The 72089-nt window shown below is 39.7% G+C and overlaps 1 protein-coding gene and 1 long non-coding RNA gene across 2 annotated transcripts; one reads left to right on the forward strand and one right to left on the reverse strand.

Moving 5' to 3' along the window:
• Positions 1 to 19068: 19068 nt before the first annotated feature.
• Positions 19069 to 52151, reverse strand: LOC126484034 (uncharacterized). Its single transcript, XR_007587801.1, has 4 exons — positions 52017 to 52151; positions 44427 to 44576; positions 41702 to 41838; positions 19069 to 19445 (listed from the first exon to the last, which is right to left on the reverse strand). It is a non-coding gene; the product is annotated as an uncharacterized LOC126484034 (long non-coding RNA).
• LOC126484033 (piggyBac transposable element-derived protein 4-like) lies at positions 31468 to 33641 on the forward strand. The gene is made up of 2 exons (XM_050107366.1): positions 31468 to 31875; positions 31960 to 33641. The coding sequence occupies exons 1-2, from the start codon at positions 31647 to 31649 to the stop codon at positions 33612 to 33614; spliced, it is 1884 nt and encodes a 627-aa protein (XP_049963323.1). The 5' UTR covers positions 31468 to 31646; the 3' UTR covers positions 33615 to 33641.
• Positions 52152 to 72089: the final 19938 nt, after the last annotated feature.

Below are 72089 nucleotides of genomic sequence, written 5' to 3' on the forward strand. Positions count from 1 at the left end.
TCAAATGCACTGTGATTTAAGAAATTCATTGGACATTCGCACACAGAGTTCATCTTGTGTAAAAGGAAATATACTTTACTTGAAAGAAATGCTTTTCAAACAACCATTCGGAATTATTTTACCGCGACCTGTTAGAAAGAGATTCATTTCAGCACTAGCGCCAGATGACAGGCTTCGCCGCGGTTGGGCAGCTGTGACGACCCAGGAAGCCGATACATTCGTAGAGCATGGGAATTTTGTGAATCATACTAAAATGTATAATTCGGCTTAAAGTGCACATTCGTATGTCCAGATTCAGATGTAAATTTTCTTGGAGTACCAGTACCGTATTATCTCATGTTTGGTTCTTTATTATGGCATAATGCAATACGTGCTAGATGATGAAAACGTGAACTTGAAATGCAGCGAACAGTTGAACCTAGCCAATAGTGTGGAATTAAACACTTCGTTTCAAATAAATTGACTGCCTCAGCAGAAAAGATTAATGACAGTCAAATTTCTTTAACAAACCGACAAAAATAACTTCACTGTTTTGAAAGGCGATTAACACTTGACTGTCAGAAAGATGGAAAAAAATAAAATCTGAAACTAATAACATATTTTAGCCTTCCGTAATTATGTGAATGTATTTTAATTCACTTGATAGCTCCTGGCCACATAAATCCGTTTTGTTTTCATTTGACGTGAGAGCAATAAACGAACAGGAAACAGCAAAATCACTTAATGCAAACGCGAATCATGTGGAGACTACAACCTCCCCACTACAACTCAGACTGCTCTTTGCATCAGGTCCGGATCTACAACATTTCCGAACTGGGGCAATGTTAGATAGTGGCACTCCCCAGCCCTCAAGCATTTGAGGTAGGACACCAAAAATTAAAAAAAAAATCAACTTTTCAAAAATATCTTCATTTTGTAGCGTACATCTTTCTGAAGAGTCTGATACATAAAACATATACGTTTGAGGGAACGTAAGACATGTTATTTGGTCTGTGTGCCAAAGTCCAGTGCCACGCCTCTTCACACAGCACTCTTCCATTGCACGTCTCTGTATTTCGCTCTGTGGAATAGAAACGTGTAATATTTTGTAATCGGTACCATCAAAATATATTCAGGCCAGTGGAAATTAAAATGTCCTATGGTGCCTCTCCTGCTCCCAGTCGAACGGTTTGACACCTTGCCCCTCTTTAAAAAAATCTCACAATTAATACTGGATGGGATTATTTGTAACCGACAGAACAAGAACTCTTCAGAAAATTTGCAGTCTTTACTGCCTATTAGGTAATAACTTGCTGTTTTGTGTGACAAAAAATTAAATATAAGATACATAAAATGAGTAAAGACAAGAGACAAGCAAGACAGTACACATTTCTTCAATCCTTAAGTCCTAGCTTTTTTTCTCTCTCTCTCTGATCTCGCAACAGCTTTATATGGCATACTTTCCTTTCTGGAAAAGAATCTATTACCTCATCAAAGTTTGACGACGTTTTGCTACATGATAAAATGAAATGTCGTTGTCTAATACTAAAAAAGCTGTTAATACAAATAGTACCCAAGACTGGTGTGGTTTCTCGATCTGTTTATGTGTATTTTGTCACTGTCTGCTAGATAAAACAAAATAGGCCTGCCTAATATTGCAGCAATTGTTACACACACCTAATAAACGAGACAGTTTTGGCACAAATGGTCATTTTTATAACACGGCAGAATATAATTCATGAAGTACCAATATCTAATGCCTATTAGTCCAACTACAAGCAAAAAGTTTTATGTTAGTAATTAGTTTCACATTTCATTCATACACTCTAGCTTCTGAAGCATTAGATCGAAAAGTAGTAGTACGAAATTTTTATATAAATTTGGAACTGTCGTATTCTTCCGTAATTTGTGAGAGTCCCCATTTCTTCTCCTTCCTCGTTCCAACAAACTATCTTGTCATCACTAATTCTGTAACTACTCCTGCCATTGTCAAAATTTATTCTCTGGTTACCTTCACTAACCCTGCCACAATCACCGGTTTAGTTATCCTGCATTTATTCTCCGGTTAGGCATTATTACGTTTCCGTACAATGCGTTTTCCGCGCTACTTCCAAAATATAATTTTAGCGGCTGCTAGTCGGGGACTGTATAATTGGCCCTTAGTAGTGTAGCAGTCTGGCCAAAAATTTTCTGTCAAAATTTCGTTTTCTTGGATACACAGAGAAGAAAATATGTAATCTTTGTTGCCTGTTATTCCTGTTAGTTGTTATTTCCACTCTGATAGTCTGAAACTATAGAATTCGCTACTAATTATAACAATGCTGATCATTTGCAAACCCAGTCAACCACATAAACAGCGATTGTCATTCACTCTTTTGGCTTTATTCGCTCAGCTCGTATAGACCTATCCCCTTTTGTCTGCAGGAAAGTTTATTTCTAGATACGGCGGCGATTCCCCTGACAGAGACATCACCTACACTATGCACGCATTCAAAAATCAACTTACGGTTCATTCAGAAATCAACTTAGAATTTGACCAAAAATGTTCAAAAACCAACAGGGATGTGTCCAAAATCATATGAGTGATTGACATACCAATGTGCGCTGGATGCTAAGGAGCTATGTGAAACAAAGTCTTTTTCCTCTATAATATGAATATGGTGAGCATCAGCCATCAGGAGTTGGAGGGTGCAGGACCAATGACTCACTCCCAGACTAGGAAGAGGTAACATCGAGACACTGTTCCATTATGGAGGGATCAATGTCACCAAAGAAGATAAGGAACTGAGTATTAGTGTGGTGCAGTGGATATGGCATTGGATTCCTATGCAAAGGGTCATGAGTTCCAGACTCCATCACGTGTGTAAATTTTAATTTCTGTATTTAGTTCTAGTACCCTGTATGTATGTATGTGTGTGTGTGTGTGTGTGTGTGTGTGTGTGTGTGTGTGTGTGTGTGTCTCAAGAAACAATGTCCTGCAATGTTCTGTATGTGCATGTACATATACCGTATGATCTTCCACCCGAAGGCAGTTCACTCCGTGCTCTTGTGCAACATTAACTCTTATTAAATCTTCATCAAGTTAAAATTAATGTTCGTTACTCACCTAGCTACATCTAAGAACACCTGATTCTCGCTAGCTACGTGCCATTATTTGTGATCAGTTCGTTCCCAGTAAAGCATCAATCTACTGAGAAAAAGAAATAAAATATCTGGACTCTGAATTAAATGTGAAGAAATGTACAACTTATTTAAAATGTCTCAGCCTGGAACAACAGTTAAATATAGATTTAATTTATCACACTTCAATAACAGATTTAAATTAAGCTTGGGAGCCCACAAATTGGGAGTCTGCAGCAAGTGTGAAGAGCTGCACACCAAACTGAAATCACCTCACCTGTCAGTCAAACAGGCAGCACAGGGTGAACTGGACATTCACAAACGAAGAGGCCACAAGTTCTACAAGGAGCTACGGAAGTGCAGGCAATTAACTGTCAGGCATGACTGGTGTGGACTCCTGTTCAACCTTATGCAGCACCTGTCCTAGCCATACATCCTAGTGCAGGATGTGTTTCTTATCTGGGCGTAACATTGCTAAGCAATATGAAATGGTACAAGCATGATAGGATTGAGGTAGAGAAAGTGAATGGTCGATTTTGGTTCATTGCGAGAATTTTAGGAAAGTGTGGTGCATCTGTAAAGGAGACCGTGTATTGGATGCTAGCGTGTCCTATTCTTGAGTAATGCTCCAGCATCTAGGATCTGCAGCACGCAAGATTAAAGAAAGACTTCGAAGAAATTCAGAGGCTGTGTGCTAGATTTGTTATCGGTAGCTTTGAACAACATGCAAGTATTAAGGAGATGCTTTGGAAACTCAAATAGGAATCCCTGGAGTGAAGGCAACATTCTTTTTGAGGAACACTATTGAGAACATTTAAAGAACTGGAACTTGAAACTGACTGCAGAACAGGTTTGCTTCCACCAACATAAGGAACACAAAAATAAGAGAAATTAAGGACTTGTATGGAGGCATATAGTGTGTGAGTGTGTGAGTGTGTGTGTGTGTGTGTGTGTGTGTGTGTGTGTGTGTGTGTGTTCCCTCACAGAATTTGCAAGTGGAACAAGGAAGGAAATGACTAGTAGTTGTACAGGGTATCCTCTGCCACCCACTGCATGGTGACTTGCAGAATTTGTAGATGTAGTGTCCTCTTGTGTCTGCTGTAAACTGACGTCAGAACTGCAATGGTAAAACAGTGGGCACCTTTTTCTTTGTCCACTGCCTGGAGCTAGGCAGCTGAGGTGAGAAATCTTCTTTGTCTGTCAAAGGAGGGCACTTCCACGGAGCCTCCTATGTCCCCATTGGTTTGTCTGGTGTTGCATCCTTAGCAATGAGCCATGTAAGAAACATGGGAGACCTTTGGCCATGACTGGTGAGGCTGCTTCTCGCTCATTGGCAAGCGACAACTGGCAGTGCTGCCACTGGCAGTGCTGCCTCTGGCAGTGCTGTGGCTTCTTGAGTAGCCACGACTGGCATAGCGGCGTCTGGCAGTGCTGTGGCTTCTTGAGTAGCCACGACTGGCATAGCGGCGTCTGGCAGTGCTGTGGCTTCTTGAGTAGCCACGACTGGCATAGCGGCGTCTGGCAGTGCTGTGGCTTCTTGAGTAGCCACGACTGGCATAGCGGCGTCTGGCAGTGCTGTGGCTTCTTGAGTAGCCACGACTGGCATAGCGGCGTCTGGCAGTGCTGTGGCATGTTGAGTAGCCACCACTGGCATAGCGGCGTCTGGCAGTCTGTGGCTTCTTGAGTAGCTACGACTGGCAGAGCAGCAGCCAGCTAATTCTTCCTGGTGTTGGGAAGGGAAAGGCTTTCTTGTACATCTCATGGCGATAGAGCCAGTCAATGGTGGCAAAGCAGTGGGAAGCACCTCACTACTCACTTCCACAGCCGAGGCTGCGTCTGTGTATTGTCATCTCCGAGTCCCTATCGTGTTCTTATAGTGGTCCAAAAACGTGCTGGTCTGTGGTAAGTGGGCGGCTGAATGCAGGGATGGGAAAAGCCAACTGGTTAAAAACAAAGCTGGTATTTTAATTCTGAATAACCAGTATGTGTTGGTATTTGCTTGGTGTTAGTTATAACAGGTTGTTTTCTTCTTTCTTACTAATAACTGGGTAAAAAAACTGGCATATTACTTTCTCCTGGCATTTGTGCTAAAATTTCTGGTTTTTGAATAAAACTCTTTTAATAATGGATATTGCTTATTGGTGAAATCACCTTTGCTTTGAAATATTGCATTATTATAGAAACTGGGAAAAGTAGTCAGCACTGTTTTAATAACAATGCTTACAATTAGAAACCAAAAACATGTCGTAAGAATCTACCGCATTGCAGAAACAATCTACCTGTTGACACAGGGCATGGTCTATTAGATGCTGTGCTTGTCCGTGCAATGTGCAAGACTTGTCCCCACATGGTCAGCATCTACATATGTATACTCCACAGGCCACCATATGGTGCACAGCGGAGGGTACCTTGTAGCATTACTAGTCGCTTCCTTTTCTGTTACACTGGCAAACAGAGTGATGGAGAAACAACTTTCCATATGCCTCTGTACAAGCCCTAATTTCTCTTATCTTTGTGATCCTTACACAAAATGTACATTGGTGGCAGTAAAGTCGTTATGTAGTTGGTTTCAAACACTGGTTCTCTGAATTTTCTGAACAGCATTCCATCATAAAAATGTCTTTTCCCTCCAGGTATTCCCATTTGACTTCACCAAGCAAATCCGTAATACGTGCTAATCGAACTTAATGGTAGCAAATACAGCAGCACACCTTTGGAATGCTTCATTTTCTTTCTTTAATCCAGTCTTGTATGGATGTCAAACTCTCAAGCAGTTACCAGGAATAGCTCACAAGTGTCCAATACCATCTCTCCTTTACAGATGAACCACACAAAAACCTAAACATTTCATCTCAAAAGAAGAGAGGACAGGAAGATCAGAAAGAATGAAAAAAATACCAGACACCAAGAAAAAGAGCAACACAGAAAAAAATGATTAATCCAACATACTGCAAAGACGGTGAAATGAAAGAAGAGTAATCTACAACAATGAAAAAAATCACTTTTCATCCACAGATTATAGACTGAAAAGTGTAGTTGATACAACAAATGTCCTCAGCTTGGTTTCCTTAATTTGTGAGTGAAAAAACTGCGACTCATATTTGTAATGAAACAAACAGGTGTTTAATCCAAGTTCTGAACTTCTGACAGATAGAACGAAGAAAGAGTGGACACACATGAAGCCAAATTAATTCTTTATCTTTTAGCTATGTCTCAAATTACGAAAATAATAAAAAAGTTGTCCTTATCGGATTACTGGTCAAAACATCCACTTCTGGAAACTCCAATTTTTGCACTACTACTTTCACGAGATAGATATTTTGTTGTGTCCTGACATAGGTGGGAGAGGGAGAAAAGGGGTTACTGGTCAGTCTGCACTCCCGAGCAGTACAGAGCAGAAGACAGAAGGACAATTCACAGTGAAGGCATTTGATTGTATCTGAGCCTACACTGGTACAGGCATTTACTAGAAATGCAGGTGGTGAGACTTGGTAGGGAACTCGTTGTGGAGACTCTTGGACAATCAGGGGTTTTGAAATAGTTGTGTATTTCAGACAGGATTAACTAATACACTGGAGGCTAGTTCTAGGGTTAGAAAAAGCATGAATAACACTGTTACAACAGAAACCAGTGCAGAAGTTACAGGAGTGGATGCTAACCACAATAGCAAACACTAGCAGCATCTTAAGGCAACAAATTAGTTGCAAAACAAAACATGCTGAATATGACACTGTTCACTGAGGCACTCCAAGTGAAAGAGCAGACTTATGTGGAGCTGGACTAAGGCTGGAGTCGAGGGACGCAGATTTGGCGCCCAGATCGTCTGACTGAGAACTCCGCCCAAATGCGGAATGTAGGGGTTTTAAAGAGTCGCGTGGGGGCACTGTTTTTGCGACTTAAAGCCATCCAGCCAATCCCGCAGGTCTCTTGCAGGCGCCTGCCAATCACAGTTTAGCTAGGTCCCCTCCACTGCTCCTAAGGTGGCGATGCTAATGCAGTTGCACTAAGTCCATATTTGGTATCAACATTGTTCAGTTGAACCCTCGGGAGAGCCTGTAACTCCTAGAGGGCGCGTCCCCAGGTGGCGGATCGGGGAACGCCTCCCAGATATGGGTGGTAGGAGGGAAATCAAATACCTCCCGCGGACCAACAGGCCGGGCAGAGCAAGTTCGTTAGCTGAAGTGAAAGCAACTGCTCTAGGGGTAGGCATCCCCGAAATCAAGACCCTGGTCCTCCAGGTTGGGGGTTGTGCTTAGGGCCAGCGACCCTATCACAGGATCCTGTAGGAGAAAATGGATTGCTACGAATCAGAATGACAAGAATGCTGGGCCACCAAACTTGATGACGAACTTGCAAAATTTAAAGGTTATGAATATGGGAACATGGAATGTATTAAGTCTCTATAGATCAGGATCACTGATAAATGTCATACAGGAACTTGAAAGGTATAAAATGGATTTAGTTGCAGTACAAGAAACCAGATGGACGGGTAATGGAAGTATAAACAAAAATAAGTATACAATAATGTATGGGGGAAATGATACACAAATACATGCACTAGGGACAGGATTTATAATAAACAACAAATTGTTACCTTTTATTAGGAAATTTGAGGCAGTGAATGAAAGGATATCTCACATTACGATTCAATGCAAATATAAGACTTTAAATGTTATAAATTGCCATGCTCCAACAGAGGATAAAGAGGACAATATTAAAGAAGAATTTTACAACAAATTGGAACAGGTATATGATACATTCTCGAAAAATTCAATTAAAATAATTCTAGGAGATTTCAATGCCAAGTTAGGACATGAAAATCATTATAAACCTACAATTGGACCTCATAGTCTACATCAGCAGAGTAATGAAAACGGAACAAAACTTATTAGCTTTGCCACTTCCAAAAACATGTTGATCAAAAGTACATATTTTGCACATAAAGATATACATAAACAAACATGGGCTTCAAGAGATGGCATCACAAAAAATCAAATTGATCATGTATTAATCGAAAAACAACATCATAAATGCATACATGATATCAGAAGTCAAAGGGGAGCAGACTGTGATTCGGATCACTTTCTTGTAAAAGCCAAGTTCAAGATCTCACTCTCAAGACATAAATGGTCTAAATTAAATGGTGTTCCTAGGTTTAATACAATGAAACTGAAAAACCCAAACATTCTCAACCAGTACATTAGAGAATTAGAAACACACAAACCTGAAGTGGAAAGTAAAATTAACAATGATGATACTAATCAAGCCTGGAACGCTCTGAAAGAAAATATCACACGAGCAACTACCTCAGTTTTGGGACATTTTACTACAACTAAGAACCCCTGGTTTGATGCCGAGTGCTCGAACGCTATCGAAGATAGAAAATTAGCAAGGGAAAAATTCCTACAAAAACCAATAACACAAAACAAACTTATTTTTGAAGAGAAACAGAAACTTGCCAGGAAACTCATTAGGAAAAAGAAAAGGGATTTTATGAATTACAAATTAAAAAGAGCTGAGAATGACCGTACCACAGACTCCAGAGGATTTTTCAAGAGCATAAATATGTTTAAAAGTGGGAATATAAAAAATTATGGACAGTTCATAACAGACCCAGATGGCTCCTTGCTAACAGAAAGAAGTGACATTGCTAACAGATGGAAGGAATATTTTAATGAGTTACTAAATGCTCCAACTATAAGCGTCTCTCAGGAAGATGACAATGAATATCTTACTGCTGACCCATCGGACGAAGAGCCCAGCTTAGCAGAAATTAAAGAAAGCATCAAGAAGCTGAAGAGACATAAAGCTCCTGGAAGTGATGGTATAGACACAGATATATGGAAGCTCAGTAAATTTCCTTTTGTAAACTGCTTACACAAAATCATCACCAACATCTGGAAGCAGGAACAGGTCCCACATGATTGGAAAGAAGTAGTTGTGTGCCCTATATACAAGAAGGGGGACCCAACAAATTGTTCAAACTACAGAGGAATTGCGTTACTAAACACAACATATAAAATTCTGACAAATATACTGTTAGCAAGGATAAGCCCTTACGTTGAAGACTCCCTAGATGATGCCCAATGTGGATTTAGACCTAACAGATCGACTATTGACAATATATATGTCCTAAGGATGTTGGGTGAAAAGAAATATGAATTCAATCAAAATGTACATATGCTTTTCATTGATTTTAAAAAAGCTTTTGACAGTATCAACAGGGAATATTTATGGAAGTGCATGAGGCAGATTGGCATCCCTAACAAATTGATAAATTTAATAAAATCTTGCACTTTAAACTCAAAATACAAAATAAAAGTAGCTAGCAAACTTTCTGAAGACTTTGAGGTTAAAACTGGAGTCAAACAAGGGGATTCACTCTCACCAGTTCTTTTTAACATAGTAATCAATAGAATAATCCAAAAAGTAAAGCTACTACAAATTGGAGCACAACTGGAAAGCAAAATTAACATTGTAGCATACGCTGATGACATTATTATCTGACAGTGAGAATGATTTGAAGCTTCTTACAGCACAATTAATTAAAGCCACAAATGGCACAGGCCTCCAGCTGAATACAGACAAAACAATGTACTTTATCTTATCCCGCTATCCATCAAATAATAATGTACTGCAAATTAATAACACAGCTTTCACAAAGACAAATGAATTTAATTACCTTGGTACAATAGTAACCTCTGACAACTCCATAAAAATTGAAATAGAATCACGAATTCAGAAGGCTAACAAATGCTACTATAGTCTCTTGACAGTTTTCAAAAGCAAGTTAATTTCTAGGAACACCAAACTACAAGTATACAAATCATTGATTATACCAGTACTCACCTATGGATCTGAAACCTGGACTCTCACAAAAAAAAGAGGAAAACAGATTAAGAGTATTTGAACGAAAAATTTTGAGAAAAATATTTGGACCCATAAGAGATAGGATCAGTGATGAATGGAGATTGCTAAATAACAATGAAATTTACAAATTATATAAAGACTCCGATATAGTGGCCAAAATTAAAGCCAAAAGACTGAAATGGATAGGGCATGTCATCAGAGCACCACCAAACAGGACCATCAAGAAAGTGACTGAAGAGATTCCCACCGGAAGACGACCTCTTGGACGCCCACGCATGAGATACTTGGACAATATTCAAGACGATCTCAGAAAACTAGGACATGACAGACAGTGGCAAATTACTTGTAAAGACAGAGCAAAGTGGTTCAACATTGTCCATTCTGCAGCAAAAAGCCTTCATGGATTGTAATGCTTAATAATAATAATAATAATAATTGTTCAGTTGAAAGCTAAACGTAACTGCCCTGCCAAATAAGGCTTGCAACATTATTGTTGTACGTCATTTAGCCCCGCCCCTCGGGATCCCCGGAGTAGGGACTGCTAGGTCAACAGCCTTTTGGCATTTCCGCTCTCTTTCTAACCCTTGTGAGCCTACTGACGTCGTCGTTCTCAGGGCTGGTATCAAGCTGGCTTTATCGCTAATATATGCCTGTTGGTTACAAAGTTCTACGGTGGCAACCTACCACAGTGTCTAGACGACATATGAAGTTACATGTTAATTCCTCGAAGAGTAACTAGTGCCCTGGGACCGCGTCTGGGGGCGTCTAAATTTTCACAAGGCTCTCCCCTTATGGTTTACTTCATGTAACAATATCTCTCCTAGTTTCATCTGCCCTCAGCATCGTCTCTTTTTCCGTGCTTTGGAGTGCCTGTCCTTTCTCACAGCTTCAAGATAACACTACAGTAGCAAGGAGTAATCACTATATTACAATTTGTCTGTCATATAATTTTTACACTTCAATGTTAATACTGTGAATACAACAGACTACTTGTTCAAACTATGTCCTATTTTGGGCAACTTTCATAATGTTTTCAAAAAGCATTTACAACCATTTGGAATGCTTTGTGTGGATGAATCTCTGTTCAAAGGGAGACTACGAACAAAACAGTATATCCCAGCAAAGCAAAATAGTTTTGGAACAACAATGTTTTGATTTGTGATGCTCAAACAAATTATTGGATACCTACTGTGGAACTGACAGCTGTCACAAAAAACAATCTTGGGGTCTCTGGAGACATCATTGCAACTCTAACTGAGCCATTTTTGCAGAACGGACATACATTGTTTGGTGGTAATTAGTACATGTGCCCAGATTGTTCTGCTGGCTGTATGTCAACTAATGCATGTGGTACTGTACGGCCCAGCATAAAAGACATGCCCAAAATAAAAGAGAAATTGCAAACTCAGGTCTGTTTCAGGGCTAATGTTGCCAATGAAATGATGTGACAGAAGGGATGCCTACATGCTGTCAACTTTTCATTCAGCAGACATGCGAGAGACATCTAAAAGGGACTACAAAACAGGTGTGAAACGTATGAAACATTATGTTCTAACTGATTATAACAAGTCATTGGGAAGCATGAATCGGAGCGATATGATCATGAAAACTTTGGAAAGTGTCAGGAAGAACACCAAATAGTACTGAAAAATTTTCTTCCAGCTAACATGCATGAAGTTGTTCAACACATTTTGTCTGTACAAACTGTCACCTGGTAAGCTGCAGTACGCGATTTTTCAGCTGGGCTTGATTCAGGAAACATTGGAAAAATACAAACTCAACAAAAGTAGGCCAAGTGGGGATGGCAGCCGAACTGATGTGCTGCAAAGGCTGACTGCTGGACTTCAGCTTCCGGGTCAACTGCCGAAGTATGCAGCATGCGTTGTTAATAAAAAGAAATACAACAAATGAAAGCAAACAAGAATTTTCTGGAAAGTCTGCAAGCAGACACTATGTGAATTTCCGTGTTTTGCTATGTAACGTGAAGTGAAAAACATATTCCCTGGTGCTTACACATAAGTTAACATCGTGTGTCTAAATATTATGCCTGTATATTTGTACGAAACCAAAATATAAGCAGTAGACATTGCATTTGTTTCCGTGTTCTCAAATAATATGTAATTATGCAAATAATGTGTGTAAAATTATTGCAGAAACTGAGTTTGTTTCTATTGTGTCAATTCATTAATAGTGTAAATAATATACCTTTTTGTTTTTTAAATGAAAAAAAAAAGAAAATAAAGTTCATTTCTGCATGTGGCAAGATTTCTTATGCATCATTTCGTACAATGTGAAAATTGTGTAACCTGATGCTGATAACCAGGACCTGGATTACATATTTTCATTTTAACCTCTTCAGTCCCGACTTACACATATGTGCACATCAGGTCTTTGTAGTGTCATCCTGCCAAATGACGTTTTCCTGAATTGAGACCTGATGTGCATGACTGTGCACATCATGCGGTTTCTGTTTCTGCCGCTAGGTCGTGCGCAAGTCAGTTTTGGCAGGTTTTCTTGCATCCTGAAACTTCCGATCTGCAGGATGGCGTCATCTGCGACACGCGAGAAAGTTAAATTCAGTTTCAATAACCCTTTTTGAATTGTATTACTGTTTTTATGGTGCCTTACTCCAAACAAGACATCAAGAAAGTGATATGTGTATGCAATGAAAACGATAGTTTTGTAGTTTTACAAACATCAACTGTTGAATTTGAAGTACACATTTGTGTACATCAGGTCTTAGCTCACAGAATGTAGTGGTACTAACGCTAAGACTGATCTCATCGTGAAATCGTAATTTAAAACATAATCTAAATTAAAGTCTAAAGTTTAGCTACTAATACTCTAGGAGAGCACCTAAGTTATTGTGGTTGTTGTGGTGTAATGGGTAGCGTGTTGGATTCTGAACACATAGGTCCTGGGTTCTAATTCTGGTGAAAACTCAAAAATTTTTAATTTTGTTATTAGGTTCAGTTTCGTTTCTTTATTCCATTACATCAACAGTTACTTTCACTTTATTTCATTTTAGCTTCTCAGCTCTAACAGACGATGAAATTATAAAACTGCTCGAGACGAGTGACTCGAGTTCCCTGTCAGACGAAGACGATCCTGTTGATGAACCTCCAACTCCACCTGAACGAATTGGTGTGCTTGAAGTTGAAGGATGCAATGTGGATGTTACTCCTGAGGCACCTGCATCAGCTTCATCTTCTCACTGTCGTCCACTAAGATGGAGGCAATCTAAGTAACCAATACACTGGTGTAGTTCTGTGTGTCATCTGACACGATTTAGATCAGTATTTTTCAGTGGTACTATTTGTTTGCAGGATGTGTAATCGACAGCCTTCTGACAACTTTGAAGAACAGACTGATGGTGAACTGAGAAACCCTTCACAGTTTTTCTTCGAGTACTTCGATAAAAATTTCTGGAAAAATATTGCAGGACAAACTAATTTATATCATTGCCAAAAGAACTCAAAAAGTCTGGATACAAAAACTAATGAAATTTTGTCCCTTGTCAGAATTGAGATATTGATGGGTACATTGAAATTGCCCCAGGCAAGACTTTACTGGAATATGCAACTGGATATTCCACTTGTATCATCAACCATGACAAGAGATAGATACTACAAATTAAGAAATAATCTGCATTTTGTAAATAATTTGGAAGATCATGATGTAAATGACAAACTTTGGAAGGTTAGACTTTTAATTGATGCTTTTAGAAATAAATGTATTAGTTTACCCAGGTCTCAACACCTTTCTGTGGATGAACAGAGGATTCCATTCACGGGGAGGTGTAAGATGCGAACATACGTACCTTCCAAACCTAATCCACTTGGCCTCAAAAATTTTATTTTAGCGTCATCAGATGGACTTGTCCTTGATTTTGCTATATACACTGGCAAAGGAACAATTCCTGACAGCGATCAAAAAGAACATGGCCTGGGAGCGGGTATACTCAAACTACTGGCTAGAGCTATACGCAATGAATACAATCATGTAATTTACAGTGACAGATTTTTCACCAGTTCAAAATCTGTTCAGCTTTTACTAGACAGGAATATATTTCAGACAGGAACTGTGATGGCCAATAGAATAAAGGAAGTAGCTTCTAAGTTCAAGAGAGATCAGGAGCTGCAGCGGGGGCAATGGGATGAGTACGTAAGGGAGGACCAGGAAATTTGTGCCCTCAAATGGAAGGACAATAAATCCGTCACTTTGTTATCCTCATGCATAGGGAGCGAACCAGAGGGTACCTGCAAACGATGGTGTAATACAGATAAAGCAAAGGTTAGTGTCAAACAACCAGCCATCATCAAAAGCTATAATCGCAATATGGGTGGCATTGATCTTTGTGATAGATACATGGCATACTATAGGTCAAACATCAGAACAAAAAAGTGGACTGTCAGAGTATTCAACCACTTCACTGATTTAGCCATAATTAATTCATGGATTATGTACAAAAGGTGTTGTCAAAAAGAAGGGATACCAAAACAAAAGTGGATGTCTCTCAAACTTCAGAATTCACTTGTCCCACGACTTGGTAAAGTCTTCAAAAATTGTAGACTCACTGGAACTGTCGAAAGAAATTTCTCCGAGTGTGACACAGGAGTATGTCAGCAGTTCTGATGAAGATGAGCAGCATCAGCCCACAAAACGAAGACAAATTGTACCAAAGCCAACTAGAGAAAGCAAATGTGACAGGGTTGACCACCTTCCTGAATATACTGAGAGTAGTTTTGCCTCAAGGTGTTGGTTACCAGGGTGCAAGTCACGTTCCCGCATAATGTGTAAAAAGTGCAAAGTTTATTTGTGCGTATTAAAAAACAATTGTTTTGCTAAATTCCATAAACATGAGAAGTAATGTGTTCATAAAATGTAATGTGTACATAAAAACGAGAAGTAATGTGTACATTTTTAATTGGTAATAAAAATATGAAAATACTATGAGATCGGCATTTTTTTCTCTGTTGAGACCCAATGTACACACGTGTACATTCAATTACTCAAACGTTATATAAAATAAAATTTCAAAATTAGTTTTTTTGTGTTACTTTGACATCAGATGCACCAAAAAAAGCAACTGAAACATTTTTCCATTCTTTGTTTATCTTCGGGACTGAAGAGGTTAAATAATTTTCATTCTATTTGTAGTTTTCTACATAAATCGTGACATTTGGAGGCTGAAAATGTAACTTTCATTTTCCATATTTCGAAGGTTAATCAACATTTGTCCGTATTTCAAAGTTTAGTCAACATTTGCCCGTATTTCAAAGTTTAGTCAACATTTGTCCGTATTTCAAAGTTTAGTCAACATTTGTCCTTATTTCAAAGTTTAGTCAACATTTGTCCTTATTTCAAAGTTTAGTCAACATTTGTCCTTATTTCAAAGTTTAGTCAACATTTGTCCTTATTTCAAAGTTTAGTCAACATTTGTCCTTATTTCAAAGTTTAGTCAACATTTGTCCTTATTTCAAAGTTTAGTCAACATTTGTCCTTATTTCAAAGTTTAGTCAACATTTGTCCTTATTTCAAAGTTTAGTCAACATTTGTCCTTATTTCAAAGTTTAGTCAACATTTGTCCTTATTTCAAAGTTTAGTCAATATTTGTCCTTATTTCAAAGTTTAGTCAATATTTGTCCTTATTTCAAAGTTTAGTCAATATTTGTCCTTATTTCAAAGTTTAGTCAATATTTGTCCTTATTTCAAAGTTTAGTCAATATTTTGACATCAAAATTGCATACATTTCGACATTATGTTATATAAAACTGATCTTTTTAAAGTGTATAAGCATACAAAAATTCATTACATGACACTACAAAGTGCGATTTTGGCCTCTGAATATCCAATTCGAAAACACAAATCACACCATAGCCTAGTCTTCAGACAGCTTGAAAGCCTTTTAGTGTCATTTCCCAGGAATTATGGGAAAAGGGAAAGAAGCAAAATCTCTTCCGGGGAGTGAAGCACTGAAATGATATTTAAGGAGGGGAGGGGTGGGGAGGAGCAATTTTCGACACGTTGTCCACTGCTGTCAACATACCCTTCCCTATCAGTCATCTCCTGTAGCGAAAATGTGTCACCAAAGTTGCAAGCTTTCGTGAGAGCACATTTATAAACACGCTATTATCAAATGTAGTACCGGTCTGTAGTAAGGAGCATTGGATTAAATTAAGGGAGCTAAAACGCAATTTCTTTCAATGGCAAAGGTCATCGGTACCCTCGATGTCCATGAAATCAACCAGTCGAAGCTAGGTTGGAACGGCTCACTAAGAAACTTACAGACGGTACCTTATATGGCGTCTTCATCATAGGTATGTTACACGATTTCTATTCCTTCATTTCCTGTTTTGTCATTCAACTGTCTTCCGCATGTAATGCAGAACAATTAGGCCTTACTATCAACCAGGCTAGTTCATCCCAGCAATGTGAACAATAAGGCTGCAAGTGTTTTGTTCAACGCACAATGTCTGATGCACACCTCCACAAGTAGTACACTAGCCATACATATGAATTTGCCCCCTCCCTCCGAAACTGTCACCCGGTTCAGATACCCCAGTTTGCCACCTGCCGACCCCCCCTCCCCCCACTAGATCCGGGCCTGCTGCACACGTGTGAATCTGGCAGCCTGGGCGCGCCAGTAAAATTTTTCCGGGTATCATGTGGCTGGTTGCTGCTACTGCTGCCTACACAGCTAACAGCCACATTTCTGTAGCCAGAAGCGGGAGAAGGTATTACTCATACGCGACTCAACAGCGCGTGTGCATAAGCCCGCTCATAACTGCTTACACAAATCTAATGTAAACAGTTGTGACATCACGCTCATCGGAGGCAATTTGTTGTTATGAAGCATTGCATAGTCTTCCTAAAGCCTTTAACACATTTTCCTGTTGACAGATGATTGTACGTGCACTGTGTTATTTTATATGGCACATTTACTTTGCACTTTAAGTTTTATTTTCGTTTTTCTTTTTTTTTTTTTCTCTCTCGTTCATATTTTAATGCTGCAGTATTATTCTGCAGCAGCGGGATACAGTAATATCCTTTGTTAGAGTATCGATTCTTACAGGCCAAAATTAAAAAAATTTAACTGAAAACTAAAACAAGGAAAACTTCCCGGAATCCTAAAAAATTCCCGGGTTTTTCCTGGTTTTCTCCCGGGATGAAAAACTTCCCGGATCTTCCGGGTTTACTACCAGCAAGACAGTGCACCACCATTTCCTCAGTGAAGTTTGAGGTTTCCTTGATAATCAATTCCTAGGTCAGTGGATTGACCATGAAGTGGCAATCACATGAACCACCCCGCTCCCCAGACTTGACACCACTGGATTTCTTTCTCTTGGGTTTCTCTTGGGTTTCATTAAAGACCGTGTGTATGTTCCTCCTGTAGCAAATAATTTAGATGACTTGAAAAATCAAATCTACACTGCCATTCAACAAGTTATACACAACTTGCTGCAACGAGTGTGGGAAGAAATTGATTAATGGTGGGATGTTTGGCGTATCATAAATGGTAGTCACATCTAACCAAAATGACACTTTACACTTTTATGTGAAATTTGAAGTGCATTTACTACAAATTGACACATCTACTGATTCTGTAAATTACCTCAATAAATTTCTATATCATTGCAAAGTTGTAAAGTCCTTTTTGACCCACGCTGCAAACTGACTAGACAATAGCGTCAAGAATGTATTTTTTGTTACAAGGTGTACATCTTTTTGGATGGCAATCGTCATACAGGCATTTATAACATAAATTCATTGTACTATGGACAAAATAAAGTGGATGATGATTTGAATGAAAGCAGAGATAAGTGAAACGAAATTCAAGTAAAATGAGAAATAGAAATAATGAAAGCAGTAACGTGGACAAAACTGTAAGATGACAAAATGGAAGTAATTAAACTGAAATTAATACATGACAATAATCAAAATCACACGAACAAAAATTCCAAGTGGAAACAGACTGACATGAAGAAAATTGAGAGCAAAAGATGCATTTTGTACGATGGCTAATATGGTGTGAAAAAGAAATTACATTTAACCCAATTAATTGAATAAAAATAATCATTAACATCATTTCAATAAATACTGAAAAATAAAAAATTTGAAAGCTCCTAGCACAATTTGAACCCATATCTTTTAGCATATGAGGTTAGTACCTTAACCATTACACAACGCAACCAGTTTGTAAATTGTTACAATTTTTGAAGTTATAGAGCATCATGTGAAACACTGTATTTGTTTCTTTGTCGGTTATTGGCAAACAAGGCCCACCAAAGTGAACAACTGCAGGGTAAGATTTCTTGGCACCTGACTTACATTGCTGTATAGATTGTTTTTGGAACAATCCCACCAATGGGGACCTCTCCTTCTTAGTGGGAGAAAGACATTTACTATCTCTGTTCATGAATAATTGTGTGCACACAAGGGCGTTGGCGGCGGTGGGAGGGAGGGGGGGTAGGGGCACAGTTGCAGAGAACAGGCGCATATAGCATTTGCTCACAATTTCACTGAAATTCCATCAAATGGAGTACACGACAGGACAATATGAACAGTGCCCCCCCCCCCCCCCTCACTTCGAATTCAATGTGTTTGCGCGACATATTCACTTTAACAAATGTCTCTGAGTTTTGTGACTTTGTAGGCTTCCCTGGCATAACAAGCCTCTTTCAGTTTGCTGCCAGATACTAAAATCAACTTGATCCAATATTTCAGTGGGCCAATTGGTCGCCATCTTTGGGAGATGCTGAGAACAGTTCTCAGCAGGACTCAGGAGCACCGTTCTCCTGAAGATGGCGAAAAGTTGGAGTGCTGAAATATTGAATAGAGCCGATTTTTGTATCTGGTGGCAAACCCGAAGAGACTTTCCAGTCAATGATTTTTCCCTTTAAACTCTGCACTTTCTTTAATATAATGCACGAAGATGCATCAAAGTTGTAAGATGGCCAGCATTGCACGAAAGGCGTATCCCAACCAGTGTCAGTTTTAGGCCCACAACCTGTAATGGGGTTAATAATCAATAGCCTATAGCCACTCCAGCTTTGAGTTGAAAAAACATGAGATGTTCGGAGAATCAAGACACAGGCACAAAAAGTTTTGTTGTATTTTAGGCATATTCTTACTTCATACATGAACACAATGAATTATCATTCAATTAAAAATTTTACGGTCATGCACAGCTGTGCCTGTCAACAAATTAAAGTTAATTTACCATCTCTTCCAGTTAATTCTGTCAGTTTCCGTATGCCGGCAACTGAGAACTAGATGACATTTATGAACTGGACGGCTACTCACAACTCCAGCGGATTCACTGAGTGTCTGGCAATCACTTGTACTGTGTGTACAGTACCTTGAGATGTCCCTCAGCAGAAAAATGTCTCATTGCTGCAGCTGACACTTATGCTCAGAACGAAGTTTACTTAACTCAATGAGAAAGCAGTCTAGGAGACACTAGATCTCACCACCTGTAACAAGTGATACCATTCAGTACATAGAAAGTTTCAAGAACACAAAGTATCATAAGTTTAAGAGCATGAATATGTTGAGGCAATACAAAAGCATGGGTCATGATGGGGACCCACCAAGTTATAGAAGGTGGGAATGATTCCCAGCTGAGAAAAGATGTTTACATTGAGAAATCTATCTCCCCTGAAGCGAGACTGCACCATTACTTTGAAACTTAGCAGATTAATTCTTTTTTCGGTGTTAAGTATTGGTGTCACCTGCGCAACTTTCCAGTCTTTAGGTATAGATCTTTGATCAAGTAAGTAATTATACACGATTCATAAATACGGAGTTTTTTAAATAGGCATACTCAAAGAGGAATGTAACTTGTGTACAATCTGGACTGGAAGACTACAATTGTAACATGGTAATGTCTATACAAAGCCAAATGCATGGATTTAATTAAGACAGGAGAAACAGGAAACATGGAAAAGAGGAAAAATATTGGACATGATAAAATACTGTGGTGAATAGTGGAATCCACAGGATGAATAATATGTACAAGTAAACTGAACAACTGGGTGTTGCAAACTCCCAAAATGAGAGAATGCAGACTGCAAAAACAGATATGTGAGGATTTTTGACCATGTCAACCAGAAAAAATCTCAGATCATGCAAGTGGCTCCTAGAAATCTGATGTGATCTTAATGTAGCAAATAACAAAATTAAGGAAAATAGTTTAATTGGACAGATAACAAATCGACTCACCAAGCAGTGGCAGAACACACATGTGAGGGTTGTAATTAGGCAAGCTTCCGGAGCCAGTGGCTCCTTCTTCAGGCAGAAATGTTGAAGGGAAAGCAAAGGGGTAAAGGGAAAGGACTGAATAGGTCTAAGAAAAGGGGTAGAGATTTCGAGAAAGTTGCCCAGAACGCAGATCAGGCTAGACTTACCACACGGGATGAGAAAAAAGGTCTTTCCTTCTCATCCTCTGCGGTAAGTCTACCCTGACACGCATTTCTGGGCGACTTTCCCGAAATCTAAGCTTTTTCCTAGACCCCTCCAGTCCTCCTCCTTCACCCCTCTTTCTTCCCCTTCAACACTTCAGCCTGAAGGAGCCACTGGCTCCAAAAGCTTGCCTAATTACAACCATCATGTGTGTGTTCTGCCACCCCTTAGTGAGTAGATTTTTTGTCTATCCAATTAAATTATTTTGTCAAAAATTGTTTTCATCGTTACAAAATTTTGGAAAAATACATACTGAAAGAAGGTTTTGGGCTTCCATCTCCAGAGAAAAGAAAATATTGAAGCAAAATGGTCAGAAATTTGGAAGCAATAACACTCTGAAAGAATAAAAAATTACTGGAAAATAAGAAGCAGTTATTTATTTGGTCCACAGCAGGGCCCAATGGTAAAAAAATTGGTGGGAGGGGGAGTTAACACAGCAAGACGTGATACGGTTTCTAACATGGCCGTGCCAACTACTATGATTGCATTCCTGTTAATATTTGAACTTTTTCTTTTCACTTATCACCCACTTTTCACATTCACATATGTAATATGTAACGTCCTTAAATATGCCAAGTCAGTAATTACACTGAGTTTCACTTACATTCATTGTTTAAATGATAAATTTGGGTATGCTGATTTCATTAATGTACACAGTGTTCACTAGAGTATTGTTAACTGAAAGATGTACCTAACTGAAATTTTTATGGCAACAATTAATAAATTTCTAATGAGTTAATCTGCATAACTGAATAGATTAACACCACTCATCTGAAGTACTCCCAGTAACATACTCTTATTTTCATAAAAACTAATCAAGTTACTATATAAGTGACAACAGAAGTTCAACCTGTCACTTCTGTGCTTCTTAAATTATGACTTGCCACTATGCTTTTGTTGCTATAAATTTTATACACAAGATTATGTACCTCATTAAATGATTAACACACTACAATTTTGCATAAATCATCATAGTGTAAAGAAACTCCCAAATGCCAACCGTACTTGTAAGTATGATCTTCCCAGCATAGGTGCATAACGTGGCCCTATGACAGCCTCTAAATTGTTAACCTGCAAAACAATTCACAAAAAATTACAGCTGATTCACAGTTGCAAAATTTAACACAAGCATTTTTCAAATAATTACGTATTTTCCAAAATAAAAGTTTGTTCATACAACAGTCTTAAAATAGTCAGACGACACCCAACAGTCAATCCCAGGTGCACTACTAACTATGCAAAATCACTGTGCAACTTAACTGCAACAGTTCGCACCAATCCACGGCACTGCTACCCACTCTTTATAAAACGTGATTATGACTGTCTGCACTCAGTAATCATTTGAGTCACACTATGTATTAAGTTTTTATAACAAAGTTTGTGTAATCATTCATGCAACATTGTGTATCGGATTAGTAATGTAAATACTGTGACTGCCTATCAAAGGCGTAACACATCATATCAAAACTTCAGACAGAAACAGCCAGTTGCACTGCAATTCTGAACTGGTACTGTGAATCATTTATTAAGTGTGGCTCCATTAACCTGACATTATGAACAGTTTTCCTATTTGCACAGCTATTTGTGCTTTCATAACACTGCTACTATGGCGTCCGAGTGTAACTATTGTTCTGTCACCGAAAATGCATTGTCCAAAGAATGGATTAGGGAGAAATGGGAGTTTCACTAGCTGAGTAATTAGAGTGATGCACTGACGAACTGGTAATAAAGATGGACAAGTCAGGTAGGAAAATGCTCCAGATTCATCATGCAATCTCCATATATACTCAGGCAGGGTACCACCATTTTTGTGTTAGCAGAAGAGCCAACACCGTGTTATGAGTGGAGGCCGAAATGCACGAGTTTTAGCTCACGCAGGCTGGCATGAGGAGGGAAGAACCATACTGGCGTGAGGTCTGGAACATGACAAGGAATGAGAATCCAGAAAGTGGACGTAATTAGTTTCATACTTAACTTTAATCCATTAATGATGAACGTCGCTCTTGATGGTACATGATTCACAATATTATCTGTTCAGAATACATTCTAGTATCTGAATATTGCGCCTTGCTAGGTCGTACCAAATGACGTAGCTGAATGTTATGCTAAACTGTCGTCTCTGCAAATGAGAGCGTATGTAGGCAGTGAACCATCGCTAGCAAAGTCGGCTGTACAACTGGGGCGAGTGCTAGGGAGTCTCTCTAGACTAGACCTGCCGTGTGGCGGTGCTCAGTCTGCAATCACTGATAGTGGCGACATGCGGGTCCGACGCATACTAACGGACCGCGGCCAGTTTAAATGCTACCACTTAGCAAGTGTGTTGTCTGGCGGTGACACCACAACCATCAACCTCAATTCTAGTTGTAGATTCAGGCAGAACAAACTCTTGTCAAAAGAATTCACAATGCATTTAAATTGGAAGCATTTACACATACCGTCAACTGAACGAAACGTGAACGTTTCTTGGGAAGAAAGCTTTTATCTTGACAATCCATGCACATGACACACATGATCAGAGTGGGCAGAGATAGCGGTCATGTGTTATGTGAAGTGTGCCTGTTGGTTGGTTGGTTTAAAGAGGGGGAAGGGACCAAACTGCTAGGTCATAGGTCCCTTGTTCCAAATAAAACAATGCCACAAGGGTGAGAATAAAGCAATCAAGACTGACAACACAAAATGGAGGGAAAGGAAAAACCACAAGAACGACGGAATGGCAACAAACACTTAAATGGAAAAAAAGGGGAGAAGAAAACCACAGAAACGCAAGAAACAGGTAGAAGAGATTAAAACGACAAAACAGATTACCATGGCTGGTTGATCATGAGGATAAAAAGGAGAAGCCAGCCAGTCTGCAACACATTAAAACCTCCACCCTAAAAGCACTAGGGTGGAGGACACAGAGGGACAAGGACATGTGCTAAAATTTTGATCAAATAATAAAGCCCATACTCACGAATAAAACATAAAACTAAATCAGCTGATGAGGCGTTGTCAGGTAAAATTAGCGGCAACGAGTCTGGCAACCGAAGATTTCTTCGCAGGGCAGTCAAAGTGGGGCAGTGCAACAGAATATGGGCCAACGTCAACTGGGCGCCGCATCGACACTGGGGCAGGACTTTATGGAGCAGGAGGTTGCCGTAGGTCGCCCAAGTGTGGCCAATGCGGAGCTGGCAGAGAACCACAGAAACCCTGCAAGAGGCTCGCATGGAGGACTGCCACACGTTCATAGTCTCCTTAATGGCACGCAGTCTGTTGAGCGTACTGAGACTACGCCACTTCGTCTCTCAAAGCTGAAAAACCTGGTGATGTAAAAACGAACACTGGTCAGTTATTGGAATGCCGATCTCCATAAGCGGTTTCCGTGTTTGGCCAGCCTGTCAGCAAGTTTGTTGGCTGGGATTCCAATGTGTCCTGGGGTCCACACAAACACCACTGAACGACCTGACCGTTGCAGGGCATAGATTGACTCCTGGATGGTCGCTACCAAAGTATGACATGGGTAGCACTGGTCAATAGCTTGTAGGCTGCTCTAGGAGTCAGTACACAGAAGAAATGATTCCTCAGGGCATGAACGGGTATACTGAAGTGCACTAGATGTGGCCACCAGCTCTGCAGTGAAAACACTGCAACCATCGGGCAGAGAATGTTGTTCAATTGTCCTCCATGGACATAAGTGAAGCCAACATTACCATCAGTCATCGAGCTGTCGGTGTAAACCACTTCGTGGCCTCGGTACATATCAATAATCGAGATGAAGTGACAGCGAAGAGCTGCGGGGTGAACTGACTCCTTTGGGCCATGCGAAAGGTCCAGGCAAAGCTGCAGCCTAGGTGTAACCAATGGAGGTGTACGCGATTGGACCTCGGGTATAGGTGGTAACGGCAAGGACTCCAGTTCAGATAGAAAGGATCGGACACAAACTGCAATTGTTAAGCCCTGACCTGAGCCACCGATGCGGGAGATAAACTGCCATGGGTGGGAAAAGGAGACGGTAATTCGGACGTGCAGGAGAACTATGAATGTGTGCAACATAACTGGCGAGTAGTTGTGCACACCTGACCTGCAATGGAGCGACTCCAGCCTCCGCAAGGACGCTTGTCACCGGACTCGTCCTAAAATCTCCAGTTGTTAGTCGAATGCCGCAGTGGTGCACTGGATTGAGTAAACACAATGCTGAGGATGCCGCCAAACCATAAACCAGATTCCCACAGTCAAGGCAGGATTGAACAAGGGCTCCATATAGCTGTGGCAGTTTAGAGCGATCTGCATCCCAGTTGGTGTTGCTCAGGCACCTGAGGTCATTGAGGTGCTGCCAGCACTTCCGCTTAAGCTGACTAAGGTGAGGAAGCCAAGTCAATTGGGCGTCAAAGACTAGTCCTAAAAATTGATACAGCTCCACTACAGTGAGGGGATCATCAGTATGGTAAAGTTCTGATTCCAAATGAACAGTATGATGCTGACAGAAGTGCATAAAAACCAAAAACTAAAAGCCGTGGGCTAGACCCCATGACCTCCTTGCAGATGGCTTCCTGTAGGTGCCACTCAGCAACACCAGTACTGGTGGAGCAGTTCAAAATGCAGAAGTCATCTGCATAAAGAGAGGGTGAGATGGACGGCCCTACAGCTGCTGCTAGACCGACAATGACCACTAAAAATAAAGACACTCAATACAGAGCCCTGCGGGACCCCATTCTCCTGGATATTGGGGGAACTATGGGAGGCACCAACTTTGACACAGAAAGTATGAATTGACAATAAATTCTGGATAAAAATCGGGAGCAGGCTTCTGATACCCCACTCGTGTAACGTGGCAAGGATATGATGTCGCCAAGTCATGTCATACTCTTTTCTTAAATCAAAAAAGACAGCAACAAAGTGTTGGTGTCTGGAAAAGGCTGTTCAGATGGCAGACTCGAGAGACACAAGATTATCAGCGGCAGAGCAACCCAGACAGAAGCCATCCTGGCACAGAGCCAGTAGGCCACGTGACTCTACGACGCAACCCAACCACCGACACACCATACATTCCAGCAGCTTACACAGAACATTGGTGAGGCTGGTGGGCTGATAGCTACCCACATCAAGCGAGTTTTTGCCAGGTTTAAGCACTGGTACGATTGTGTTCTCCCACCAGTGGGATATAAAGATGCCATCGCACCAGATCCGGTTGAAGATCACGAGGAGATGTCGGTTGTAGTCAGACGAGAGATGTTTAATCATCCGACTGTGGATCCGATAGGGCCCAGGAGCTGTATCGGGGCAATGTGCAAGGTCACTGAGGAGCTCACATTCTGTAAATGGGGCGTTACAGGGTTCACTGTGGCGTGTAGTGAACGAGAGGACTTTCCCTTCCATCCGCCGTTTGAGAGTGCGAAAGGCTGGGGATAATTTTCTGCCACAGAGGCGCGAGCACAGTGCTCGGCAATCGCATTTGGGTTGGTAGAGAATACACCAATTATGTCAACACCGGGAACACCTGTTGGGGTCTGGTACCCAAAAACTCTTACTCGTTTGACCTTTGCCCAGACTTGGGAAGGTGACGTATGGCACCCAGTGGTCAACACATACCTCTCCCAACACTCCTGTTTCCGCCTTTTGATAAGCTGTCGAATGCAGGCACGGAGCTGTTTAAAAGCTATGAGGTTCTCCAGGGAAGGGTGCCGCTTATGCCACTGTAGCGCTCACCGACGTTCCTTAATTGCCTCAGTGACTTCCAGCGACCACCAAGGGACCGTCTTTTGCTGGGGGCACCCTAAAGAACAAGGATCGTGTTTTCCTTGGCAGAAACGATTGTCCTAGTTAACTGCTCAACCACCACATTGTGGGGGAAATTCAACGGTGACAGCAGAGGTGAAGGCTTCCAGTCTGCCTTGTTTAAAGCCCATCTGGACAGGCGTCCATGGGCCTGACGCCAGGGCAGTGACAGGAAGATGGGGAAGTGGTCACTACCACACAGGTCGTCATGTGCTCTCCAGTGGATAGATGGGAGATGGCCAGGACTGCAAACTGAGAGATCAATGGCCGAATATGTGCTATGTGCCACACTGAAATGTGTGGCAGCCCCAGTATTTAAGAGGCAGAGGTAGAGTTGTGACAGTAAATTTTCGACATCTCTGCCTCGGGCCGTAAGAACTGTACCACCCTACAACAGATATGAGTGTTAAAATCTCCCAAAAGTAGGAAAGGTTTAGGGAGTTGATCAATCAGTGCAGCCAATGTGTTCAGGCATACTGCACCATCTGGAGGAAGAGACCTGTTGCAGACAGTTATTTCCTGCCTCGTCCTTATCCAGACTGCTACAGCTTCAAGAGAGGTTTGAAGGGGCACAGGTTCACTGCATACCGAGTTCAGGACAGACGCAAACTCCACCTGACACCATTATAGTTGCTACGGTTCCTGTAATATCCCTTATAGCAATGGAGGGCAGGGGCCTCCATTGGCGGGAACCAGGTTTCCTGGAGGACAATGCAGAAAGCAGATGTAAAGCTTAACAGTTGCTGTAGCTCAGCCAGGTGGTGGAAAAAACTGCCGCAATTCCATTGGAGGGTGACATTGTGAGGCTGGGAGGGCATGAAGCGCGCAAGAGGGCAGGTTATGCCTCAGGGTCACCTACTGCCTCCGACTGAGTATTTGTGGCCATTTCTATGTTGAATGAGGCAACATTGAGATTCAGGTCCACAAGGGACACTAGGATCTCCACTGCATCCTCAGATGCAGAATTGATAGGGAGTGGTGGTGGTTGGGCCACCAGAGGGTCCTGTTTCTTAGCAGGCTACTACTTAGTTTGCTTGCTCTCTCACTTCTCTTTAGGGGCTTGCTGGAACAATTACTCCGAATCAGCTTCAGGCACAGAGGAAGATTGTGAAGCTCTTCTTCCAGCACCTTTTGGCTCCTTGGCCGTGGCATTAGTGGAGACTTTGGGAGAGAGGGCCCCAAGGGACCCCTTCTGCATGAGAGAAGCCAGAGGAGGCTTTTGCATCTCTGGCAGGGGAGGGGGGGGGGGGGGGACCAATGTCCCCTGAGTTTGGAAGGGGGGGGGGTGTCCTTGCCCCCAAAGCACCTACTTTGGGATCAACGGAGCAATTTGCCCCCTACCACCAAGAGGGTGGATGTATTCTGGTGGCCCAGAGGAGCCACTGTTTGTAGCACAGAGTGAGGAACCACTGGCACTTGGGACGGTGATGGTGAAGTAGCTGCAGCGTATGTCAACATCAACCGAATGGGGTGTAATTTTTCGGATTTACATTTAGCCTCTGTGTTAGTCAACCGGTCCCGGGTATTATACTCCATGATTTTCCACTCCTTTTGGAGCACTGGGCAGTCTGGCGAGCAGGGGGAATGGAGCTCTCTGTAGTTGATGCAAGTGGAAGGTGGCGGACATGGAGTACCTGGGTGCAGTGGACGTCCACATTCTTGACATGTGGCGCTGGAAGTGCAGCAGAAAGACGTGCCCAAACTTCCAGCACTTAAAGCACCGCTTAGGGAGAGGGACGTATGGCTTAACATCACAGTGGTAAACCATCACCTTGACCTTTTCAGGCAATTAATCAGCCTCAAGGGCCAAGATGAAAGCACCGGTAGCAAACCTGTTGTCTTTGGGTCTCCTGTAAACGTGCCGAATGAAATGAACACCCTGCAATTCTAAATCAGTGCAGAGCTCGTTGTCAGACTGCAACAGGAGGTCACATTGGCAAATATTCCCCTGGACCATGTTGAGGCTTTTATGGGGAGTGACGACAGAAACAGGAATATCACCCAGTTTGTCACAGGCGGGTAACACTCGGGATTGGGCTGGGGATGCTGTCAGAATCAATTTAACCACAGACAGGATGTACAACTTCAAGATTTAACTAAAAAATTAGAATTTGACACTGAAGATAAATGTAATAACATAGAAAAGGAACTTGTTGAAAAATTAGGATCGTTTCAGAGCATATGCAATGTTACCTTTGATGTGATAAATCAGCAGTTGCGCACCCTGAAGGATAGTATTGAGAAACAAGATAAGATAATTCTTTTAGTACAATCGCAAATTGCAGGTGTCAACACTCGAGTTGATGATGTGGAAAGAAATTTTAAGGAAAAACTAGCAACTTCAGACACTATAAATATAAGCAGTCTGGAGGAACAGGTAGAGGAGACAATAGATAGAAAAGTTTCTGCGAAAGTGAACTATGACAATGTGTCTAAGAACCTATCCTATGAACTTTACGACACTAAGAGAAACATTGATGAGTTATAGAAAGAATTCAAACTTATGCAGGACCAAGTGGAGAACAGAGGGGCTTCTACTAATGTAGTGTTAACCAGTGAGGCAATAACCGACCTACAATGGGGAGCAGGTTCAGGACTATCCACGCAGTTTCCAAAATTTAAGCCAGACGGGGACGTGCACCCAACTCACTTCCTGAAGAGATTTAATCGGGCATTACCCAAGTCTTGGGAAGACACAAAAAAGATTGAGTTTGTGGTGGGGTATCTTTTGGGAGAAGACTCAGAGTGGGATACCGTAAACATTGAAAACTTTTCTTCTTGGGTGGACTTGCAGAAGAAGTTAAAAGAAAAGTATTGGTCAGCCAGTGCACAGGAGAAACTGCTATCGGATTTGTGGGACCCAAAATATTACAATAGTTCCTGGCGTACAATGAGAAGATATTTTGATTGGTATCTAATGAGGGCGAAGAACTTAAATAAGCCCATGGACGAAGAAGTGTTGGTTAGGATTCTTATAAGACATTTACCCATTTATGCTAAAAAGGATATATTGTGTAGTGGATGGAAAACAGTAGAAGAATTATTATCCTTTGTAGATGCACTTGATGCCATAAATAGGGACTGAAATGAGAGCATACATCAAAATGAACGTCAAAATCACTGAAGAAATAATAATAGTAGTGGTAAATTTAAGAGACACGAGGCAAATTTAGCGGGAGTACAACAGCATAGGCGGAATTATGGTAACGAAAATTTCCAAAAGAAACATCCATCTTCAACTATAGGCCCAGCAACATCGCAGGCATTTGTACCAAGTAATAATAGAGTCCAAAGTAGTAACGTCACACCGCGATTTGGTAACCAGCCTGTGCTTACAAACAGTGAGGAAAACGTAAAGCGATCTGGACCGAGGGCCAGGGCCCAGGTTGTAGAAATACAGTAGCAGGCCTAAATAATAAGAAATTTGTTACTTTTACACATAAAGTATCCACCAAAGAGTGGTTGTTCTTGGAAGAACATACTGATAACAACATTAATCCACAACCAATTATAATTGGAACAGTAGAAGATTTTGAAGTCGACATCTTTATTGATTCTGGTAGTGAAGTACCACTTATTTCTTGGGGTTTCTTTAATACATTAAGAACTAAGCATAACTTACCTATACTACCAGTAACAGGAGTATATATAGTTGGTATAACTGGAACTACAAGTAAGGTTGTCAAATATGAAACCCAAGTAACTTGTACCATCGGTGATATTTTGTTCCATCAAACACTTCTGGTAGTAGAAAATATTAACAGGAATGTGTTATTTGGCCTAGATTGGCTGTCAGAATTTAATGTCATATTAAATTTTGAAGAGAGCTGTCTTTATTTTGGATTAAGTGAGGATAAATATAATGTTAAGTTTATAACAGACAGTTATATTGATAAACAAACAACTGAACACCAGTGTTTACAATTAACAGCAACAGCGCAACTGTCACCAGAGATGGAAAACTTAAGTCACGCACCACATCAAGCTGACATACAAAATAAAGTAAATGAATCCCCAATAACCAACGACTAAAAATCCGATTTAACCAAAATTCTATTAAAATATGAAATGGTATTTTTTGATAGTCCAGGCTACATATGTAAGTTTAAGATCAAAGATGATACTGAATTTTTTTTTTTTTTTTTGTAAACTTTACCCGATACCGGTAAGCTTAAAGGAAGCAGTTAAGGGGGCGATAGGTAAAATGATAGATAGTAAAATAATAGAACACAGTACAAGTATTATCAACAGTCCTTTGGTAGTGGTGTGTGGCTAGTACTGGACATGCACACCCTAAATAAACATATAGAGAGCTAGACCGGTTAACATCGAAGAGTTACTCTCCAAATTTGAGAGACCACAGTATTTTAGCTCGATGGACCTGACTGCTGGGTATTGGCAAATCCGGTTACATCCCGATTCAAGGAAATATACAGCTTTTCTATTTCATGGGAAATCCTATCATTTTAATGTGTTACCATTTGGACCAAATGTCTTGGTAACAGTATTCATACGCGCATTAGACGAAGCATTAGGGAGAGAGTTATTAAAGGATTTAACCATATATGTAATTATATACTGATAATATCACCCACCTGGGACAAGCATTGCCTGACTTTGGGGAAAACCGTAAAAATATTTAAGCAAAAAGGTATTACAATAAAATTAAATCACACTTTGCAAGGCAAGAGCTAAAACTTTTGAGACATAACCGTAGGTGTAATGGAATGAAGCCTGATCCAGAACGTATAGAGGCCATTAAGGGGTGTCCACCACCTAGAAACAAGGAATGAAGCCTGATCCAGAACATACTGAGGCCATTATGGGGTGTCCACTTCCTAGAAACATAAGACAATTAAAGGGATTTCTCGGAATGGCACAGTATTACAGACACCACATACAAAGTCAAGAGTTAAGCGAACGTCGACTTTTGCGTTTATTACAGAAGGGAATACCATGGACATGCTTTTGAAAGTGTAAAGCGGGCACTATCAAAATCACCAATATTGCACCATCCAGTGATGGGTGAACCATTTAAGATTTCAACCGATGCATCAGATTATAGCTGCAGAACTTTTCCAAGGCGAATGGGGTTTCGAGAGTATAGACCATAGGTCAATAGCTTTTGCTAGCCAGAGTCTCAACAAACATGAATAGAATTATACAGCCACAGAAAAAGAATTATTGGCCATAGTATGGAGTATACAAAAATTCCAAACACTTATATCGGGGTCCAAAATATATGTCTATACGAATCGCTAAGCTCTGTCATTTTTAACACATTTCGGTCGTTGCCCGTAGAAACTACGAGCGCGCATTTATTGCCGTAACAGTCGGCGCTCGGAGATTCTCCGAGCGCCGCCTTCTCGATTATTATTTCAGGTTGCGGCGCATTATATCCGTGCAGTGACATCTGGAGTTGAGTGTTTCGGTCTTTTAGTACATCGGACGACCGCTAGATGGTGTTCCTGCATCCTCTAAGCGCTATGTCACTCAAAAAAGGCGCCAAAACAATTCCCGCGCATTCACTCTTGCAGTGTGCTTATGTAGTTGTCTTTATCGCAAACGTTTGTCGTAAAATGGGGGACAGTTTGACTGAAGAGGAAATTCTGAGGCTGCTGGAAGAATCTGGATCTGAAATTGACGATGATGGATTTCAAACTGAAAATAGTTCTTCTGAAATAGATGGTAATTATAATGGTCAGTCATTGTGTTTACGAATCACAATTATAATCTCGGCAGTTTCACTGACTTATGTCATTTATTTCGAAGGTAACAACGAGTGGTCCGAAAATGAAAATGAGCCATCAGACGTATTAGAAGAGTGTGAAGCTCCCATTCAAAAAGGCAGAGGCAGAATACAACAACAGCAGTCCCAAAACAACGTTGTTGAATGGGTAAATGACGATGTCCTACAACAATTACCGCTCTTTGAAGGCGTAAGTAATGTCTTGGCACCTTTGAGCGCCGAAAGCACTGAATTTGACTGTTGGAGCGTCTTTATTGACGCAAATGTCATCAAAAATATAAAGACAGAAACAAACCGCTACGCTGCAGCAACAATTTCCAAATTGCGGATGCAAAATAAAATAACTTCCAGGTCGCTTTGGGCCAATTGGTCTGCTGTGAAGCTACATGAGATGTATCAGTTTTTTGCTATAATTATTCACATGTGCCTTGTACACAAACCAAATATTACGGACTATTGGAGCAATGACCTAATGCTAGATTCCTCCTTACCTGCAAAAATCATGAAAAGAGACAGATTTAGGTCAATTTACTTTATGCTTCACGTAAATAACAACGACAATTATGTACGAAGGGGTCAACCAAACCATGATCCTATACACAAAATCCGACCTTTTTTTGATAACTTTGTACTGAAAAGCAAGAACAGTTTTTCTCCTGGTGAGAATCTCACAGTTGATGAAGGTTTATGTCCATTCAGAGGGAGAATTCGATTTCGAGTATATATCAAGAACAAACCGAGCAGGTATGGTATAAAATTTTTCATTCTAAGTGATTCAGCAACAGGATATGTTTTGAACTGTGAAGTGTACACCGGTGCAGGTGAAAAAGACAACAGTGCAGATTCAGTGGTGCTACGTTTGTGCAACAGTTATCTACGTAAGGGTCATACATTGTACATGGACCGCTTTTATACTTCTGTAAAATTATTTGAAAAGTTGTTTGATGAGGGCACATCTGCTGTTGGCACAGTAATGAGAAACAGAAGAGGCCTACCACAGGAATTCAAACAGAATAAACTAAGAAGAGGTGAAATCGTATTCAAGAGAAAAAATTCCGTGCTAGCACTTCACTGGAAAGATACTAGGGATGTGTTTGCCCTTTCTACCAAACATAGAATGACAAGTAGTGTTACTAAGACAAAATCCAAGGCTGGAATGGTAGAAAAACTGAAGCCTGATCTCATACTTGATTATAATAAAAATAAAACTGGTGTTGATCATGGAGATCAGCTGGTGACCTACTATTATTTTCAACGACGAACAATGAAATGGTGGAAAAAGGTATTTTTTCATGTATTTATGATGTGCGTGGTCAATTCTTACATTCTGTACAAGAAACTTCGGCCTGTCTCTCACAAACGAACCAGCTTGTTTACTTTTATGGTGAACCTGGGAAAACAAATACTGGAGAAATCCGGCGAAGTTTTCAATGAAAATGAAAAGCAGGGTTCAGCAGCAAACAGGCTAACAGCAAGGCATTTCCCCACTCACGTCCCATCGACAACAAGCAAGAAATATGCATCAAGATATTGCATTGCTTGCTCTGAGAAGGGCGCACGGAGTACTGGCAAACGAGTGAGAAGGGAGACGAGATGGTGGTGTGAAGAATGTAATGTAGGATTGTGTCTACCTGACTGTTTCAAGCAATATCACACAAAGACAAATTTTACTCAATGAAAAGAGTTGTAAAAATTCAATGAAATAATTTTGTACATTTATTTTATAATAAATTCTGATTTCTTGCAATTTCAAACTTTTTTTCTACCTCTGAATCAACTAATTTTCAAAATATAATAATTCTGTAAATATATGATATCTTACAAAAAACTTTAAACAAATGTTTAGATATAGGATGATAACACACACATCAGTTAAAAGGTTTTGCTTTCCTTCATTACCTTTTGGTCAGGAGCCATGTAAAAAAGGCGCAAAAGTCTACGACTTCTGAGGGATTGCAGTAGTATCTGTGGCCCGACTGCAATGTGTTAATGAATAGTCGATTACTACTTGGTAGATTGATGTGGTGGATGTTGTTTGTTCAAGAATATGACATTAGAATCCAGTATATAAAAGGTTCGGAGAATATTGTACGTGACGCTTTGTCTCAGCTACCAATAGGCATGAAACAACTAAAGCGTACAGAAGGACCTGGCATCATTTTTGCGATTAATTTTTTAACATTAGAATATCCAATTAACAAGGTGCAAGAAATGGCTCAGAAAATAACAGATAACATCCAATACCCCCCCCCCCCCCCCATGAACCATGCCGTTGGTGGGGAGGCTTGCTTGCCTCAGCGATACAGATAGCCGTACCGTAGGTGCAACCACAACACAGGGGTGTCTGCTGAGAGGCCAGGCAAATGTGTGGTTCCTGAAGAGGGGCAGCAGCCTTTTCAGTAGTTGAAGGGGCAACAGTCTGGATGATTGACTGATCTGGCCTTGTAACACTAACCAAAACAACCTTGCTGTGCTGGTACTGCGAATGGCTGAAAGCAAGGGGAAACTAAGGCCGTAATTTTTCGAAAGGCATGCAGCTTTATTGTATAATTAAATGATGATGGCGTCCTCTTGGGTAAAACATCCCGGGGGTAAAATAGTCCCCCATTCGGATCTCCGGGTGGGGACTAATCAAGAGAACGTCGTTATCAGGAGAAAGAAAACTGGCATTCCATGGATCGGAGTGTGGAATGTCAGATCCCTTAATCGGGCAGGTACATTAGAAAATTTGAAAAGGGAAATGGATAGGTTAAAGTTAGATATAGTGGGAATTAGTGAAGTTCGGTGGCAGGAGGAACAAGACTTCTGGTCAGGCAAATACAGGGTTATAAATACAAAATCAAATAGGGGTAATGGAGAAGTAGGTTTAATAATGAATAGGAAAATAGGAATGCAGGTAAGCTACTACAAACAGCATAGTGAACGCATTATTGTGGCCAAGATAGATAAGAAGCCCACGCCTACCACAGTAGTACAAGTTTATATGCCAACTAGCTCCGCAGATGACAAAGAGATTGATGAAATGTATGATGAGATAAAAGAAATTATTCAGTTAGTGAAGGGAGACGAAAATTTAATAGTCATGGCTGACTGGAACTCGACAGTAGGAAAAGGAAGAGAAAGAAATGTAGTAGGTGAATATGGAATGGGAGTAAGGAATAAAAGAGGAAGCCACCTGGTAGAATTTTGCACAGAGTATAGCTTAATTATAGCTAACACATGGTTCAAGAACACGAAAGAAGGTTGTATACATGGAAGCAGCCTGGAGATACTGGAAGGTCTCAGATAGATTATATAATGGTAAGACAGAGATTTAGGAACCAGGTTTTAAATTGTAAAACATTTCCAGGGGCAGATGTGGACTCTGACCACAATCTATTGGTTATGAACTGTAGATTAAAACTGAAGAAACTGCAAAAAGGTGGGAAGGGGATGAGACCTGGATAAACAAAGGACCAGAGATTGTAGAGAGCTTCAGGGAGAGCATTAGGGAACGACTGACTAGAATGGGGGAAAGAAATACAGTAGAAGAAGGATGAGTAGCTTTGAAAGATGAAATAGTGAAGGTAGCAGAGGGTCACGTAGGTACAAAGATGAGAGCTAATAGAAATCCTTGGGTAACAGAAGAGATATTGAATTTAATTGATGAAAGGAGAAAATACAAAATGCAGTAAATGAAGCAGGCAAAAAGGTATACAAACGTCTCAAAAATGAGATCGACAGGAAGGGCAAAATGGCTAAGCACGGATGGCTGGACGACAAATGTAAGGATGTAGAGGCGCATATCACCAGGGGTAAGATAGATACTGCCCACAGGAAAATTAAAGAGACCTTTGGATAAAAGAGAACGACCTGAATGAATATCAAGAGCTCAGATGGAAACCCAGTACTAAGCAAAGAAGGGAAAGCAGAAAGGTGGATGGAGTATATAGAGGGTCTATACAAGGGCGATGTTCTTGAGGACAATATTATAGAAATGGAAGAGAATGTAGATGAAATGGGAGATACGATACTGCGCGAAGAGTTTGACAGAGCACTGAAAGACCTAAGTCGAAACAAGGCCCCGGGAGTAACCAACATCCCATTAGAACTAATGACAGCCTTGGCAGAGCCAGGCCTAACAAAACTCTACCATCTAGTGAGCAAGATGTATGAGACAGGCACAATTAGTACAGAAACCAGATGGCAGTTATAAGAGTCGAGGGGCATGAAAGGGAAGCAGTGGTGGGGAAGGGAGTGAGAGAGGGCTGTAGCCTCTCCCCGATGTTATTCAATCTGTATATTGAGCAAGCAGTAAAGGAAACAAAAGAAATTTCGGAGTAGGTATTAAAATCCATGGAGAATAAATAAAAGCTTTGAGGTTCACTGATGACATTGTAATTCTGTCAGAGACAGCAAAGGACCTGGAAGAGCAGTTGAACAGAATGGACAGTGTCTTGAAAGGAGGATATAGGATGAACATCAACAAAAGCAAAACAAGGATAATGGAATGTAGCCGAATTAAGTCAGGTGATGCTTAGGGAATTAGATTAGGAAATGAGACACTCACAGTAGTAAAGGAGTTTTGCTGTTTGAGGAGCAAAGTAACTGATGATGGTCGAAGCAGAGAGGATATAAAATGTAGACTGGCAATGGCAAGGAAAGTGTTTCTGAAGAAGAGAAATTTGTTAACATTGAGTATAGATTTAAATGTCAGGAAGTCGTTTCTGAAAGTATTTGTATGGAGTGTAGCCATGTATGGAAGTGAAACTTGGATGAGAAATAGTTTAGACAAGAAGAGAATAGAAGCTTTAGAAATGTGGTGCTACAGAAGCATGCTGAAGATTAGATGGGTAGATCACGTAACTAATGAGGAGGTATTGAATAGAATTGGAGAGAAGAGAAATTTGTGGCACAGCTTGACTAGAAGAAGGGATCGGTTGGTAGGACATGTTCTGAGGCATCAAGGGATCACCAATTTAGTATTGGAGGGCAGCGTGGAGGGTAAAAATCATAGAGGGAGACCAAGAGACGAATATACTAAACAGATTCAGAAGGATGTACGTTGCAGTAGGTACTGGGAGATGAAGAGGCTTACACAGGATAGAGTAGCAGGGAGAGCTGCATCAAACCAGTCTCTGGACTGAAGACCACAACAACATCATCATCCCCATTTTACAGATATATTTGTTATGTGTGTTAGGAAGTCGTTACCACCTAATCTAGATGGAAAGTGCAAGATTATAGGACATAATTTGTTCTGGAGAGACAGAAATCAACGTACCATTGGCGTTTATGTATACTGAATTTAGTAGAAGAGGAGTTAGTGTGGTACATTCATCAGGGGTATGGGAATTTCGATATAAAGAAATGTACTGCACATATGAATAAGTTCTACTACTATAAAAAGCTGGGACATAGAATAGCATCGGTCATTAAAACTTGTGAAATTTGTCAGAAGGTAAAAGAGGGTAACACATACATTAAATACATTATGTATCCAATTATTCCTAAACCTTTACACGTTTAACAGCTGCAGATTTCTTTGGACCAATTCCGAAAGGAAAAGGCAGAGTGGCCTATAGTTTTGTCCTCATAGAGTGTTGGTCTAAGTATGTTAAGTTATACCCTATTAAGAAAGCAAACACACCAACAGTAATACACTGTCTGCACCAGTACTTTCTCGAGGTAGGAAAACTGAAATGGTTCCTTTCCGACAATGGACCACAGTTTACTAGTAACAAGTTTAAGGAATTCTAGTGTGGGAAGACATTCATCAAATATTAATCTCCAACTATAATCCATCTTCTAACACATGTGAAAGGGTTAAGAAAGAAATTGCGAAGTTATGCCACACATACTACCATGAAAAACATATATCTTGGGCAACGAAAATGAAAGACATTGAGCTTGTTTTGAAGGAGTTACCGCATTTATCAATGAGATTAACACCTTTGGAGGTAATAGATAAACCCTTTGTCAGAGAACCTCTTATTAAATGTTTCGTGTGGCCTGAGCAACCTATAGACGACTTCCAACTTAAACAGGAAATAGTCTGTAAGAACATACTTAACAAAGCACAACAACAAGCAAGCAAATATAACGAGAAGGCTATCAAAGCACAATATAAAGTTGATGATCTAGTTCTTGTAAAGCAGCATCTTCAGAACTCTGCCCTGAAGAAAGAGAGACACATAATTTTTTTCGGAAATATGACGGACTTTTCCAGGTACAAACAGTAATCCATCCCAAGACACTGTTTTTAATAGATTCTATAACTGGATTGGAAAAGGGAAAATACAACATAAAGGACCCAAAGTTCTATATCCCCCAGGGACATTAACATTCTGTGTGTACGAGCAGAGTGACGACTGCCAGTTCCTGAGTTTTTTTCGGTGTTCCTTCCGAGATTAGCTTTCCTACACCGAATTCCCTTCAAATCTTCAACTATTCTGTAATCTATTCATAACCTCTTAAACTATGCTACCATGTTAGTATTTAAGTGACCGAATATGACTAAAAGATAACAACTAATTTAAGAGAATCACAAATAAGCAGTGATATCTAAACATGGAATAAAACGAATCGAAAATAGTACTAGCACAAAGGTAATATCATGGTACTATTCAAGCAAAGTAATATCAAGATGACATAGACTGAACTTAGTATTTTATGCGGATACAAAAGATAATATGAAATGACTAACTAGATGATTATTGTATAAGTTTCTAATTTTATAGAATATTTTATACATTTTGGTGAGATGTGATGTAAATTTTGAAAGGGGTGGGTAGTGTAGGCACAAACATGACTAACACTACACATACACCACACCTTTCAGACGACCCTCACAGACACGTGTGACTGATTCTTCACCATTTGCCGTTCCATAGAAGTTGCCAAGATCTTTCTTCAGGGACTTCAAAGGTGAAGGTGAGAATGTCCGCTCTGTATGAGATGTTTATCATCATACTTCCTCCGGCTACTCACAGAAGTACCGGCGAAGTAGCGATCCTGGGGAAGGGTTTTCTATCTTTGGGGCTATCTTCTTTCGCTCCTTCGATCTTAGCAACCATTTCTATTTTTTCCTTTCTTACTTCTCTATTGAGTACCGGTCTATCTATCCCTCCTTCCATATGCATATAAGTATTAGTGAGCAATATTGGATATTGAAGTAGATTATTTATTTTACTGAATAATATTTAAGAATAGTATTTGTAAAGATGCATGCTCGGGCAATGAACCAGGAGGCCTACTCAGGAAGGAGAAGGAGGGCCACCCAGGATTTATTGGATCAGAAGGGCAGATAGGTAGACCCAAGAGAGGCTGCCTATACTGTGCGGACAGAGGCATCAAGAAGGGGATAAACCTGTACCATAGATTAGCAAGTTAAAAGGGATGTACCTACCAAAATGGAAGAAGAAAGGGTACTCCTAGGATCAACCCATGTAGGATATAAGTACCGTTCCTGAAGGGAAAAAAGGTAGTATCATGACAGAAGTCACATGTTAAACGGGATGAGTCTGGTAAGTTTGAATTGTATGCATAAATAGCCTCATTAAGTTTCAGGTTTACAAATGTCCAAGAAGGGAACACTGTTATTCTACCCAGAGTTCCTCCAGATTACAATAAGTAATGATTAAGTACATACTTAGAAAAAGTAGTATGGGAAGTAAGAACAAAGCAGCAGAATATTCATGAGTTATGTGCACATAGAATTTATCATTGGAAGAGGAACAGTAAACAGAGCTAACACCAACATGGATTGAAAAGTTCACAGTTTGCAATTGTGGTAAAATATGCATGGTACTGTTAAAATATAAAGAATTATTATCCAGTGTAATTGTACATAATGAATATGTATTAAATATCGCGTGTTCGACCTAAAGGGAGGGATATGTAGTGCCCCTAGAATTTCGACGCAAATTCTAGAGACCCTCCGTTTTACACCGTCTTGAACACCCGATATTTCACATATGAGCGTGAGAAACGGGAGAGTGTCTACCTCGTGCTGGTTTTTTTTGTGTGTGCAGGATGGATGTGTGTCAAGAGAATGGCACAAGGTGAATGGTTGATCGGCGCGGGCAAGTGGTTACCTTGCTCATCACAGGAGTTACATGACCAGCACTAGGAGCAAGCGTGCCTTAGTCCGTGACAGTGCTACGTCAGTCATTATTAGGAACAGCTGAATTGTGATCAAGAAAAGAAAAGACAATTACATTTACTTACTTACTGACTCTCTACAGTTGCAGGTGGTGGACTGGTAAGAGCCTTGAGAGATTTTCAGAACTGCATTTATTGTAAAAGTAATCAATAGTTTCTGACGGACCGGAAGTCATTGGATTTACGAAATATGCTTCATTGATGTGAAACTGTTATGTGGTGTTCTATTTGTGGAAGTGAAATTTAGGAGGGTTGATTTAAAAGTATCCTGAGTGCATGCAATCATTTTAAGAATAGAGTAAATTCCTCCAAACAGCATCGTATCTTCGGAGAAGAAATTGGGTAGATCGTCGCAGCCGGCTATCTTGAGAAGAGGATCGGCAAAGCACCTCCAAGTAAGTCCACTGATGAAGGGGACGTGTGAGTCTTGCACACCAGCACCACATTGCTTCCTCTAGTCACTGGAAACCGCCAGAGGCTGTGTGTGTGTGTGTGTGTGTGTGTGTGTGTGTGTGTGTGTGTGTTTTATCAACCGAAATGTAAAACTGCTTTTGCATGCGGAACACACTGAAGAAACATACAAAGAACTTATAAAAAATTTTGTATGTGACTCTGAAAACTACGACTGCATGCTTAATCGCTGTGATAATTGTCCCAATGATGACAAACTGTCAGAATTATTAAAACACAAATTATCTTACAAAGGTGCTGATGATGAAATTGAGTTCAGCCAGGGATAAACACAGATCAGGAGGCAGAATTGGTAAAGCAGTCTGCAACTGTTGGTGAATAGATGGACTTGTTGGTAAGAAAATTACAAGCACTTAAGCCACACTTATTTATATCTAAGTGTCAGTCAAAATCACTGAAAAATTGAAAGAAAATCTAATCCTGTAAAAAGCAGTTCCGTTAATGGACTTTCATGAAAACTACAGTTTTGTAATTCACAATGAAATTCTGAGTTACCACTGGATAAGAAGCATCTGTACAATCCATCCTGTGTGTTTTTATGTGGTAAATGAGGAACGTAAATTCGTAAGAGTGAACCACTACTCTATAAGTGATGATATGGAACATTACGTAGGATTTGTAAATGCTGTCCAGAGCGGAAATGGCTGGCAGAGCATCACCCACAAGTGAAGAATGTGCACTGTTTCACTGATTGATGTGCTGCTCAATAAATGAATAGAAAAAGCTTTAAAAATTTGTGTGAGCACAAAAATATTTTTTCTATTGACGCTGAGCATTCCTTTTTTGCAACTAGCCAGCGTAAATCTGTGTGCGATGGTTTGGGAGGAACTATAAAACATATACTGAGAAGAGCTAGTCTTCAACTAGCAGATGATGCACAATCAACAACTGAATCTGGTGTTTATGATTTCTGCAAAGCTAATATTGACAAATGTTTTTTTTCACTTCTTAGAGAAAGTCAATGTAGGTTTCCTACACAAGAACCTCGAGAAGAGATTTTCGACAACCCGCACAACTAATACCTGGTACCAGGAATTTTCACCATTACAAAGCACTTTCTTGTGATTCTTTAGAGATCAGAAGAGTAACTTCTCCTGAAAAGCCTTCCTTAATTTTTTCATTCAATGAAAATGCTCCACAATGGATACATACTCATCCTCGACTAATTTCTTTTGTAGCAGCTGTGTATGGTGACAGGTGGTACTTTGCCTTTGTCAGAAAAGTCTGATGAAGGAGACATTTTACTCCTGTTTCTCCACCCACCTGAACCAGCAGTGTCTTCTTTTGACCTGAGAAGGAAGACTTGTTTTATGCCTTTGCAAAACATTGTATGTGCTGTTGGCATACCTAAATCAACATCATTAGGCAGAATGTATTACTTTAATGAAAAAGATATGAAGTTAACAGAATATAATTTATCACAGTGGATTAAAAACAGATATGCTCTTAAGAAGTTCCACTGCTGAACATGTACATTTTTAAATTAACTTTAGTGTGGCTAGAATAATTTGACACCCTAAATAAAGCTAACCCATGTAATGAAAATGATTAAATTAAATTTATAACTTTTGGCTCTGTACTTCATGAGGCAGCCTTACCATATGTTGTCAGTTTACATAATCTGACATGAATGATCTTCTGAACAATAATGTGATATATGTTAAATGAACATCCAATATCTTAACAAAACTTAGGTTGCTTTGCCTGTTTTCCTTTTTTAAAAAAAAAAAAAATAGATCTGAGTTTCAATAAAAATAAATCTTTTATCAGCTGTCAAAATCCCTCATGTGACATCTGGGAAAATAAGTTGTGGTATTTACATTTGTAAAAAATCCATTTTTTCCCCTCAAACTACATATAGTATGTGCAGAAATTTTGCACTGACTATTGCCATGCAGAAAGTAACAAGCAGATAAAGTTTCGTGAAAATCTGAAGCAGTGGGTGTCAGGCAGTGATGATCTTACTCAGATCTTTTTTCCCACCACAGCACTCAGTATTGTGATTTCAGATTTATGTGTGTGTCCATTCATAGAAAACCCATTAATAATTTTATTTTATTCCAATGTGTGTTGTCTTGGGAATTATTTAAGACCAATTATAAGTTCCCACCAGATGGTCAAATGTGATATAAGCATTTTTCCAATGTGTCTGTACTTTTTTCAGAAATTGCAAAGTGACACATATTGAATTTTTTGTATAGTTCTTTGTAACTTTATTGCTTAAATAATTACATGCCTGTTAAGTAAGTGCTTCTCTTAACTTATGAAAAAAATTCCAAACCAAAAGCTTCATAAACACCCAAGTTATGGGCATTTATGTAGATAAGCACCATTTTGCATTGACATTCTTGCAGGGCCCAGTTATCAGAATAACTAAATTTAAAATTCAATATAAAAAAATCTTTTGATCTGAGAGGAAAAAGATTTTGTGCAAGTTCTTATGTTGTAAGTACAAGCAATTGTGCAAAGCTTCATGAAAATTTGAGATGTTGGGTAACATAACCTGGGTGATTTGACGAGGAATGACGCTCCATGGCTTTGTGGGGTTTGCGCCACACCTACCGTCAGTTCTTACCAACTGAAATCGGGACTCACCTGACCAGGCCACCCTTTTACAGTCGCCTAGGATCCAACCATGGTCACAAGCCCAGGAGAGATGTTACAGGTGATGCCGTGCAGTTGGTAAAGGCATTTGCACTGATCCTCTGCCGTTAGAGCCCATTGACGCAAAATTTTGTCACACTATCCTAATTCACTGAACATCCCACATTGATTTCTGCAGTAACTTCATGCAGTGTTGCTTATCTGTTAGCACTGACAACTTTATGCAAATACTACTGCTCTCTGTCGTTAAGTGAAGTCTGTTGGCCACCACGTTATCCGTGGTGAGTGGAAATGCCTGAAATTTGGTGTTCTCAACACACTCTTGACACTGTGGATCCTGTAGTATTGAATTCCCTAACAATTTCCAAAGTACAATGTCCCATGTGTCTAGCTACAACTACCGCTCCATGTTCAAAGTCTGTTAATTCCCATTGTACGCCAATATAATCACATTGGAAACCTTTTCACATGAATCAATTGAGTACACATGACAGCTCCAACAATGCACTGCCACTTTATGCCTAGTGCACACAATGTTACCACCATCTGTATATGTGCCTATCGTTATTCCATGACTTTTGTCATCTCAGTATTTACTCTAAGAAGTAAGTGTTGATGTTTTGAAACTTGCTATTCTTTCAGTTCTCAACATTGCGGAAAATTTACCATACAAACTTTGTCAAGAAAATCCCATCTCGAATATTGTTTTGACTATTAACAAGCTTTACCACTGGTAGTTCATTAATTCCGATGCTAGACTCCAACTTATTGTGACTTCATATTCACCATTTGATATTGGACTAATCGAAGTCAACATGTCTAGTGTAGAATACACCACCATTTGGCAGTGACACCTACTTCAAGTATGAAAGGACCATAACGCTGTGTAAATGGTACCACCTAACTAGCCAAACACGGTCTTTGGTTGACACAAAAACTACTTAATTACAAAGCGACAGACTGAGTTGCCTGTACTTGTCTTCAGGAGGCAAAATTCCAAGTACTGCTGACAAGATATTTTTAAGCCGTAAAAAACCATTAGCTAGCTTTTGGGAGAGCTAGTTCACTCCCAAGGATAAAAGAATGGGACAAGGCAGCTCACTCACACCCAGTTTGAGAGGGAGGGAAACACCTCTTGCGAGGACAATGGGAGATGAAGACAGAGGGGGCAGGAGATACTCTATTTTCCCATTGTGCTCTAAGATTCTGAAGTCTGTAATAACCTTGAACCGTTAATAACAAGAAAAGCCAGCCTGAAGGTCTTGATACTCACAATTGTTAAAATAAGTGTCATCGATTGATGACAAAGTTCACACACTCATTACATAACATGAATGAATGTGAAGTTAACAGTGTCATTAGTCAGGAGTATCTCATTCATCGTTACTTCCTGCTGGTTACACTAATGGAACAGGCACTATCACTGAAACAAAAAAAGCCATTTTTAGTACTTAGAGAACGGAAGAGAAAATGCTGTGGTAACTTTATTTTAATTAAAGAACTAATAACTAGGAAACACCAGGTAGGAATATCAACAATGTAGGAAAAGACAGATTGCTACTTATTGTAAAGAAGATACGCCAAATTGTAGACAGGCACGATTAAAAGATATTCACATATAGCTTTCGGACACAGCCCTCGTAAGTAAAGATACACATGAACACACACAAACAAGCAAGCAAGCAAGCACACTTCACGCCCACACGACCGCCAACTCCAGCATCTCGAGCCAGACTGCAAAATCACAGTGGATGCAAGCGTCAATGTGGGGGGTGTTGGGAAGGGATAACAGTGTTTGGTTGGGAGAGAGATGACCACTGTCTGGTGGAGTGTGCAGGGACTAGACTGCCAATTGGCACAGCACCAGGAGGCAGTGGGGCAAGGATGTGGTGAAAAAAGGACAAAAAAGGAGAGGAGCGAGGAAAGATGGGTGGATGCATTGACAGAAGGCTGCAAATTAACAGGTTGGGAGACGAAAATGCGGAGGAGATGACAGGGCAGAGAGGGTGGAAACTGTTGGGTGTGGGGACAGTATTTTACCGTAGGTCGAGGCTGGGATAATGACAGGAGCAGAGAATGTGTTGTAAGGATAACTCGCATCTGCACAGTTCAGGAATGGAGGTGGTGGAGGGAAAGATCCAGATGGCTCAATTTGATTTCAATGGCTGGTTCACTACCGGAGCCATCTGGATCCTTCCCTCCACCACCAGCTTTTCTGAACTGCACTGATGGGAGTTATCCTTACGAAACATCTCTACTCCCAAGATTATCCTGGCTTCAACCTACAGTAACATATTGTCCCCACAACCTCCACCCAACAGTTTCCACTCCCTCTATCCTATCATCTACTCCCCAGTCTCGTCTCCCATCCAAACAGGAGTAAGTGGTAGTTGGAGGATGTATGAGACAGGTCTTGCATCTAGGTCTGTCCTGTCCCTTATATCCTCACACCACCACCTACTCCAGTCCAATCACAATCATCATCTATCCCATCAAAGACAGGGCTACCTGCGAACCAGTCATTTGATCTACAAGCTAAGGTGCAACCACTGTCCTGCATTCTACATAACATGACAATTAATAAGCTGTGTGCCCACATTAATGGCCACCAAGAGTGGCCAAGAGAGAACTGGACCACCCTGTTGCTGAGCACGTCACCCAACACGACGTTCTTCAGTTCAATGACTGCTTACAGCGTGTGTCATCTGGATCCTTCCCACCAACACCAGCTTTACTGAATTGCACAAGTGGGAACTCTTCCTGCATACATCCTATGTTCCCATAACCTTCCTGCCTCAACCTTCTTTATCCATTGCCCTCACCTGTCCAGCCGCTTCTCTGTTTCCATTCCAGCACTACACACCCCTCTATTCCACCAATGCACCCAGTCTTTTTACTTCTCTTTTTCCAGTACCCCTCCCCCCCTCGCTCTCTCCCCCTCGCCCTCTGCCTAACCTCCCAACTGTACCTAGCTGCCCTACCCTCTTTCTACCCCGTCCCTGCATGCTCCAACAAGCAGCATTTTACCATCCCCCATTACTAACCTACTATCCCTCACCCTCACCACCCCAGCTCTCCTCCTTACCTCCAACCATTTGCCTTTCCCATCCTGTGCCGCTGCTTGCTGTCTGGCTTCAGCCACTAGAGACTGTGGTCTTGCAGGCGCTTGCATGCGTGCGTGCGGTCCATTTTCGACAAGTGCCTTGTTGGCTGATAGCTCACTTTTCGACAGCTTTTTGTTGTGCCTATCTGTGACTCAGCATCTCAACTACATGGTGAGTAGCCTATCATTCTCATAATACTGTTACATTCCATCCTGGATCGCCTTCTAATATACCAAATAAATTAACAAATGAAGGAGCTGATCTTCCTTGGTACACAAAACAGGTTAGAACACTGTTGCACAAACAATGAAACAAACATGCCAAATTTTAACAGACGCAAAATCCCCAAGATTGGCGATCTTTTACAAAAGCTCGAAATTTAGCGCGGACTTCAATGCGACATGCTTATAATAGTTTCCACAACGAAACTTTGACTCGAAACCCGGCAGAAAATCCAAGGAGATTCTGGTCTTTTGTGAAGTATGTTAGCGGCAAGAAACAATCAATGCCTCCTCTATGCGATAGCGATGGAGATACTATAGAAGACAGTGCTGCCAAAGCAGAGTTACTAAACACAGCCTTCTGAAATGCCTTCACAAAAGAAGATGAAGTAAATATTCCAGAATTCGAATCGAGAGCAGCTGTCAACATGAGTAATGTGGAAGTAAATATCCTCGGAGTAGTGAAGCAACTTAAATCACTTAATAAAAGCAAGTCTTCTGGTCCAGACAGTATACCAATTACATTCCTCTCAGAGTATGCTGATGCATTAGCTCATACTTAACAATCATATACAACCATTCGCTCGATGAAAGATCCGTACCCAAAGACTGGAAAGTTGCATAGGTCACACCAATATTCAAGAAAGGTAGTAGGAGTAATCCACTAATCTACAGACCCATATCATTAACGTCAATATGCAGCAGGATTTTGGAACATATATTGTGTTCGAACATTATGAATTACCTCAAAGAAAACGATCTATTGACACACAGTCAACACGGGTTTAGAAAACATCGTTCCTGTGAAACACAACTAGCTCTTTATTCACATGAAGTGTTGAGTGCTACTGACAAGGGATTTCACATCGATTCCGATTTCTGGATTTCCAGAAGGTTTTTGACACTGTACCACACAAGCAGCTTGTAGTGAAATTGCGTGCTTATGGAATATCGTCTCAGTTATGTGGCTGGATTTGTGATTTCCTGTCAGAGAAGTCACAGTTTGTAGTAATGGACAGAAAGTCATCGAGTAAAAAAGAAGTGATTTCTGGCATTACCCAAGGTAGTGTTATAGGCCCTTTGCTGTTCCTTATCTATATAAACGATTTGGGAGACAATCTGAGCAGCCGTCTTCGGTTGTTTGTATATGAGATTATTGTTTATCAACTAATAAAGTGATCAGAAGATCAAAACAAACTGCAAAACGATTTAGAAAAGATATCTGAATGGTGCAAAAAGTGGCAGTCGACCCTAAATAACTAAAAGTGTGAGGTCATCCACATGAGTGCTAAAAGGAACTCACTACACTTCAATTACACAAAAATTACTCTAATCTAAAAGCCGTAAATTCAACGAAATATCTAGGTATCACAATTACGAACAACTTAAATTGGAAGGGACACATAGAAAATGATGTGGGGAAGGCTAACTGTAACTTAGAAAATTTAACAGACCTACTAAAGAGACTGCCTAGGCTATGCTTGTCCATCCTCTTTTAGAATACTGCTGCGCGGTGTGGGATCCTTACCAGATAGGACTGATGGAGTACATTGAAAAAATTCAAAGAAACAAGCTGCGACATCGTTCAAAGAAAGGCAGCACGTTTTGTATTATCGCGAAATATGGGAGTGTGTCACAGAAATGATACAGGATTTGGGCTGGAAATCATTAAAAGAAAGGTGTTTTTCGTTGCGATGGAATCTTCTCACGAAATTCCAATCACCAACTTTCTCCTCCAAATGCGAAAATATTTTGTTGACACCAACCCACAAAGGGATGAACGATCACCTCAATAAAAAAGGGAAATCAGAGCTTGTATGGAAAGATATAGGTGTTCATTCTTTCCGCGCACTATATTAGATTGGAATAATAGAGAATTGTGAAGGCGGTTCGATGAACCCTCTGCCAGGCACTTAAATGTGATTTGCAGAGTATCCATGTAGATGTAGATTGCACTTATGATTGTTAGTCTTGTTTATAGGGGTCAGTTGCTGATAACTGTTTATAAATAGCTGTCTACAAGGGGTTCTAGAGTGCACACCACACATTACATGCTTCTGCTCAACAGACATCCTTTTGGCCCAATGTCAAGTTACCCTAGAATATTATAGTGCCTGACATTTGTGGATGAAAATATGGTAAGTAAGTCAACTTTCTGACCTTTACAATTTCAGAATCAGAAACTTTTAACAAATGTTGCAGGGATTAGACATTTAAGAAGCTCTCTAATACATGATTTCTCATTCATGTTCTTAGCAATATAAACATTGCATATGTGTATCATACATGAACCACATAAATGCAGGAGATGCACACTTTGTGACAGTGCTGAGAGGCAAAAATGATGACTCCTGACAAGACAACACCTACCAATGCAGAAAGAATGTGTGTTAAAGTTGGAGGGGTGGGGAATGTCATAATTTTAGGTTGATGGCTGTCCTTAAGAAGACAAAGGAAAAACAGATCTCTTTAACATTGTTGGTCTGTCTACATTTGTTGCTATCCATATTATACTAATAATTGTGTCTATGTGCAACTGAACGCCTACATTTATCAAGGCATCTCCAATGCACATGCTACCACTGATGCAGCCTCAATAAATTAAGAAGAAATTCATCTGGCTAAATGAAAATTGCAGTTATTTGGTTGCATATAGAAATGATCTGAAAATTTTTAAGATAACAAAAGTGATCATTTATTTACATAACTAAAGCAACAACAATTACTACATCCCTTTTTTTGCTGCAACTCTCTAATGAATGTCAACTGCACAAGAACTTCACTTGCCTTCATGAAAACAGGTGTTTTCCTGGAAGAAAGGAAAAGTCAAAATGACAGAAATGAAAAGTAGGACGGCGAATAATGACACAACTTGGGCCTCTACAACAAGGATATAATATTTCAAACTTTTCTGCCATTCTCTACATCTTCAACAATCTCCTCACTATGAGTCCATATGACAAGGTGTTTTTAATGTAACCTAGAGTATCATCGGTCCACAGAGATGATATCCATACCAGTTACTACCAATATTTCTTTACAAATAATTCACTTTAATGACAATAACACAACACTTTTTAAATTTCTTGAAATGTTTATTAATGATTCTATCAACAGTTGCAGTATTTGTTTTAGCCTAATGTAAGTAGTGCAACTGTTGACAGAACTGTTAATAAACACTTTACGAAATTTGATAAAGCTGGTGGTTCCCTGTCAACAAAATGTTGGGAAAAAATTTAAATGTTAATTTATTATGCATACAAACTACAAGTTGTTCCATAAAATTTAGGCAGGAGTGGTGGATGTCAGCAACTTGCTGCCACAAAGCTCCCAAAACGGTGTGCTTTCACTAGTACACACCTGAAGGCGACCAGAACTCTGGGCCATTCTATCATGGAAGTAAGTAACTGAAATCTGGAAGTTCACCAGAAATTTAATAGAATAATCTACACAGCACTAAGTTTTGAATTTTACACCATGTTTAAGCCCTTTTTTGGACACGGCTAACATCAAAGGGACACCCACTCAGACAATACAGTGGCTTAAATTCTTTTCCTTTTTTCTCTCACATTCATAGCTAGACCTCAAGACACTGTAACCCTTCAATTGCCTTAAAACGTTATGATTGCATTTTATTTCAGCCTTATTTCTTAATTAGTTATGAATAAAACACTGATCATTCTTGTTTAAATCAAAATCTATTAACATAGGGTCTGTTGCATTATTTTTGCGCTCAATACCTGTGATTGCCTTTTAGTGCATATGGCATTTAATGTACAGTAAATGAAAAAAAGTACTCTGCCTGAATAAAAGATTCAGATTTGGGATAGAAAAACCGAGTATTTGTATAACAATACACTAATTCTCATTTGTGTTAAGATTAGACAATTTTAATTTACTTGACAAAGTCTCATGGGATTCGCTGACTTTACAGTAAACGTATTTATTACAAAACAAATTTAATTTACTTTCCCTTTTGAATACTTTCCTCTAGAAACAACATTTCGAGGTGGGTAATGTAGCGACTAGATTTCACTGTGTCGTTATAAAGTAAATTTGCAAACACTAAAGAGCTTATCCGTATCGCAGTTTCCCAATACATGCTTAATTTAAGGGAAGAACTTTCTCCGTTTTGTGAAGTTTTAATACTGTAGTTTGAGGTATCAAGGCTGCAGCCCTACAATCCATTACGAGATTGAGGTTATTAGTTTTTCTCGTTGCTTTTTAAACCAGCTGACTAATCTCAAAATTAAAACTATGGAATGCGAGGATAGAATAAACAGTTATGTCGCGTATTTATTAAACTTACATATGGCAGATCACGACCGTGCCAAAAGTTCGATGACACAAACACACCCGCCAAGGGCTTAATGTAAAAACCAAGTGGAGAGCTCTTCCAGACTTCCACGTACAAACTACAACGTCCAATCCTGTCGTACGAAATACAAACGTCACCATCGTAGACAAAATAAACGAGATGGCGCCAAACCAAACTAAATATCTTGCACAGGTAAAATAAAGAAACTATTAAGCATATGAGGGTTAACTATGCAGTGACTCTGTAGCAACGTAAAAATATCTATTTCGGAAACTATTCAAATAAAATAGATTTCTCAGTAATTCAGCGTCATTAGAGAAAAACAACCAGGCAAAATACATGCATTTTAATTACGGCTGTGTCGAAAGCAAAGAATCTTAACGTCACATTGATTTACAAATTTATATACAACGATGTATACGCGCTCACAAAATGCTGAAGTTGAAATATTATGATGTGTAAGACCAGAACGCAGGTTGGAAAAAAAGTTATAAACTATGAACATCAGAGGGAATGGGGAATTCGTACATTTCGAAGGCGATGCGCAAAAAATACAAAGAATGTAATGGAAGAAGGCAATACAGTGGAGCAAGACGATACTGTAATGCAAACTTCAATACTGACTAGTCATTTTAAGAGCAGGTGTACCGCAGTCGCATCCACTCACTTATCACATCCATAAAATTACATCATGAAGGAGAGCGATGTAGAACAAGGCAGATTACACATTTTCTGAAGCGGTCACAATATTCCTACAACGTATACAAATTTTACGTCCCTTAAAGGAAGACAGAAGGCAATTTTTATCCCTATTCTGCCAAAGCTATTTTACCCTTTGAATAGGTACACTTTTCAAATGAACTATCAGTGACAAAACAATGAACTTTTTACCGCATATTATATATATACCTCAATTTACAAGTAAAATAAACATAATACCTCTTATGGTTTCGTAGGAAAAAATGTTATTCTTTCACTAGCAAAATTTAACTTTTTTTGTACATTAATTATTATAAAACAGTTTATGATTGTTTGATGGTTCTCAATTTACTTCTAATAACTTATTACCATCTGCAGTACAAATTGACCAAATTTCATGTTTCTACCCCATTAGTTTACCAAATAATGGTACCTGAAAGTCAAAAAATGTAGTTTTGAGAAAAATCCATTTAAAGATTAATATTGCAATTCTAGTATAGTTAATGATGAGAATTACTTACCACTAATATTTTCCTATATACTGAGCATCATCTGAATCATATTGATCTGCTTTTCTTCTCTTGGTCCCACTTCTTTCTGTCCGGCTGCTTTTGTGCATTGTAAATTAGCAATATCTGCTTTGCAGATTCTCTCTTTATCAATTTGCACCAAGGATTTTGTAGTATTTCCACTAGATTTTATGCCCAATAATTCCAAAACATGAAGTTTTCTAATTACATTATCATTGAAGCATAAAATAGCACCACAAACACCAAATTTGAGGGTTGTAAGCTGAACAAATAGAGTTTTCAGTAACTGGTTTCAAATGACAGAACTTGCTCATTCATTTAAATTTTGGATTTTCCCATGAAGACTTTTCTTCAACAACATATCTTTACAAAGGTCTCTAAATATGGATTTAATTTCATTTATTACTGATGCAGGTAAAGAATATTTGTGGTCATAACTGGCACTTCTCCTGTACTTGCACCAAGTGTCAGAATCATTCGGGCAAAGACCGTGCACTGGATTTTCATTTGTGGAAAGCATATGGAAAAAGATAGCCCAAATAGCTTTTTTCATGTTTTCTAAGTTCCCTACATTTTTTTCTTATGACCAAGCCATAATAATTCTGTACTCTATTTCAACATTTGTCAAGCAACCTTCACCACCTTTCTTCTTACTATCTTCCAATACTATTTTTTACTTTTCTTTCAATAATCTTCTCAACCTGGACCCCATTCTTTTCTGGACATGCCCAATGCACTCTAATTTAGAGATTGTGACATTTGGACCATAGGGTTGTTCTGCACATACCCAGTCATAGGCCTTGCTGTCACTGTCCCCTAAATACTGTGTGTATCTGACACCTCTGTTTGCCACTGAACAATTCAAAATCCTGAGAAGTCCTGCTACTTCCATCCCACCACTTGGACCAGTATAATTCATCTGACAGTTATGTTCATGCTCTTTCTCAGTTTCACTGCCACAAGTTTTACAGTACTTGCTTAGAATCTCTACATCAATTGCCTTGCTGGTATCAAATGATGTAGCTGTCTCGACAGCATTTAGTGAAGTGTGTCCTCGTTTCTGCCAGCTGGCATAAAAACATGCACAAATTTCACCACTTTCACTGACATCCCTTTCCTTGAGTTCTTCTTCAGCTGCTTCCTTCATTCAAATGTTACAAACTTCAGCATCAGCAGTACCAATAACATTATTATAAGTCATAAATTTTGGAGGAGAATTTGGAATTTCAAGTAATGCACATAAGAGTTTGCCAGCCTCCATCCCTTTACCACTAGATCTGAGACCATAAAATGGCCTTGTTCTCATATAAATTATTATTTGCCATTTTTGATGTCATTGTTGTAGCAACTGTCCCACATTTTGTACAACTCAATGTCAAGTTTGACACAATCCCTTAGCGAATACGCTGATTCTCAGCCAAAGAAACGTCGCCACCACATATTCTGCACACAGTATTTTTTAATACAAAATCACAGAGCATGCTAAGGTTCACCATAATATTTCCAAACGAATGTTCATCTCCACAAGCTGACGGAGAAAGTGACTTGAAGACCCTGCAAATTCTTTCTTGGTGTGCTGATTTTCTATATGTCTAACATTCTTGCGTCCTTTAACCCGCTAATCTCATTTAACTTTACGTATCTATTTCCTCTGAATTTTAATTTAGGCGAAAATTTCTTTATTCGTGGCATTTTTATGAGAACACGGAGAACCAAAGAAAATACAAATCACACGTACTTCACTCACAACAACCATTAACGCTCGAAAACAATAACAAACACGATCGGAAAAACCAGCATCGATAGTAGATACAGGGTAGGAAACACTGAAGCGATAAAACAGTAGAAGCATGAAATAATCAGGAAATAATATACAAGGAGTAAAAGAATGCTGTGCATTATCTCTGTATGGCGCAAAAAGGAAGGTGTGGCATTTAAATGACAGAGTGCATAGAGCGTCAGGAAAGCCATCATATCTCACGAAAAATTGTCGTATTTATATAAAACAAAAACTGCTTCACGCAGGAAAGACCAGGCATTTCAAGTACGCTAAAATCTAAAAATCGAATTTTTGAAGCCCATTTGCCTTCCGTCTCCCCTTAAGACAGGAACTAAGACACCTACAATGATTATTATGGATATTATTTCTAGATGAATCTATCACTAGGGCGCCCAGACCAGGGGGAAAGAGGTGGTCGTCCCTTCCGCATAGCTATTTCGCAGTCCGCACACGGGTCGATTCACACTCGTCGTGGACGCGACTGGCTTCTTATCCATCGCGAACGTGATGTACGAACTATGCGATGCAAGCGAATGCCGTCCGCACACGGATCGATTGGCACTCGTCGTGGGCACGGTAGTCCTTCAGTCACATAGAGACTTCCAACAGGGAGAGGAGGTTCACCCTTCCAACAGGGAGCAATTAAACAGAGAACCGACTCGTGGAGATAACATCTTGAACCTACTGATAACAAACAGACCCGAACTTTTCGACTCTGTATGCGCAGAACAGGGAATCAGTGATCATAAGGCCGTTGCAGCATCCCTGAATATGGAAGTTAATAGGAACATAAAAAAAGGGAGGAAGGTTTATCTGTGTAGCAAGAGTAATAGAAGGCAGATTTCAGACTACCTAACAGATCAAAACGAAAATTTCTGTTCCGACACTGACAATGTTGAGTGTTTATGGAAAAAGTTCAAGGCAATCGTAAAATGCGTTTTAGACAGGTACGTGCCGAGTAAAACTGCGAGGGACGGGAAAAACCCACCGTGGTACAACAACAAAGTTAGGAAACTACTGCGAAAGCAAAGACAGCTTCACTCCAAGTTTAAACGCAGCCAAAACCTCTCAGACAAACAGAAGCTAAACGATGTCAAAGTTAGCGTAAGGAGGGCTATGCGTGAAGCGTTCAGTGAATTCGAAAGTAAAATTCTATGTACCGACTTGACAGAAAATCCTAGGAAGTTCTGGTCTTACGTTATATCAGTAAGTGGCTCGAAACAGGATATCCAGACACTCCGGAATGATGATGGCAATGAAACAGAGGATGACACGCGTAAAGCTGAAATACTAAACACCTTTTTCCAAAGCTGTTTCACAGAGGAAGACCGCACTGCAGTTCCTTCTCTAAATCCTCGCACAAACGAAAAAATGGCTGACATCGAAATAAGTGTCCAAGGAATAGAAAAGCAACTGGAATCACTCAACAGAGGAAAATCCACTGGACCTGACGGGATACCAATTCGCTTCTACACAGAGTACGCGAAAGAACTTTCCCCCCTTCTAACAGCCGTGTACCGCAAGTCTCTAGAGGAACGGAAGGTTCCAAATGATTGGAAAAGAGCACAGGTAGTCCCAGTCTTCAAGAAGGGTCGTCGAGCAGATACGCAAAACTATAGACCTATATCTCTGACGTCGATCTGTTGTTGAATTTTAGAACATGTTTTTTGTTCGAGTATCATGACGTTTTTGGAAACCCAGAATCTACTATGTAGGAATCAACATGGATTCCGGAAACAGCGATCGTGTGAGACCCAACTCGCTTTATTTGTTCATGAGACCCAGAAAATATTAGATACAGGCTCCCAGGTAGATGCTATTTTTCTTGACTTCCGAAAGGCGTTCGATACAGTTCCGCACTGTCGCCTGATAAACAAAGTAAGAGCCTACAGAATATCAGACCAGCTGTGTGGCTGGATTGAAGAGTTTTTAGCAAACAGAACACAGCATGTTGTTATCAATGGAGAGACGTCTACAGACGTTAAAGTAACCTCTGGCGTGCCACAGGGGAGTGTTATGGGACCATTGCTTTTCACAATATATGTAAATGACCTAGTAGATAGTGTCGGAAGTTCCATGCGGCTTTTCGCGGATGATGCTGTAGTGTACAGAGAAGTTGCAGCATTAGAAAATTGTAGCGAAATGCAGGAAGATCTGCAGCGGATAGGCACTTGGTGCAGGGAGTGGCAACTGACCCTTAACATATGGACTCGCATTCGGAAGGACGACGGTTCAATCCCGCGTCCGGCCATCCTGATTTAGGTTTTCCGTGATTTCCCTAAATCACTCCAGGCAAATGCCGGGATGGTTCCTCTGAAAGGGCACGGCCGACTTCCTTCCCCATCCTTCCCTAATCCGATGAGACCGATGACCACGCTGTCTGGTCTCCTTCCCCAAAACCAACCAACCAACCAACCCTTAACATAGACAAATGTAATGTATTGTGAATACATAGAAAGAAGGATCCATTATTGTATGATTATATGATAGCGGAACCATCACTGGTAGCAGTTACTTCTGTAAAATATCTGGGAGTATGTGTGCGGAACGATTTGAAGTGGAATGATCATATAAAATTAATTGTTGGTGACGCGGGTACTGGGTTGAGATTCATTGGGAGAGTGCTTAGAAAATGTAGTCCATCAACAAAGGAGGTGGCTTACAAAACTCTCGTTCGACCTATACTTGAGTATTGCTCATCAGTGTGGGATCCGTACCAGATCGGGTTGACGGAGGAGATAGAGAAGATCCAAAGAAGAGCGGCGCGTTTCGTCACAGGGTTATTTGGTAACCATGATAGCGTTACGGAGATGTTTAACAAACTCAAGTGGCAGAGTCTGCAAGAGAGGCGCTCTGCATCGCGGTGTAGCTTGCTCGCCAGGTTTCGAGAGGGTGCGGTTCTGGATGAGGTATCGAATATATTGCTTCCCCCTACTTATACCTCCAGAGGAGATCACGAATGTAAAATTAGATAGATTAGAGCGCGCACGGAGGCTTTCAGACAGGCGTTCTTCCCGCGAACCATACGCAACTGGAACAGGAAAGGGAGGTAATGACAGTGGCACGTAAAGTGCCCTCCGCCACACACCGTTGGGTGGCTTGCGGAGTATAAATGTAGATGTAGATGTAGAAAACTTCGTTGGTTACCTCCTTCAACAAACGCCTGGGAAACAACAGTTCTAGTGATGAGGGGCATGCTGTGATGTTTTGGTACTGGAGGAAGAAAAGAAAGACATAGAAGGAGTTATGGGTGCATCCATACATAGAATAGAATTTTCATCGTTGGTTGTTTGTTGGTGCTAGAGAACTACAAGAGGATGTTACAATATTTTTAGCATTCTACAGAAAGTCAGAGGACTCTTACACCGCCCCAATGAAAATTCTGGCTCCAGCTTTTTGGCACATGAATACCGATATGAGGGAATGTGTGAGTGCAGAAAAATGAATACTTGTGACGTTAAGGTAATAGTTTTAATCTACATTTGAAACACTTATAAAGGCATGAAAAAGATTACGTTTGTTTACACCGCTATTATAAAGACATTAAATTTTCGTGGAGGTTATTATTATACTATAAAGCTAAAGAATGTGAAAATACAAGAAACATTTCATAAATTGTGGAAATTTGCTTGGCTCATTGTTGAGTAGAAGGGATGAATGAAATAAGTATTAGTGTAGTGGTGTTGAGAAACAGCTTAAATCGATGTAGCTGAACACAGCACCAGGCCCCGATGAAATACCTGTCAGATTCTATACTGAATTTCAGGCTGAGTTAGCCCCTCTTCTCACAATATTCTATCGTGGTTCCTTTGAACATAAAAACATGCCCAGTTCTTAAAAACGGGGCGCTGGTCACACCAGTGCACAAGAACGGTAGTAGAAGTGATACACAAAACTACCGTCCAATATCATTCATATCGATTTGTTGTAGAATCTTAGAACACATTGTCTACTCAAACATACGAGGTATGTTGAACAGAATGACTTTATCAATGCCAAGCAGCATGTATCTCGAAAACGCGATCAAGTGAAACCCAACTACCACTTTTCTCACGACATACTGAAAGCTATGGGTTAAGGCAACCAGGTAGATTTAGCGTTTCTTCGTTTCTGAACATCATTTGACTCAGTACCACATCTACGCTTATTGTCAAAAGAACAAACGTATGAGGTATGAAGTGAAATTTGTGACTGGATTGAGGACATTTTGGTAGGAAGAACACAGCATGTTATCTCGGATGGAGAGCCATCGTCAGATGTAGAAGTAACTTTGGGTGTCCCCCATGGAAGAGTGTTGGGACCCTTGCTGGTCATGTTGTATATTAATGACTTTGCAGACAATATTAACAGTAAAATCAGGCTTTCTGCAGATGATACAGTTATCTCTAATGAAGTACTATCTGAGAGAAACTGAATTAATATTGAGTCAGATCTTGATAAGATGGTGCAGAGATTGACAACTTGATCTAATGTCCAGAAATGTAAAATTGAGCACTTCATAAAACGAAAAAACATAATATACTATGTCTATAACATCAATTAGTCACTGTTGGAATCGGCCAACTCATACAAATATCTGGGTACAACACTTTGTAGGGATATGAAATGGTATGATCACATAGGTTCAGTTATGCGTATAGTAGGTGGCAGACTTCAGTTTACTGGTAGAATACTGGGGAAATGCAATCAGTCTACAAAAGAGATCGCTTACAAGTCACATATACAATCCATCCTACAATATTGCTCAAGTGTGTGGAACCTATACCATATAGGAATGACAGAGGATACTGAAAGTATACAGAGAAGGGTAGCAGGAATTGTCACAAGTTTGTTTAACCCATGGGAGAATGACACAGAGATACTGAAGAAACTGAAATGTCAGACTCTTGAAGACAGATGTAAACTGTCCCGAGAAAGCCTATTAACACAGTTTCAAGAACTGCCTGTAATGATTGCTCTAGGGATTTATTACAACACCTATGTATCACTCACACAGGGATCATGAGGATAAGATTAGAATAATTACTGCATGCACAGAGACATGCAAACAATCATTGTTCCCGAGCTCCATATAGGGATGGGACAGGAAGAAACCCTAATAACAGGTACAATGAGACATACCCTCTCCCATGCACCTCATGGTAGTTTGCAGCGTATAGCCATAGATGTAGATGTAGAGCGTTCAGGGTGATTCACTGGCTGTGCCAACATTGAAAAAGCACTTGACAGTGGGCGTTCTTCAGTGCGGCGAGTTCATTGAACCTGGTTGTGGTTGATGCCACATCCTGCCGTGGTCTGGTAGGATGGCACTATTCTTCTCCTGAGATGGTAGAACATTTCCAGAGAGGTCCATGTAACCTCGTCTATGACGAGCAATGCCTTTCTTTTGTAACACCTCAACTAAACATCGCTCATCTGCTTGTGGTGCGTTACGAGACTGCCACAGAACTGTGTATACTGGCCTTTCTAATCTTTTTCAGTGGAGGTGTTTGAAACCCTCATCACTTTTACTGAAAAATATTCAGCAAAGGCTTTGTCTGCATCGCTTTGAAAATTTGAACATTTTCTCTTTGTGACTCGTCTTCTCGTACCCACAGGATCAGATGACAGTCTAAACCTGCCCTCACGAATTGCCGAAGGTAGTCCTGAATCAAGGCCAGAGATGACTCAGGTGGTGTAGCAGGTGTGGGTTGGCACGATGGTGGGCTCTGAAGTGTTCTATGCACTCGAAATATCTAAAAATTATCGGCAAATACACGGTAAATTATTTCCTTGACGTATGATCCGCTCGTCACGCTCGACCGTCCCCGTGGAATGCAGGACGCAAGAGATGAGCGTCTCTCCTAACGACTTTGAGGCGCCTACGAGACGACTGCAAGTCGGCCCGTTGGCGACCTCCTATTCACTTACGAGGGCGGTCGAATTGACACGGAATCGTGTCGGGAACGAGTCGCGTCCATGACGATTGCGAATTGAACCGCGCGCGGACGGCCTTAGGGAGACGAAAAATATACCGATAATGTAGTTAGGTGTTTTTGCTTTCAAGGAAATGATTTAAAAATCGATATAATGTGGGTTTTTAACACAGTAAGAAGTGGAACATTTTACTGCTACTTTCAGTGAAAATTCGTCTTCCAGAATATTAGAAATACTCGTTACCCCCAAGGTCTAGCCCCTCCTCTACAGACTATCATACAGGCCCTTTTACTACTTCATGCTCAGAAGGCTCTTTAAAAAAAAGTTACAAAAGACACTTTTATATTACATTAGTCTTATTCCACAAATAGGTCATTAAATTTCTACAAAAACTCATTTTAGTAGAGTAAATGGAGTTGCCCAATATAAATTTATTTTATTCAGCCTTCAACTCCACTACATTATCTACATAGCATTTAATGTGCTGTGGCAGGGTGTTGAATACTACAACATCTACGCTCCACAAGCCACCTTACACTGTGTGGCGGTCTTTGTGTACCAGCGTAACTTCTCTTCTCCTGTTTGCAAATGGTTCGCAGGGAGAACTATTGCTGGTAGGCCTCCGTGTGGGCTCCCGTTTCTCTACTTCTATCTTCGTGGTCTTTTTGTGAGATATGTGAAGGTGGGTTGACTCTTCTAAGAACGGACACTCTTGAAACTTCAACAGGAGACCATATCATGATGCAGAACATCTCCCTTACACTGCCTGCCACTGGGTTTGGCAGTTTCATGTTTACTAAATGAACATGTAACGAAACTCGCTGCTATTGTTTGTATCTTCTCTATGTCCTTGATCTGGTGTTGATCACAGACTGAAGAGCAATCTTCAAATATTGGTCAGACGAAAGTTTTAATGCCACTTTCTTCGTTGATGGACTATATTTCCTCAGGATTATCCCAATGGAGCTCAGTCTGGTACCGAGCGAGGTGGCGCAGTGGTTAGACACTGGACTCGCATTCGGGCGGACGATGATTCAATCCCACGTCTGGCCATCCTGATTTAGGTTTTCTGCGATTTCCCTAAATCGATCCAGGAAAATGCCGGGATGGTTCCTTTCAAAGGGCACGGCCAACTTCCTTCCCCGTCCTTCCATAATCCGATGAGACTGATGACCTCGCTGTCCGGTCTCCTTCCCCAAAACAACCAACCATCCACCAGTCTGGTATCTGAGCTACTAGCACTTAGTTTTATGTGGTCGTTCCAATTCAAATAGTTCCATGCGGGTAATGTCCAAGAATAATTGCCTATAGAACGCGCAGGCCTCAAATGATGTATACGAAAGTGCGACTCGATGTCGATCATGCGATTCTGGCAAATGTTTAATGTGTTGCCAGGGGAATATGGTTTATCGTTTTCAGTTGTGAACAGCGATGAGTAAAGTATTTCAGTTTCGAGTACCAATCGTCTGACAAGCTGAAATGTAATTCCTTGGTTATGGAGTTTGGAAAGTTGTTTGAAATTTTGTTGGGGCTTCAATTGCTTCCAAATGAGGATAGCAGGTACTGTGTAGAATGTCATGGACACAACATAGCTGACGAGTAAAGTAAGTGATATTACTATCACACTCTAACCTTTCATTTGCAATTAATACTAGCTTATTACACATTCATCTCATGTCGTTGCTCTAGTGAATGCTGTAAACAGTGTCCATAATGCACACCACCTGAGTCATATGGTCCTCATAGATACGCACGTTTGATACAGTATATATCGTTAGGTGCACAAGTGTTTGATAGGCAGTCATTCTTGGAAATAAAATACTTCTAGATATTTTATCGATGCTACTGCTTCCAGTGACTGTTCTACAGTTGCCTAATCATACAATAAACGGTTTTTCTGTTTATACACTTGCAATACGTTACATTTCTGTATGCTGGGGGTTAACCAATCAATCAAACTCTTTATTCACCCATTAACAATATACATTGTATGGATGTACTCAGTTCAGTTAGTTACAACAAAATTTCTTACACTTAACTTGTTTACAGACTTACATCTAAATACAATCATTTTAAATGAGTATAATCAAATAATTTTACTTTTCAGTATCCAGATACTCTTCATTATCATAAAAGCTCTGTGTTATTAAAAATTGTTGTAGCTTTATTTTGAATTTACGAAATTCTTTAATTTTCTTTAACTTTTTCAGATTTTAGAGAAAACTATTTGTAGAAACTGAATGAATTTTGAATGCCTTGCTTAAAAAAATTGTGAATAAAGCAAAATCCAGTGAATGTCTATATTTAAAAAAGTTGCACCCACACAAATGTTTGTGTTAGGCTTAATGTGTAATAATTTGTCAGAAATAAGTTACTCAAATTTCAAATATAGAAAAAGTGTATTTCATCAAAAAATTCACCATAATGATACAACACAAACTGGAAATGAATTTGTAGAATCAAAATACATTTTCAAATTTTCAAACAACATTTTCTTTCAGGAGGAATCCCCACTTACTACGAAACAAATTTAAAATTAATATTTACATGCTACAGAGTTCTCACTTCTGTGTATGATATGTTACAAAAAACCCTGCATTTTTTCACTTTATACAACCTGAATTTCTACAACATCTTGCAGTAGACAAGTCATCAACTGTGGGCCAATGTGCTTATTCATCGTGCCTTCTGTCAAAACAAGGCTGATCAGCAGGACAGTACTTTTTCTCAGGGACCAGCGCTGCACCATCATCAGGTTTTTCTGTGGAAGGCATTCGTTTATCAGAGAACAAAAGTGAGTCTCCTAGAGCCATTCTGAAACCAAACACATCTAGTTTATCCTTCGCAGGTACTCCAGCAACTTGACAAGCTTCCTTGTATTCTGTTCAGGATATTGACACAAGCTAAGTCTATGAGATGATCTATGAGTTTCAGAATTCATTTCCTTGTTTCTATAAATGTTCTGTAGCCGTTGATAATCTAATCGTAAATGGCAACTCTTCCTATGCTCATATTATAATTTTTAACAACTCATGGACAAGGAACATTGACATACACATATTCCTTTTTGCTCCACCATTCTACACTTGTAACTGGATTACATCTAAAACAGTTTGACGCCAATGCCACAGGTTTTGTGTCTTTCCATTGAATGATGATAGCATTGTTGTCATCTCTGCAGAATTCTTCCATGTCATCTCTCTTCAATTTTTGCCGGCCGCAGTGGCCGTGCAGTTCTAGGCACTTCAGTCCGGAACCGCGGGACTGCTACGGTCGCAGGTTCGAATCCTGCCTCGGGCATGGATGTGTGTGATGTCCTTAGGTTAGTTAGGTTTAATTAGTTCTAAGTTCTAGAGGACTGATGACCTAAGATGTTAAGTCCCATAGTGCTCAGAGCCATTTGAACCATTTCTTCAATTTTTCTCCTCAGTCAGGTGCACACCTCTAATTCTATTATGCAGGGTTGTTCCTTTTCCATACATTCCTTCTTCTCACAGAGATTCCAGCAGCGGAATTGTTGTAAAATATCTGTCAAAGAATAGTGTTTGAATCAGGCGAAGCACAATACTAGCCCCTAGTCCATAGTTGCTTTCAGGCAGATGTGTTGATTTTCCCTGGTAAATTTCAAAATCTAGCACTAATCCTTTGCTCGTTGCTAAAACAAAATTATCAAGCCTCTTGGGTGTGGTTTCTATGGTACATATTGCTTCAAGGAACAACAACCAGTAAAAGGCATCATCTGCTCATCGATAGAGTAATGGTCTCCATTGGGGCAAGGCAATTTGACACAGGCATTCCTCACAAAGTCTATTGCAGGTTGAACCTTCCAGAGAACGTTCTTCGCATTTCCTCCTGGAAAACGATTTGTATCAACAATATGCAACGACTTTCGTACAGGAAACAAACGATCCCTTGTAATATCGTATTCTACTAATGAAAAGCGAAATCCACGTTGCCAATACACTCTCATACACGGTTTTTGGAGTACTCGTTTTAACTGGCAATACCAAAGGTATTGCCAATTAGAAAGAGTACTCCAAAAACTTTTGTTACTTCATGTGTGGTAGCTCCCAAAACGTACCCTGTTTTAGATAAATGGTACATGTTTGGATATGTGGATGCAAGCTCAAGAAATTCGTCAGGAAAGTATGTTAGAAAGTGCTTCATAGGAGTCATTAGCGATTCATGGAAAATATAAGATATTGAAGGGTTTCACGAAGAAAAAGTACGTTTCCTCCACAAATGTTTTCCTGCTGTCACTAGATTCATTTGTTGTGCAAACTGTGGTACCTTCTCATTTTGCATTTGCTCTTGTTCCTCGCTTAAATTTTCTACCTGCTGGTTCTGAAGAAGGGGCTGCTCCTCGTAGTCATCAGATTCATCAAATGAACTACTACTTTCAGCACTTTTCTTCTTAGGTAATGGCATCCAGGGTTCATCAACAATGTCATCATCACTGATAATGTCCTCCACATCTGATTGGGCAAAGAGGTATCCAGTCTCTGCTTCTGTCATCTTGAAAGAGGGATACCTATTAACCTCAGCAACTGAAATCGGTAAAAAAATTGAGTAACAGCTTAAACCATACAATTGTATTACTTTGATTATCGAAGCATCTAATGTGGAAATAGTGATGAACAAACAATCTTTATGTGCTGCATTTGATTCTTTCATTACCCAACTATACTTCTTCATTTTTACGCTCTCTGAAGGCAACTATAACATAATAAAAATTAACTGTACCCCCATGACGTCGTCTCAAGGCTGGCATTGTCAGAGAACTTGAAACGAACTGCCACACAGCGCAGCTCTGCGGAAGAAATACTAACTAAAATGGACTGTAGCGCACTCTCTGAAACTTACATTATTTTGTGGGCCAGGTAGGATTAACAGACTTATGGTTTTAGCCAGAACAATAGTGAATTTTCCTGTTTTGTTCCAGGGACAGTGCAAACCTTTAATGATACACCAAATGTTCCGGTTCTGAACATGAGGCATAATAACTTATATTTTTTGCTCTTCCAGAACCAAATTTTACGATGCAGATTACGTTTTTCATGCTAGAGCGTGCATGTCATGGCAGTTGAGTCTGAGAATCGGACAGTTTTGACGTCAGAAGCAGAACTGTGTTTTGTGCAGTCTATTAATAACAACATGAAACCATCCATTCAGACTGGAGCCTTGATTGGGCATAAATTGATGCTGGTATGTAAGTGCGAGTTAGAATTAGCACAGTGGGACGAAAGTGCACCGGTTTCTCCCAACACCACACCTCCTGAGAATTTTTCTTCTTTTTACGAATAAGCTGTACTTCTACTTCACGCCGGCCGGAGGGGCCGAGCGGTTCTAGGCGCTACAGTCTGGAACCGCGCGACCACTACGGTCGCAGGTTCGAATCCTGCCTCAGGCATGGATGAGTGTGATGTCCTTAGGTTAGTTAGTTTTAAGTAGTTCTAAGTTCTAGGGGACTGATGACCTCAGAAGTTAAGTCCCTGCTCAGAGCCATCTGAACCATTCTACTTCACGCGACAAGGCACATTGTTTCATTCATTTCAGGAGCAGGTGCAACACGTTATCGCAAGTCATCGTATATTTTACGTTTTAGAACGTATTTCTTTGTGGAAGTAGTGAGTTCAAAATGGATGGGAGTGTGACAAATCTCACGAAAAGAAAATTAGGTATTCAAACCAGCACACACCAGAATAGAATACTGCAAGTGTATCGTTCGGTTTGGGAAATAGTATTACCAGAATTGCGGCCAGTTCCAGGAAATGTACATAAACCAAGATGAACCTTATGTGTTGGGAAATCTGGAGAGGGATTTTCGATTTCACATGGCGGCGTAAGCGATGTTAGGCATCATTTTAGCAGTGTCAACCACAAACACAGACCCTTAACATCGGTACAAAGAACACTGATGAAAAGTCTCTATAATGTGGACTCTGTTGAAGCAGACAAGGTATGTAGTAGGTGCATGCAATTTCTAACATTTCTAATTTTCAAGGTAATGACACACCTGTTAGGCAGTTATAAAAGGACTCTATTGTTAGTGCTTCTTCCATCGCTTTCAAATAAAAGCGTCTGAGCATACCTTCATGTTAAACACCATCTTAGCTTCGCCAACACTAACTGCAATGTAAAAATACATTCTCAGTTAATCCCGGATTATAAAATTGCAAATAAAATCACATGTGGTAAAATAAAATGAGAGGCATTAATTACTGGTGTTGTGAAACCAAATAGCGTCAATAATTTTCTCAGAAGTTGAAGTATGACAAGTTTTTTGCTGTGGGGTTTGATGCTTCCAACATAGGCAGTCAAAAGCGATATTCTATTTGTGTAAGGTACTTTGATGTGCAAGCAGGCGTGTTCCACAGAATTCTAGATTTCTATGAGCACTCTGGCAAATCTGCATTTGCAATGTCTGAGCATATCTTGAAAAGGATTCCATAACACGAGTTGAATTTGTCTCAGATTTCAAGTTTTACTGCAGACAATACAAATGCAAACTATAGGAAGAAAAACTCTGTTTATTTTCACTTAAAAAAGGAAAATCACATTGTATCGTTGATTTCCCTGGTGTAGATAATATGTATTCAGAGGTCGCTATGATTTCTGATTTGTTTTGGCGAGAAGGGAAGCAAAGCAAAGCAAAGTTAGCTACTAAGACAATACCATATAGATAGGTCTACATTATAGAAATGATTGCTGCATCAAAATTGTGCAGTGTTTTAGTTTTAGTTACATTTGTTTTGAGTATATTTCCTTCAAATGCATTCATGAAGAGAGTTTTCTCCATTATGGACGTTAAATGGAGTGATGAGTGAAGGAAATGTTCAGTTGATCTAATATCTAATGAAAAATTAAGTGTTCACTTATTTCAATTATCATGAAAGCTACTGTAATTTTTAGAAGACAGTATTGTCTAACGAAAAATGTAGAGAATTGCACGTTCAACCAGAAAGTAGTCCTCTCCATCATGTTGAGTGTATTATGCAGAAAATGTGCAGTAAATATAATTATTTCAAAAATGTCAGCGTCGATAAATGTGTTCCTACTTTCCCTCACTTAAATCTGGCAATCCTACGGCCAGGTCTCAATGATCATGCTTTAACCATGTCGCTGTAATATGCCAAAAACTGTACCCACACAACTGTCTGTATACAGCCTGAAAGGGTTAATGTAGCAGGCAATCAACTAAAAGTACTTCAGGCCAATAATGTATACTTTTTCGACAAATGGTTTTTTGCAGGTGTTTCTGTTTCTTGTTTGCAGTTATGAGCCTGAATATTCAATGTTTAAAATTCCTGGTGAGTTTTCAGAAAGCAGACACATTCATAACTGTATAAGCTAAGAAATGTCATTATTTTAAATTATTTAAATATTTCCCTGCATTGCTCTCTACTCTTTCATTGTCATACCTGTATTTCACCAGAAGCTCACGCCATATCTAAGTTCAAATAAACATAATAAGCACACAACAATGACTCAATGCTGCAACAACCCCAAAGCATTCTTAGCATGTCAGAGCATTTACTTAATTTTTTATTCAGAACTTCTTGATGCTTCTCCCATCTCGAGTGCTCATCCACCCTTATGCTTAGGAGTATTGTTTATGAATCTTGTGCAATAGCATTGTTCGATAACTCAGCTTTTATGCTACTCCTAGCTTTACTTCCAGTACAACTAAATTTCATACTTACCATTTTATCTTTATTTATGACCAAAGCATTATCCCCAAACAATTTTTCTGTCTCATTTACTGCCTTAGACACACTTTGCTGTAGATCATCATTAGTGCATGCTTTTATAAGAATACTTTTGTTGCCAACTAAATCCATGCTTTATGCAAGGATTTCACAAAGGAGGATGCCGTGGTTATAGTGGGTGGTCCGGGAAATAGCATTGACAGAGACTCTGAATATTCCATAGAGAGTGACCTGGTGAAGATAGCATCAGCAACGAAGCATACGAGTGTGGGATTTGTGTCTGTGTTGAGACGCCATGATCGGCCTCATTTGAACTCTTCCGTAGGGAGGGTGAACTTGGAGTTGGAGTGGCTGCTTAGGACGGATATAGGGTCCCATATTAGTTTGATTCCTGTGGATGCTATCGATAGGTGGAACTACACTAGGCATGGCCTTCACCTCAATAGGAAAGAGAAGGGAAAACTATCTCGGTTGATTGAAGAAAACTTAAGGGGGGACACTGGCACACGTGGTAAAATACCAGTGGTCACAGGTGTAAGAGGGATGCCTTTTATAGCATAGGGAAGGGGGAAAGAAAACGAGTTTTAAGAGAGATTGGCAGACACACTCATTTTGAGAAAACAGATGAACAGGAGTCAGATTTTCTCATACAGCCTCCATTTAAACAATGTTTAACAGAAAGTAATCAGAAACTGCCAGTTCATCTTCGCCAAAGCAGTTAAAATCCCATTAGTATGCAGTATCAGTTATGTTTATTACACCAGAACATTCCGGGACTTAGAAATAAAGTTGATGAACTACTCAGTTGTATCGATGAAATGAATTCATCTAACCAAATTGACATAATCTACCTCACTGAACATCAAGTGACCACTGATATAGATATGTTAGACATTTCAGGATTTAAGCTAGCTTCCTACTTCTGCAGAGTAGATATGGATGGAGGAGGAGTTGCCACATTTATCAAAAACTGCCATAAATTCAAGAATATTGACATTAATAAATTCTGTTTAGAGCAGCATCTAGAAGCATGTGCAACAGAAGTAGAGTTCCATAACAGATCCTATATAATAATAACTATTTACCGAGCACCTGCAGGAACTTATAATCTATTCTTAGATCATCTAGAAGCTCTTTTGGGTTATTTAACAGGAAGAAACAAAGAAATTTTGATTGCTGGTGACTTTAATACAGATTTTCTAATGCAATCTTCCAGTAAACATTCACTGCAGTTAGTAATGTTGTCTTTCTATCTAGCTCACACTGTAAACTTTCCAACTAGGATCACTAAATCCTCAAGGACAGCCATTGATAACATTTTTATAGACAAATCAAAGGAACAGAATCATATCATAAAACCTGTTATAAATGGACTATCAGATCATGACATGCAGCTCCTTATTTTAGATGTAAATTCTAAGCAGATTATCAAGACTGCTAAATCTGAGTACAGGAGAGTAGTCAATCAACCAAAAATTGAGTGTTTTAGAAAACTGCTCAAAGATTTGAACTGGAAAGATGTTTATAGTGCTCATGACATGAAGGAAAAATATAACACATTCATGAATATGTCAGTACCATGTTTGAAAACTGTTTTCCTCTAAAAGTTACTCAAATTAAACAGAAGTCGATAATAAAACCATGGATTACACAAGGAATAAAGATTTCCTGTAAGACAAAAAGGAAAATGTATCTGTCGACCAAGAATAGCTCCAATGCTGATGATTTAGCTAAATACAAGGAATACTGTAAAACATTAAAAAAAGTAATTCAGACGTCTAAACAAATGCACTACGAGAAGAAGATAGCAATGTCAGGGAACAAAATAAAAACAATATGGGATATTGTGTAAGAGCAGACTGGTAGAACCAGAAAGGAACAGGAGCAAATAGCAATAAGGGTAGATGACACATTAGTAACTGATGGGCATAGTGTGGCAAATCTATTTAACAAGTATTTTATATCTGTTACTGATAGAATTGACTTTCAGGATCAGTAAATAATGCCCCTGAATATCTGAAACTAGCCTTCACAAATAGCTTCAAGTACATGAATATATCACTCACTTCACCAAAAGAAATAACTTCCGTAACAAAATCTTTAAAAACAATTAAGGCATGTTCTTGTGAGTTTAGTAAAATTCTAAGTTATTTGTGTAACCAGTCAATTATAACTGGGACATTTCCTGACTGGCTAAAATATGCAGATGTTAAGCCTTTATTCAAGAAAGGGGATAAAGAGATACCATCAAACTACAGACAGATTTCACTTTTGCCAGCATTCTCAAAAATTTTAGAAAAAGTAATGTATAGGCAGCTGCTCAACCATCTGACCACAAATAACATATTATCAAGAACACAGTTTGGATTTCTGAAGGGTTCTGATATCGAGAAGGCTATTTACACCAACAGTAAAAATGTACTTAATTCATTAAATAACAAATTACAAGCAGCAGGTATTTTCTGTGATTTTTCAGAGGCATTTGATTGTATGAACCACAACATTCTTTTAAGTAAATTAGAATCCTATGGTGTCACGGGCAGTGCTGCAAAATGGTTCAAGTCATACCTCACTAACAGGAAACAAAGGGTGTCAGTGCAAGGGACTAGTGAATTAAGTCATCAGTCATCATCAGAATGGGAAGAAATTACATGTGGTGTCCCACAAGGATCCATCTTAGGTCCATTGCTCTTTCTTGTGTACATTAATGATCTCTCATCAGTTACACTGCCAGAAGCAGAGTTCGTTTTGTTTGCAGATGACACAAGTATTGCAATAAATAGTATGTCAAGTGTGGTTCTAGAAAGATCTGCTAATGATATTTTCATGGATATTAATAAATGGTTTAAAGCCAACTCACTGACATTAAACTTCAAAAAGACTCACTATATGCAATTCAGAACCTGTAAGAGGTTTCCACCCATCATATGCATAAAATACGAAGAAGAGCAGATAGAAGAGGTTGACAGTCTTATATTCCTGGGATTACAACTTGATAATAAATTCAGTTGGGAAGAGCACACCACAGAACTGCAGAAACGCCTTAACAAATCTGTATTTGCAATTCGAGTGTTAGCGGACATAGGCGACATAAAAATGAAAAAGCTTGCATACTTTGCCTACTTTCATTCCATAATGTCATATGGTATAATATTTTGTGGTAACTCTTCAAGTGAAACAAAAGTTTTCAGAGTCCAAAAGCGTGTAATATGTATTATTTGTGGAGTAAATTCACGGACGTCCTGTAGAAACCTCTCAGTATATTTATTCATTAATGAAATTTGTCCTAAATAATATATCTCTTTACCAACAAACAGCTCAGTTCATAAATACAATACCAGGAACAAAAATGATCTGCACAAGGACTTAAAAGCACTTACTTTAATTCAAAGAGGGTCCACTACTCATTAACACTCATCTTCAATAATTTGCCAGTAAACATAAAAAATTTAGTTACAAATAAAGATCAGTTTAAAAGGAGCCTGAAAGACTTACTAGTGGCCAACTCCTTCTACTCTATGGACGAATTTTTTAATAGAAACAAATGATGTATTGTATATATTCATATTATTAGTATTGTTATTTCAGCTTAAAAAAAATAAATTGACATGTTCCACATCCACGAGGATCTCCTCAGCACGGATCTATGGAACGAAAAACTAATCTAATCTAATCTAATCACTGTTTCCACGACCCTTAGATTGTTTGGAAATGTCTGCCTCAGTAGCCACGACAAATTGCAAAGTGAAGGGCCCTGGGTTCGATTGCTGGCCAGGTTGAGATTTTCTCCATTTGGGGACTGAGTGTTGTGTTGTCTTTATGTTTGTATCTTCATAATTGACATTAAACTGTTGAGATGGCTGAATGGGCAAGGTTTGAAAGCCAATTAAAAAGAATGGTTTGGTAAATCACTTATATTACGACCAGAAACAACAGAGGACCTGAAATGGAACCCTGGGATGCTCCATAGCTAGCTTTTTAATGTAATCTGAAAGATATTCTTTACCTTCATGACATATTTGTATTTTCTACTGTCTATCAGAGAGATAAGGCTTGAACATTTGTAGATCCATCCCTGGACCCCATAACAATATTCGAGGTTTTAGTTGATCTGTTTTTCCTAAACCTATTTTGAGCATCATAAGGTATTTTATCTTTATTCAGGAAGTCAACTAGCCTTTCGCACACTAACCTTTCAATTACTTTAGAAAAGCCTTTCAGCAGTGATAGTGGTCTAAAATTATTTATGTCAGCTATACTGTTGTTTCTGTAGAGTGACTTTATTATGGATTATGATTTGCTATGGATTTCGATGGAAACACAACTGCCCTGAAAGAAGTATTAATAATGTCAGCTGAGAATATGTACTGATGGAGCTATGTTTGGTTACCTTGTTTGGAATTCTGCCAATACCATTAGACATTTTATTTTTTAAGTTACTTATAGCATTTCTGACTGCAGATTCTGATACTCAGTAGAGAAACACTGTCTTTTCACAAGTTGGTACTTCTCTGTTTTTATTGTTTAAATTGCAAGTACTTTTAATTGAGGTTTGGTGCTATGTTCACATAATGTTCATGAATATATTTGCAATCTGCTGAGCATCTTCTGTCACTTTACCATCACTTTTGATTTTGAACATAAGGGTTCCTGTTTTAC

The sequence above is a fragment of the Schistocerca serialis genome, chromosome 6 (assembly GCF_023864345.2).
Source record: "Schistocerca serialis cubense isolate TAMUIC-IGC-003099 chromosome 6, iqSchSeri2.2, whole genome shotgun sequence".
NCBI classification, from domain to species: domain Eukaryota; kingdom Metazoa; phylum Arthropoda; class Insecta; order Orthoptera; family Acrididae; genus Schistocerca; species Schistocerca serialis.

Excerpts from the sequence above, each read along its gene's own strand:
- LOC126484033 (XM_050107366.1), top strand. The coding sequence starts at position 31,647 with ATGGTGTTCCTGCATCCTCTAAGCGCTATGTCACTCAAAAAAGGCGCC. Across the intron at positions 31,876-31,959 it reads TAGTTCTTCTGAAATAGATG|GTAACAACGAGTGGTCCGAA; the intron begins GTAATTATAATG and ends TTTATTTCGAAG.